The sequence below is a fragment of the Lissotriton helveticus genome, chromosome 7 (assembly GCF_964261635.1).
Source record: "Lissotriton helveticus chromosome 7, aLisHel1.1, whole genome shotgun sequence".
In the NCBI taxonomy this organism is placed as follows: Eukaryota; Metazoa; Chordata; class Amphibia; order Caudata; family Salamandridae; genus Lissotriton; species Lissotriton helveticus.
Window position 1 is genome coordinate 1,887,993,989 of NC_136068.1, and position 72,089 is coordinate 1,888,066,077.

Here is a 72,089-nt window from a genome sequence, read left to right on the forward strand (position 1 = left end):
AGTATCACATAGCAAAAACTCAATTTACAGTATCCCAAACCAAAAGTTAATTATTAGGAATGTCCCAAATTCAATCTCCGCAAGCCGGACAAACCTATAATTGAAAGCATAACCCATGTAATGAAGAAACATAAAAAAAAGAAACAGTAACAGATGCTGAACAAGATAAAGCATGTGCAAGGAAACTAAAAAGTTAACGATGTCCTGAACATTGATTGGCAATCTCAGATAATGATGAAGAGATCAGTTTCTTATAGTTCATTTCAGAGTCAAAAAGAAACCTAGTTAATGTATACATGAACTAAGAAGGCCAGGCCACTTTGTTCGCCAGGTTACCTTTACAGGCCTATGTGAGGGCAACACAAAATTGATGACATCTCAAATGACATCACTGATGACATCACTGATGACAACATCCAGTGACTGTGTGTTTCTGTAAACTTTAAATATGTCTTACATATTGAAGAATGAGTGGATGTATAAGTGTCTGGATGAAGGATTTAGTAGGTGCATGACTGACTGTATGAGTGAGTGATTAAATGTGTCTCACTGAGTGCATGGGTTAGTGACTAAACTGTTTTAATTTGTGCATCATTATGTCTGTTGTTCTGTAAACTGCTGCATGTGTTGATCAGTCCCTGTGGAGTCTCATAGGGATTGGCTCTGTCCCCGACGTTATTCGACATCTATGCTACGCCGCTGGCCAGACTTGTCAGGAAATATGGTTTCACATTTGTCTCTTATGCTGACAACTCACAACTTGTGATCTCTATGTCAGGCAAGCCAGATACCACAGCTGCTAGCTTTTACACCTGTTTAATGGATATCATGAATTGGATGAGCATAAGTTTCTTGAAGATCAACACAGAAAAAACTGAAGTGATAGAGTTTGGTAATGAGAAATCCTTGTGGAACAACTCCTGGTGGCCGTCAGAGGCAAGTGAATGTCCCCGCCCTGCCTCGAAGGTCAGGAATCTTGGTGTCATCTTTGATGACAAGTTTAACTTCTCAGCGCAGGTCAATAGTCTAACGACTGCCAGTTTCTTTCTATTAAAGACCTTACGTAAGCTCTTTCCTTTTATTCCTCCCAAACTACAGAAGACGGTAGTGGTGGCCCTCTTTCTGTCCAAATTGAACCATTGCAACTTGATGTTCTTGGGTATCGACAAAGTGCAGATAAAAAAACTGCAATCTTTACAGAATGCTGCACCACGATTACTCTTGAACCTTCCCAAAGGCCATCCTACGTCGCAGGGTACAAGGACATTACATTGGCTCCCTATACAGCAGTAAGTAGAATTTAAGGCTCGATGCCTGGTGCACAAGGCATGTTATGGAGGGGGCTCAGATTCAGGAAATGTTCACGCTTTATACTCCGTCCCGAAACATACGATCAGCCAGTCTCGGCCTAATTTGCACTCCCAAGACTCAACGAGCAAGATAGGGTAGTAGGAACTTGTCCAGTTGTGCAGCAAAGCTGTGGAACAAAATGCCAGTGGCTTTGCGACTTCAATCCAACCTATGAATCTTCAGGAAAGAAGAAAACTCAGCTGTTTACACTAGAGTAGACTTAGCTTAGCCAACTCTTCGCCAACACACACCAGCGCCAAGAAGCCTCGGCATTCGAGCGCTTAATAACCTCTATATCATCATCATCATCATCTAATCCGGGCAAAAATGCTGCAGCACTCGACATCCTTCGTGGGACAGCTCAAATCCAGATCCTGGTCATCGTCAGCACCTCCTGGTCCTCGTAGCAGAAGAGTCAAGCTTCACCTCATCGCACCAGAAGCACCCGACATTGGTGGGCATTCGTCTATCTTGCCCCTGGTCACAGGCTAGTGACCCAGACTCTGTCCCCTCTGCTTTCAGGTTCTTCCTATCTCTGATCCAGGCTTGGGTCACTCAGGACACTTATCTTCTTCATGGCAGCAGCACTTTGCAGCAGATCGCCATGGGAAACGAAGACGATTCCCGACACCTTTTGACACGTATGCAGCCGGCTTCCCTGGGTGAGGTAACATGAGTACTCTGGTGCTCCCGTTGGTTTTGGCCATAGATCCTCTTAAGTATAAAGGGGTTAGCTACAAGTCCTCTCCTAAGTGTCCTTTATCTTTAAATTTCTAACTACACATCATCACAAGAGGGTCCAAGACAGGGCGACAGTCAGGGCAGCAGTCCTTCGCAGCTATTGGAAAGGGGAAGCCTCGCAGAAAAAAAACTTTCGGTCCACGTCGACATGCAGGGGTCAATGAAGTGGCAGCCATCCTCCAGATTTTCCTCACGGGGCTCCTCACAATCTTCGGGCTTGGACCAGTACACCTGAAGTGGCCCCACATGGGCGCCAGTTGAAGAACCGGCGTTTAACCCAGCGGCGTCAGGGGCACGCCTAAGATCTTCGAGTTGACCTGTCTTGGTATTCAAAGACACAGAATACTTCTGGATGGTGTCAGAGACCAAGATTAATAGCTGCAGCTAGTAACAGTGATCCTAGAAATACATCACGGTGTAAATTCTCAGGAGACTGCTCATTTTACTAAGGCGAGACGTCTCCTTTTATACCCAATATTCACATTATAAATGTACACCCACTGCACAAAATTCTAACCAATAAGATACATTTTCAAACAAAGTATCACATAGCAAAAACTCAATTTACAGTATCCCAAACCAAAAGTTAATTATTAGGAATGTCCCAAATTCAATCTCCGCAAGCCGGACAAACCTATAATTGAAAGCATTACCCATGTAATGAAGAAACATAAAAAAAAGAAACAGTAACAGATGCTGAACAAGATAAAGCATGTGCAAGGAAACTAAAAAGTTAACGATGTCCTGAACATTGATTGGCAATCTCAGATAATGATGAAGAGATCAGTTTCTTATAGTTCATTTCAGAGTCAAAAAGAAACCTAGTTAATGTATACATGAACTAAGAAGGCCAGGCCACTTTGTTCGCCAGGTTACCTTTACAGGCCTATGTGAGGGCAACACAAAATTGATGACATCTCAAATGACATCACTGATGACATCACTGATGACAACATCCAGTGACTGTGTGTTTCTGTAAACTTTAAATATGTCTTACATATTGAAGAATGAGTGGATGTATAAGTGTCTGGATGAAGGATTTAGTAGGTGCATGACTGACTGTATGAGTGAGTGATTAAATGTGTCTCACTGAGTGCATGGGTTAGTGACTAAACTGTTTTAATTTGTGCATCATTATGTCTGTTGTTCTGTAAACTGCTGCATGTGTTGATCAGTCCCTGTGGAGTCTCATAGGGATTGGCTCTGTCCCCGACGTTATTCGACATCTATGCTACGCCGCTGGCCAGACTTGTCAGGAAATATGGTTTCACATTTGTCTCTTATGCTGACAACTCACAACTTGTGATCTCTATGTCAGGCAAGCCAGATACCACAGCTGCTAGCTTTTACACCTGTTTAATGGATATCATGAATTGGATGAGCATAAGTTTCTTGAAGATCAACACAGAAAAAACTGAAGTGATAGAGTTTGGTAATGGGAAATCCTTGTGGAACAACTCCTGGTGGCCGTCAGAGGCAAGTGAATGTCCCCGCCCTGCCTCGAAGGTCAGGAATCTTGGTGTCATCTTTGATGACAAGTTTAACTTCTCAGCGCAGGTCAATAGTCTAACGACTGCCAGTTTCTTTCTATTAAAGACCTTACGTAAGCTCTTTCCTTTTATTCCTCCCAAACTACAGAAGACGGTAGTGGTGGCCCTCTTTCTGTCCAAATTGAACCATTGCAACTTGATGTTCTTGGGTATCGACAAAGTGCAGATAAAAAAACTGCAATCTTTACAGAATGCTGCACCACGATTACTCTTGAACCTTCCCAAAGGCCATCCTACGTCGCAGGGTACAAGGACATTACATTGGCTCCCTATACAGCAGTAAGTAGAATTTAAGGCTCGATGCCTGGTGCACAAGGCATGTTATGGAGGGGGCTCAGATTCAGGAAATGTTCACGCTTTATACTCCGTCCCGAAACATACGATCAGCCAGTCTCGGCCTAATTTGCACTCCCAAGACTCAACGAGCAAGATAGGTTAGTAGGAACTTGTCCAGTTGTGCAGCAAAGCTGTGGAACAAAATGCCAGTGGCTTTGCGACTTCAATCCAACCTATGAATCTTCAGGAAAGAAGAAAACTCAGCTGTTTACACTAGAGTAGACTTAGCTTAGCCAACTCTTCGCCAACACACACCAGCGCCAAGAAGCCTCGGCATTCGAGCGCTTAATAACCTCTATATCATCATCATCATCATCTAATCCGGGCAAAAATGCTGCAGCACTCGACATCCTTCGTGGGACAGCTCAAATCCAGATCCTGGTCATCGTCAGCACCTCCTGGTCCTCGTAGCAGAAGAGTCAAGCTTCACCTCATCGCACCAGAAGCACCCGACATTGGTGGGCATTCGTCTATCTTGCCCCTGGTCACAGGCTAGTGACCCAGACTCTGTCCCCTCTGCTTTCAGGTTCTTCCTATCTCTGATCCAGGCTTGGGTCACTCAGGACACTTATCTTCTTCATGGCAGCAGCACTTTGCAGCAGATCGCCATGGGAAACGAAGACGATTCCCGACACCTTTTGACACGTATGCAGCCGGCTTCCCTGGGTGAGGTAACATGAGTACTCTGGTGCTCCCGTTGGTTTTGGCCATAGATCCTCTTAAGTATAAAGGGGTTAGCTACAAGTCCTCTCCTAAGTGTCCTTTATCTTTAAATTTCCAACTACGACTTTCCTCATAGAAACGTACGGACCTCGCAGCTGTATTTACACACTGCACACGTCCCCCGTGGTCCCCTGTGTCACTACCTTGGGTGGGTCCTTGGGGTCCCAGCAATTCTACGTGCCCTAGGCACTGTGTCTATTCAAGTTGTGGTTCTTATACCACCTATTTATTCTATGGTTTTGTCTCCCCCTGGAGCCTATTGTGTATTGTGCTATTTACTGTTGTTTAAATGCTTGTAACTTGTGTGCGTTGGCCACTAGCTTCATAAAGAGACTAGTAGAGATTATTGTAGAATAAATACATTTATTTTATATATACCTGGTGTGGTTCTCCTTTCATTTGGTCATTCAAAAGACTATAGACTGGTAAAACTAGCTGCTTTACAATCCTTCAAGACTTAGCCTGAAGGCTGCTCTCCCTAACTACCACTAGGATAGCTTTCAATAAAGGTTGTCTTTAACCTATCATCAGTAAGGGGTTGTTTGGACTGGTGCAAGATGCCCACTAGAACTAATAGACAGCATATACCAGGCCAACGTCTCACACTGGTGCGCAGCGTGTGGGATTCAAGCTTGCCATTGTTTTACCAGATACACTCAATTGAGTGACTAACTGAAAACCACTATAGGTACTTTGATGTACATATAATTCAAGCTTAATTACAGTAAGTTTTACTGAACTTAGAGTTGTGTGTCAAGGGCTTAGCACACTCTCTCTACAACTCAAGAGAGTTTAGTAGGCCACACTAGAGTAGGTAGGTGCATACACCGCACCACACTAGTGATGTCGTCAAGACCATGAATCAGTGGGTCCCTGCCAGAAGCCAGGAGGCTTCTGCCAACTAGGGATGACAATCTCTCATTCTTGGAATTGAGAGCACTGTGTAGTACTAGGAGACTGAAGACAGGAGAAAGTGCAAACACCCAACGCCACATAGAGTTACTGCTATTGGATGATCTCAGAAGGATCATATGGTCTGTAGGGGTAGGCAGGTTGGGTGGGGCAGCACCAGAGGAAGGGCAAATGAGTGAGGATAACCCAGACCAAACCTCTGATGCCGACCAGGGGGACGACAATGATCCCATCCTGGAAAGTGTGACTCCTCATGAGAATGATGAAGAGGGCCACAATGGTTCCCTATTTACTCCACCTGGAAGATTTGCCAGTTTGCCCAGAAGGTCAAGGTCTCCTTCTCAGGAGTCTTACTATTTTGACTCCTCTATCGGGACCTCTGTTTCTTCTCATAAGAGGGAATCCTCTCATGAGAGGAAAGAAAGATTGCTCATATATGAAGAAGCTCAGCTTAGGATCAGAAGAGAGCAGTTGGCTTTATAGAGGGAGTCCATAGAGCTTCAGAAAACTAGAAAAAGGTTGGGGCTAGAGCCCCATGGTGGCAGCAACATTCCTAGTGGTAGAGATAGGTCTCATGACCGTGGAACCTGAGCAAGATTGTCCCTACCTACCAGAGTGGGGATGACATCCACAAATGTATCATTGCACTCGAAAGGGCCTGTAAAGTTCAGAGGGTCCCCCAGGAGCTGTGGTCAGCAATCATGTGGCTCTCCTTTACAGACAACGGTAGAAACAAGCTCTTCACTGTTAGAGAAGAGGATGCTGATGATTACCAGATCTTGAAAAGTGCACTGATTGAAGGGTATGGCCTAACCACTGAATAATACAGGTTAATGTTCAGAGATACCCAAAAGGCTGGGAATCAAGACTGGGTGGACTGTGTTGATTGTGCTACTAAAGCTATGGAGGGCTGGTTACTTGGCAGTAAGGTAAATGATTGTAAGGGATTAGATACCCTAATTATGAGGGAGCAGATCCTTAATAATTGTCAAAATCAGCTGTTGCATCAGTACCTGGTGGACTCTGATCTGACCTCTCCCCAAGAATTGGGAAAGAAGGCAGACACATGGGTCAGATCCAGAGTGAGGCAGAAGGTTCAGAGCCAAAGTGGTGACCCAAAGAAGCAAGATTCTATGAACTCTGATAAGGGTGGGAAAAAGGGTAAAGACCAAAAGTCTTCTGAAGGTCCCCAAAAAGCTGCATCTGGGTGGGAATCCCAACCTAACAAATGTAAAGGCAAAAAAAAGCCATGGTGTAAAATCTGTAAAGAGAAAACCCATTGGACTAGTTATTGCAACAATCCCAAAGACTGAACTCCAGCCACCTTTGCCCCTAAGGCAACTGTCCCTCCTTGTTCAGCTCCAAGTGGTGGTACTCAGAATAAGGGTTTAGTAGAGTTAACCCTGGGATCTGAGATGGACTCTGGCCTAGTCCGTGTTTCAATTCAGGCTGTCCTGATCTGTGATGGAGGCATGGATATGTCCTCCTTTGTCAACCCCAGTAATCTAGGCAAATACAGACAGCAGCCTTTATTTTTTGAAAAAGAGGCAAATGTCACAATGGTGCTAACTTCTCATGGGGAGGGGTAACTGGCATTAAGAAGGTTGTGGTAAGTGCAGACCTCCCTGTTGAATGCTTGCTTGGCAATGATTTGGAAAATTCAGTTTGGACTGAAGTGGAGCTCCGGACACAAGCATAAATTCTAGGAATCCCTGCACATGTGTTTGCTATGGTCAGGTCATGGGCCATTTCCTCTGGGACAGCTCCTTCTTCAGGACTGGGATCATCTCCTTCAGGAGACTGATGTGTGTTCTGAGTCAGGGGGGGAGGCACTGCCTTAACCCTACTGCTGCTCCTCTAGGGAGGCTCCTGGTCCATTCTTCCAAAATCCAGGGCCTGTTCAGTTTTAGACATTTCTCCTGTACTCAGAGAGTAGATACCCAAAGCCTGGTGCAACCAGCAGTTTGGTTATACCTCTGAAGTTCAGGGGTTTCCTATTGACACTAGCCCATGATATTCCCCTAGCAGGTCACCTGGGCCAAAACAAGACTTGGGACAGGATTGCCCTCACTTTCATTGGCCACATATGTCTGAGAACACCAAAGAGTGTTGTCGTTCCTGTGTCACCTGTCAAGCAAGTGGTAAGGCAGGTGGTACCACCAAGGACCCCCTGATACCACTACCTGTGGTGGGGGTTCCCTTTGAGAGGGTGGGGATTGATTTAGTTGGCCCCATATATCCTCAAACAGCCTCTGGGCACAGATGTATCCTGGTGGTGGTGGACCATGCCACCAGGTACCCAGAAGCCATTCCACTTAGGACCACCACAGCTCCTGTGGTGGCAAGATCCCTCTTGGGAATAATCTCAAGGGTGGGTTTTCCTAAGGAGGTAGTATCAGACAGAGGTGCAAACTTCATGTCTAGTTAATTGACTGCAATGTGGAAGGAGTGTGGAGTGAATTACAAATTCACCACACCCTATCACCCACAATGCAATGGTTTAGTTGAAAGGTTCAACAAAACCTTAAAGGGCATGATCAAAGGTCTCCCAGAAAAGCTTAGGTGAAGATGGGACATCTTTTTGCCCTGCCTTCTATTTGCCAATAGGGAAGTACCACAGAAGGGGGTTGGTTACAGCCCTTTTGAACGTTTGTTTGGGCATCCTGATAGGGGTCCCTTGTGTCTGGTGAATTAGGGATGGGAATTACCTCTAAAACATCACAAATAGGACATAGTAGACTATGTACTTGGTCTCTGCTCCAGGAAGGCAGAGTATATGAAGAAGGCAATCAAAGACATTGAGGCTAGCCAGGAATTACATAAGGCCTGGCATAACCAAAAGGCTGTGCTGACTGTTTACTAGCCAGGACAGAAAGTGTGGGTGTTGGAGCATGTGGCCCCAGCAGCTCTCCAAGATAAGTGGAGTGGCCCCCATAAAATTGTTGAACAGAAGGGAGAGGTTACCTACTTTGTACACCTTGGAACTCCCAGGAGTCCCTATAGGGTATTCCATGTCAACAGACTGAAACCATATGTTGACAGGGCAGACATGGGCCTGCTCATGGCTTCTGATGGGGGACAGGAGGAAAAGAGTGTTCCACTCCCTGACCTGCTCTCACAGAACCCTGATGATGGGTCTGTAGATGGTGTAGCCTTGGCAGGCAGCCTCACTGCCCAATAGCAAGCTGATTGTAGGCAGGTGCTCAATCAGTATCCACATATGTTCTCTCTGACCCCAAGTCAGACTACCTGGTGCACTCATGAAGTGGACACTGGGGACAGTCTGCCTGTTAAAAATAATGACCATGTCAGGTACTGTATCAGGACAGAAGTCCAGAAGATGTTGGATTTGGGAGTCATTGAACCCTCAGATAGCCCTTGGGCTGGTCCAGTAGTCCTTGTACCCAAACCTCACACCCAGGGTGGTAAGAGATAGATGATGGTTTGTGTGGACTACAGGGGACTCAATGCAGTCACTAGGACTGATGCTCATCCAATGCCTAGGGCGGATAAGCTCATAGTTACTTTGGCCTCGGCCAAATATCTGAGCACATTTCATCTAACAGCTGGCTACTAGCAGAACAGACTAGCTGATGATGCAAAGCCATAGACAGCATGTTCTACCCCTAGTGGGCACTACCAATTTGTGGTGATGCCCTTTGGTTTGAAAAATGCACCTGCCACTTTTCAAAGGTTAGTGAACAAAGTCCTAACAGGTCTGGACCTATAAGTAACCCCTATGTCAGGACTCAAGAATCCTGATGGCAGGGTCCTTGGTTTTCATGTGAGATGGTGCCCATGCACGAGCAAAGCCCCTCAGCAGCTTTCAGAATCTATTCTCCGGAGCTGTGTGTGGTAGAGCCAGACTATATACTCTTAAGTGCATTATAACCTTGCTGGTAAAAGCTTACTTTGGAATGGCTGTACGGAAACATGTTGTTTGGTGTCAAACACCTTGGAATCATACACGGACACAGTAACTGGTGTGGGAGTATGATCCCACCCTTCTAGAGGGAAAGACATGGCAGCACTGGTATACCCGATACTAACTTAACAGAGCCCTGGCATCACAAAATGGATGTTGCAGCCACAGACATGAGTCTGGCCTCCTGCTGCTGACCGAAACTCCGGCAGGGGAGGTATTGACAATAGGTTTCCTGTCCCAGGGAGATGTTACCATGTCCCAGACAAGCTTTAGTATATTGGGTCTGGATAGGTGAACTCCAAGAGTGCTTTGAAGTCTGCACTGGGGGCACATTTGGTGTTCCTGTGCATAGTCCAGCTCAAACCGGTTACAGGGGCTACCAGCCCCAGCTCTGGTGTGAAACTGGACAAAGGAAATAGGTGTAGCCACCCCTCTTTCCAAACCCTCCCATAGGTGCGTCCCCAGAGTAAATCCAACCCCTTCCTTGGGTATAAAGAAGGAACCTCTGTAACCATACCTTTAGATATCCCTGGATGAAACTCTGAAACTGAATCCTGGAACATCGGCGATCTGTTCAATGCCAGATGACTGAAGAATCTCTCTTGGAGTAAAGGAGTTACTCCCCTGCTTGGCAGGCACCAAAGACGCATATGACTGGCCTGCATCTCGGAAGCTCCTGAGGACTCTGAAGGACTTTGCAGTACAGGAGGTGGGTTCCCGCAGTCTTAGAGGTGGATCAGTGCCACACCAAATCTGAGGCCTGTATCCCACGTGGCGACTGTGCAACCCGAACCCCTGGCCACCACGTCACTTTGCAGCAGCAGCAGCGTCCTGGCTTTTCCCAAGGCTGTGCTTTGGGCTACTCATAGTCCAGACCCTAAGCAAGGAATCCACCAAAGATTGAGCGCCTACACTCCATGAGGCTTCCGTGAGTTACTATTTTGTGATTCCTCTCTAGGTCCCTTCACGATCCATGGTCTGTCGACTGCTGGGACCCTGAGAAGGCAACTCTAAGTTTAATCTGCAATTCCTGGTTGCTCCAGGCGTGCCCTGACTCTCCATCACTTGGGGAGTCCTCAGGGTCTTGCTGGTCCACACCAAAGCCTTTGTTCTCTTTCTGCGTGGGTTGCTGTTGCCAAGGCTTGTTGTGTCCAATCCAGGCACCAATGCTGCAGCACATCCTTTGTTGGACAGCTCGAATACAGCTCCTGGTTGTCATCGACACCTCCTGGTCCTTGTGGCTGAAGAGTCAAGCTTCACCTCATCACATCTGAAGCACCCGACATCGGTGGGCATTCGCCTATCGCGCCTCTGGTCACTGGCGAGTGACCCAGACTCTGTCCCCTCTGCTTTCAGGTTCTTCCCATCTCTGATCTAGGGTTGGATTGCTCCAGACACTTTCCTTCTTCACGGCAGCAGCACTTTGCAGCAGGTCACCATGGGAAATGATGACGATTCCCGACACATTTCGACACATATGCACCCGGCTTCCCTAGGTTAGGTAACTTGAGTACTCCCATGGGTGTTGGCCCTAGAACCCCTTAAGTATAAAGGGGTTAGCTGAAAGTCCTCTCCTAAGGGTCCTTTATCTTTAAATTTCCAACCTCAACTTTCAGCATAGAAACGTACGGAGCTCGCGGCTGTGTTTACCACTGCACACTTCCCACGTGGGTCCCCTGTGTCACTACCTTGGGTGGTCCCTTGGAGTCCCAGCGATTCTATGTGCACTAGGCACTGTGTCTAGTCAAGTCGTGGTTCTTATACCACTTATTTAATATATGGTTTGGTCTCCCCCTGGATCCTACCGTGTATTCTGCTATTTACTGTTGATTAAATGCTTGTAACTTGTGTGCTTTGACCTCTAGCCTCATAAGGAGACTAGTAGGGATTATTGTAGAATAAATACATATATTTTATATACCTGGGTTGTTCTCCTTTCATTTGGTCATTCAAGAGATTATAGACTGGTAAAACAAGCTGCTTTACACTCCTTCAAGACTTAGCCGGAATGCTGCTCTCCACGGCTACCACTAGAATAACTTTCAATAAAGGTTGTCTTTAACCTATCATCAATACGGGTTTTTTTGTACTGGTGCAAGGTGCCCACTAGAACTAGTGGACAGCATATACCAGGCCAACTTCTCATAGTAATCCACTAACACGATAATGAACTTGCCAGACCACTTTGAACCATTGACAGAACCCTGATGTCTAGTTCCAGTTGGTCCCATGGTTTAGACTGCACTTTTACAGGGGTGCTTTCCTTATACGCTTGCTTTTATCATTCATGGAGCATGTCAGGCAATCCTTGACCCTGTCATCTACAAGACTGTCCTTACCAGGGAACAAGTATGTAGTCCTGACCTTGGATTTGGTAACACTTCACCCCAAATGCCCTTCATCTGTCAGGCCCACAATTCTCTTGCAGAGATCTCACGGAGGAACTATCGTCTCACCTCTCATAATCATGTTTTTGTGAATATACAATTCATGTCTCACCTCCCTATAACTGTAGATATCCTTATGTAGGCCATTAGGTTTTGGTTGCCACCCATGAACAATCTTGTCCCTTAAAGCATACATGATTGCATCTTTTCCTTAACACTCAAGCTACTCCCCCTTGGATATGCCAGGGCTGGTCACAGTAAGGATAGGTTCATTTGTACTATTTTCATCCATACCACTACCACTCCCTGGAACAAAGTCAATCTCGAAATTATAACCCTCTAAGCCCTGGAACCTCAAAAGAATTTGAAGTGAGCAATAGCCCAGAAGCAAGCTAGTTCTTCCTTTCAGTGGTGGAGTAATTCATCGTGGCTTCCTTTAGGACTCTTGAAGCAAATGCCACAGTTCTCTCCTTGCCCTCCATGACTTGCACTAGGGATGTACCTATCCCCTTAGCACTAGCATCCGTGTTAAGAAAGGTTTTATGATTGATGTCAAAGTTACCCAAGGATGTTGCACCAACTATGGCTTGTTTTATGCCTTAAAATATGTGATCACATGGACAAGCCCACACAAAATTAGCTGCTTTCTTCAAAAGGTGTCTCAGGAGTGCACAGTAACTAGCAAAATTGTTCACAAACTTGGCCATATATTCTACCAAACCCAGGAAAGGTTTTAGTTCACCTTTGGCTGTGGGAGGTGGTGCCTCCTTGATTGCCACCAATAGGTCTAGCTTAGGTTTAATACCATCCTTGGAAATATGATGGCCAAGATGATCATCAGAATCCACACCAAACTTGCATTTTTCCAGTTTCCTAGTTAGGCCAGCATCTCTAAGAGTCACAAGAACATTCCTCAAGGTACTGTCATGGTCATGCATGAATTCTCCATAGATTAACAAAACATCCTGAAAATAAAGTACAATGTGACTCTCCCTTAATAATTGGTGCATCACCCTCTGGAATAGTGCTGCTGGAGAGGCCAGGCCAAACGGCATTCTGGTGAACCTAAACGCACCAAAAGGAGAAATAAATGAAGTTAGGCATTTAGATTCTGTATGAAGTTCATTTTGGTGATACGCTGAAGATCACACTAAAGAAACACACCTTCCCAATCATTCTGATCATACTGTTTATCTTTGGTAAAGGGAACCTGTCGACGCAGATGTTGTGGTTCAAGTCTCTCAAGTCAACACACCTACAAATACCCTTACCCCCACTCTTTTGAGCAACCACGATGGGAGCCAACCAGAGAGAGCTCTCAATAGGCTTGATTACCTGTTGTTCAATCAATTAGTATACTTCATATTTTAACGTTTCATGCATAAGATTAGGAATTGAATGAACCTTGGGAACCACCGGTGCCTCATTATCCTTTAATATTACCCTATGTTGAAAATGTTTTAAGTGGCCCAACCTCTTGGTGAACACCTCTGGGAACTCCTCAATTAAGCCATCATTACAGTGCTCCAGCTCTATGGCCATAACAGGTTCCCTGCTATTAGGGTCCAATTTAATGCTAAACTTTTAGGTGTTTCCAGTCAAGTAAAAGGGAACCCCTTTCTGCAAAATAACAAAACCTTGGGTAGTACAGTCTTTGAAAGCGATGTACATATCAAGCATTTCCATCAGGGGTATGGGATCCTGATTGTAACTACCAGGTTTGATATCAGCACTATCGAGAGTGATCTACAAATGTCTTATGATTAATATTTGCATATGGTGAACATGAATCCACAAACACTGTCATTTCTACACCATCCAAGAATATTTGACAAGTGGGATAGTCATTACCAGCTTCTAGTCCACTCATCTTAACTTGAAACATAAATTTATTAGCATCAGTTACCATTTTCTCAACCACAAATGTGTTTATTATCTATATCTACATTCTTGCAGGTATGTGCATAATTACCTTCTTTGGTTAAATAATTGACCTACTGGGACAAAATGAACTGTTGGCTAAGTGACTATAACTACCACAGCTGTAACACTTATTTATTTCTCTCTCCTTGCCTCCCCCTGCACTTTTCTTGGTTAGTGCACCTGGCACTCTTTTTGATGTGTGTAGTTCCTTAGTTTTTCTTCTCCACTAGTGTGATTCTTGACTACATGAATAGTTTCGGAAACATTACTTTTCTTCATTTCCTTTATACACTCCGCCGTATGCTCTATCCTCTCAGAAAAATAAATAGCCTCCTTCAAATCAGGGTTGAATGCAAGAAGATTTTCCTGTATACAAGAATTATTAGTGCATCTTACCAATTGAACGCTAATAAGGGAGTCACACAATGTGCCAAACTTGCAAAGACTACCAAGACCTCTTAAACAAGCTATAACTTGTGATCTTCTCTTCTTTGCCCTGAACCCAATATAAACAAAGTGCTCTTCTAGCTTGCGAAAAGTCAATAAATACATATCCTCCTGATCATCATCATCATCCTCATCACTACCTGATGGAAATGTCACCAGATTCTCATATACCCTTCTACCATGTACCCCCAAATTATGGAGTAAGATGTGTTGTTTCCTAAAAGAGATCTTTTCCCCGACAATGGCAATCAAATATGACAACTTTTCCCACCTTCCGTGGTAACAATGGCTCCCCATCCTCATCCAGAAAAGGAGGAGACTGGGACATATTTGCCATAGTCATGGTGAAGCTAACTAAGATAATAATACTGTACATGCTTTAAGTCTAATGACTGATACAATTAGGAATGCACAATCGGGAGTTGCGCGGAGCGGCGACGCAAGAAGGCCACCTCCTGAAGAGCTCCATCTCCTCGAGCAGCGCTCAGAAATAGCTGGGACCTTCCACGGGACTTGCTGCCTCACTTCGACGATAGATTTTGATGTCGGACTGTTCGTGGACACCAATGAGCAAGTACCAGAACCTGTTATGGTCTGAATATTTACTTTGTGCGTATTTGTTTTTTCCGCGACCCAGCGGCCAACATTTTGACTCCTCTTTTTAACGAGCCGACTTTTCAGTCAGCGCGATGGTCCTATGCCACCTTTTTCCTCATTAACCTCTCCTCTTTACTTATTTTGCCTGAATACTTGCTTTCTTTTTGTGAGCACAACTGAATATTCAGTCCTCTTTTGCCGGCTTTGCCTTTTTTACCAAGGAGCTGCCTGGATTTACCGTGATACCACTTTTTGCTCCTATTTTTCAGGTGATGATATTGTTTAAACTCACCGCTCCTAACATTTTTCATCACTTCTTGTGCCAATCTTCATTGTGCTACTTTGTGATACATTTGGGGTCTCTGAAGCACTCTAACCGCTGTCTCTCTGATAACTCCTGGCGGTTCTCAACCACTCTTATTACCCTGCTCTGCAGCAATTATGGAACACTCTCATAAATCTCAGGGCTCTGCTACCGGTGGGCGCAAAGATGCTAATGCTGCACCTGGCAAGCAACTCAAAAAGGATCCGCCCTCCCCCTCCAAATCACCTCTTCCTCTCACATTGGAGGACATTATAGAGGAATTGCGCCTCATTCGCCCATTTATGACAGATACTGCTGCCACACTTCAACGTATCGAGGATAAATGGTCTAATCTTGATTTAAGACTCTCGGATGTCAAACAGAAGGTCAGTGATGCCCAGGCCGTTGTTGCCAGAGTAGAGACCCTCACTAAAGAAGTCAACCAATTGAAAAGAACTACGGAGGATTTGGAAAACCACACTAGACGCAATATTATGCGTATTTATGGTATTCCGGAGCATTCTGAAGGTACTGACTTGATCACGTTTTTGAAAGCTCAAGTTATCCAACTTGCCGGTCTTACAAAGTCAACGGACGTTAATATCCAACGCGCGCACAGACTTGGTCCTCAGAGTGCTTCAAATTCTTCAAAACCCAGAGGCATCATCGCCTATTTTCTTCTCAATTCAGACCTTATTGCAATCCTGAATGCTGCAAAACAACATAAGCAACTCTTCTGGTCTGGCCACAGAATCTTCTTCACTCAAGATGTCGCTAAGTCGACCGCCACTCTTCGGAAGGAATTCCTCGATCTGCGTCCTGCACCGCGCTCCATGAATGCTCGTTATGGATTAATCCATCCCTGCTTCTTTAAAGTTACTTACAAAGACAGAACATTTAATTTTGAGGATCCTGCTGAACTTCGAAAGTTTATCCACTCTCACAAAGGAGAATCAATGGAACTAAGGAAGCCCTCATGGTGACTTATTGTTTTTAGCATTTGTTGTGCTCTTTGTTTGCTCCTATTTACTAAACATAGATTTGTTGCCCTCTTTTGTGTCTTCCAGATTTTTCTTCCCCACAGTAATTGTGATTTCCCTTCCATTTGTTGCCCTCATTTCTACCCTGTGTAAATCGTCTTCCCAGCGGTCCTGTTTTTCCCAGTTTCTGATAAGCCTTTCCTTCTTGTCCCATTTTATTACCTCTCTTTGCTCATTGTTCCTCTTCTGTGTGGTAGTCTTGCTTCCAGCCGCCCCCTTCCCTCTTCAATGTTTTTTCTTATGTCTTGCCCTATGGTCAATATCTTCAGACTTCTGGCCATCTTCTTTTTGATAACTATTTTGGTGGAGTCCTTTCCTCCACCTCCTTTCTCTTTTGCCCCAGTTATTTTCCTTTTCTCTTTTCTCCTCTTTTTTTTAATGAGTTCTCTTTTACTCATCCAATGTTTAGCCTTTTTTGCCTCTTTGTACTTGCTCTTCTTTCTTCTCCTCCTTTCTTCTCTTTCTTCTGTGGGTCCTCTCAGGATTTTTCATCCCTCAGACTTCTATGTATCTTTCTTTTCCTCTCCTTTCAACATGTTGTCTGCTATTACTTTTTGTCTTGTTCACTTCACGAATTTCATACTTTTTTCTCCCTACATACTATTTATTTTGTTGTAAAACTTCTCTATCTCTTCCTTTTCTCGCTTCTTTTCATTTACTGTAAACACCTCTTCATGCTATCTATCTATTTCTGCCTTCATTTCAGGAAACTCAAGGTTATTGACTTCCCTCCTTCTAATTTTTCTTGTAACTCTCTATCTTTTTACTTCTCCTATCCATGAAAGGATTACGTATCATAACTTGGAATGTTAAGGGATTGCGTAATCCTATTAAATGACAGAGAGTGTTATCGCACCTTGCCAGACTTAATTGTCAAATTGCAATGTTGCAAGAGTCTCACCTTAAACTTAAAGATTTATCTATGTTACTTAGGCATTGGGTTGGTGAAATCTTTTGCTCACTTGCTGTCAATAATACGAATGGTGTGGTCATTTTGTTTCTCAAATCCTTAAATGTTATATCACAGAATAAGTTTATAGATGCTGATGGTAGATGGTTATATTTGGATGTTACTGTTATTAATCACCAGTTATCTTTGTGTACTGTATATGGTTCTAATGGCGTAGATATATCCTTTTGGAGTGACCTTTCCACTTTCCTCTCTTCACATATGGCCGAACACTTAATCTTGGGCGGGGACTGTAATCAACATATGGACCCTTTCCTTGATAGGAAATCCCAGACCAGATATATTCCGAATAGGATGCAGAAAGGTTTTTTCAAAACTATTACTAATAGGGCTTTAATAGATACATGGCACACCTCCCATCCTGATACTCTTGAATTCTCTTTCTTTTCTCCCGTTCACTAGTCACACTCACGGATTGACTATATCTTCCTTACACAACCTGCACGCCAATTAATGATTAAAGTTGAGATTGGTCCATACTTATATATGATCATGCCCCTGTAATTCTTGATATGGATTATCCCTCTCCGTCCCCTGCTTCCAGGAGATGGGGCTTTTACAACTCACTCCTTCTAGTTACGCAATTTTCTGATCAATTTCTTTCATTTGCCCAGGAGTTCTTTCGACAGAACATAACATCTGTTTTTCGATTTCACGTTGTCTGGGATGCTTTCAAACCTCTGCCAGGGGTTTTATCATTGACTTTGTTTCCCGTAAAAAGAAGAAGGCTCTTTCACATTCAACATCGCTCCTCAAACAAATTAAAGCCCTGGAACATTCATATTTTACTACCAATTGTTGTGATACTTTACCTCTCCTCATTCAAGCTAAATTGCAATATGATAAACTCTCTTGGGATTCGGCCAGTAATACTCGTCTCAAATTTAATGCTAAAATGTATGGTGGTCGCAATAAAGCAGGGAGATCTCTAGCAAATTGTTTTAAGATTAAGAAACAAAAATCTAAAATTGCAGATATCAAGTATGACTCAAAAAACGAGGAAACGATAAAAAGACAGGTATTCTTGGTTTCCTAATGATTTCGGAAACAGATTCTAAAATAGCCAATGCAAGTTGAAAGTTGAAAAAGTTCATGCTTGAATTAGCTTTTCAGTGAGTTTTCTTTTAAAGTTAATAATATATTTAATTATTCGAAAAATGAATTGTGGATCCGCTGAGTCCAACGCATGTAATATCGCTGAGCGGCATGTGCGAATTCCTTTTTCGTTGAACTTTGCCTTTAGTAGGCTCCGGCGATCACAATCCAATACTGGACAAATGCAGATCAAGTGGATGATATCTTGCACTGCAGCACCACATAGGTTGCAATCTTTCGGGCCCGGTATCCTCCAGCCAGGTTGTTCCGCATTTGTTGGCAGTTCTCTAGGTATTTTAGTTTTAAATGTGGTGGAAAAGCAAGTCTTAAATATGCTGCAGGTACCGGCCTTTTATAGGATTGTATTATCATCCAAGCATGTGCATGATGTCTTAGAGTTGTTTTGTCTTCGAACAACGAGTGCATGTTGACTGCATTTTTTACGGTCTACTTAAATGATGATACTGATAACTTCCTGTTCCACACTGACTGATTTTCAGGGAGGAGTTTAGGTACTTCGCATACTGGGAATTGTGATTGCTTTGCAGGGCTTCCCAAATAGCAGAGTTAATTTCTATTTCGCGATTGAGCCAGATGTTTTACCAAAATTTGACTGTCTCATATTTTTTATGCAATATTTGTGACTGCAAACCGAATTCAAGGCGAACCTGTGCAGGTGAAGCGTCACATGGTAAACTGAATCCCCGTTTGTACACTCTTGTTTGGATTTTATCTAATAGCGGTGCTCTCCTTCCACTATGTACCACACTGCCATAGGCTATCGTTGGAAGTAGCTTGGCTTTGATAACTGTGAGGAGGGGAGTGAACAGAGGGCCTTTTAGCTGCTTAGATAAGCTGCAAAATGCATGCAGTGAGGCTGTTCCTTTTTTTCGATAGCATCGAAGTGCGTGGAAAAGGTGAACCGTCTATCCAGATGTCTCCCCAGGTATTTGTAGCTATCCACTACTTCCAAGTTCTTATTATAAATTGTGAAGTTTCGCTGTTTTATGCGACAATGCGTTAGGATCATGACCTTGGATTTTGTACTGTTTATTTACATTAGCTTCTGTTTAGTATATTCAGCCAGTTCATGCATGAGACGTTGCAGTCCTATTTTCGTTTGACTGAGGAGGAGAACATCGTCTGCGTAGGAAAGATGCATGAGGGGCAATGTTCCTAGCAGTGGAGGATGTGCATTGATCCCATCTAGCCTTGATGACAAATCAGCCATGAATAAATTAATCACATTCTGCCATACTTGATTTTCTTTTCAAAATATTATTCCTCTCTCCATACGCCCGAGACTTGCCCATCTTCCGATCTTATTGATTCCTTCTTTCAAAGTATCCCTAAATCCCATGAAAACATTCCTGATCTGACCTCCCTTGATGCTCGCATCTCTGCTATCGAACTTACGGAGGCATTAGATCTGTTACCCAAGGATAAAACTCCCTGGGCTAGAAAGCTTTTCGGTTAATTTTTTTCTTTACTTCAAAGCATTCATGATCCCCCATCACTTGTCACTGTTAAACTCCTTTTTGCTCTCTGACGAACCAAAGGGCACCTTCACACAATCAATGTTGTGTTTAATACCCAAAAAGGATAAAGATTCGTCTCTATGCAAGAATTATAGACCAATCTCCTTAATAAATACTGATTGCAAAATTTATGCCAAACTTCTCGCTCTCGGCATTAACAAAGTCATCCCTAATCTAGTTAAGATATACCAATCTGGTTTTGTGAAAGGATGTTCCATTACGAATATTTCACGCACCCTCCTTAACATCATTCATTTAGCTTCGAAATCTAAATTCCCCATTGCAGCTACACTTTAGATGCTGAAAAAGCATTTGATGAGGTTAGCTGGGATTTCATATTTGGATCCTTGAAATGGCATGGATTTAGCCCCACTCTCATTAATTTCATAAAGCTCTTATATTCTGCTCCCACTACATCGGTTTGTGTAAACGGTTGCCAATCTCGTTACTTCCCGCTTCTCAGAGGTACCAGAGAGGGCTGCCCCCTCTCCCCCCTTCTTTTTATTCTAGCTCTTGAACCTTTCCTAGAGACTATAAGACGTTCCAAGGATTATACTGGGTTTTACTTCTTCAATGTTGACATAAAACTCACTGCTTATGCGGATGATATCCTCCTTTTCATTTCTAACCCAATAATTTCCCTTCCGGCCTTTTTTTCCTTACTGTCATCATATTCTTGTGTTTTGGGTTATAAATTGAATGTAGAGAAATCAGAAATCGTACCCCTAAATAAATTCTGTCTCTCATCTATGTTTATTGACTCGATTTGAATGGACTCCTTCTTATATTAAATGCCTTGGTATTTTATATAGTAATAATATTAAGGACCGTATTAAACTTAACCGTACCAAAATTCTTAATAAAATCACAGCCCTTACCGAGAGTTGGTCTCCTCTTCTCCTTTCTTGGTGGGGCAGATTAGCTACGATAAAAATGATGCTCCTCCCGATTATTAACTTTTACCTCTCTATGCTTTCCATTTCTCTTCCTAACACTTTTTTCGCACTATTAATAGTTTGCTTATCAAATTTCTCTGGAATAATCGTAAACCTAGAATATCTCTGGCCCGTCTTCAACTCCCTAAAAATTTAGGAGGTGTCAATTTTCCTAATCTTAGACGATACCATTCTGCTTTATCTTTGAAATAAATGTGGATCTTTCTGTCTGATTCCAGCGTTGCATCAAGTACGGCGTGGAGCGCTCTGGAGCAGGCCCAATGCTCTCCTTTTTCTCTTCTTACTGCCATTCAGGTCACCTCACCTCAAAACGTCTGTCCTTCCCCTCTTGCTCATTCTAAGGCTTTAATCTTTTCCTCGCTTTATGCGCATTTTTGTTCTACCATTCGCTCTTTTGCTATCCCTCTTTGTTTTTTTTTTTTTTTGTAAATATATTTTTATTGCAGGAATCAAGTATAATCACATAGTAGGCACCTGCCCGATGGTTCATAACAAATTCACTGGCGGTAGAACAACATCCATACACGGCCATTTAGCCCACAACCCGGAGGTCGGGCGGCATTTGCATCGGATCATTAGTTGATGGCACAGCATTCCTTCAACGTAAAACAGGTGAAAATGAATAGGTCTCTTCTGCTTTTCCAAACAACCTAAAGAAACACCCTTCCCCTCCCAAATAGTCTGAACCTCCCAGAGGATTAGGTCCCAAGTTCCCAACGGTATATGTCTCCGGTGCTTGGCGGAAGCGAATAGCGCTTCCCTTCCCTCTTTCCTCCTCCCCCCTCCCAACCCGCCATCGGTAATGTAGTATATAGTCAAAGAGCATGTGATAAGAGACAGTGTTCCGTCCATTGGGAGTATCCCACCAATGTCATTCTACGGGGGTCTAGGCAATTCCTCATCAACACTATCAGAGTCAGTATGCGTGTCATGGTTGCGCAGGGCCTGCACCAGCGTCTCCCAAGCCTGCGCCGCCTCTAGTGCTCGCTCGTCCTGTCGCCGCCTCGTCAGCTGATATCGCAATGTGCTCTCGCTCCCCGCCCACTTGAGAAGTTCATTGCGCCATTTAGTGCCCGTTGGACCAACCCGCGCCTTCCAATGTTTGGTTATTTCCCGCTTAGCCAGGAGCAACCCCAAGTCGATAAACTTACTAGAAATTTTATTCTTGGGGGTATGAGGGAACCAGTGTAGAATCCCCACCGCCGCATCAATCTGCAGGGATCTTCCAGTTACCCCGGTAAGCGTGTCTCCCACAAACAACCAGTATGAGGTCAGCGCGGAGCAGGACCATAACATGTGAATGAGGTCCGCTCCCAGCGTCCTGCATCTAGGGCAGGCTGCCGTCTCCGAGGCGAAATATTTTTGTATTTTCTCCGGGGTCAAATAGGCACGATGTAATATATAGAAGTGGACCAACTGGAATCGAGCACTACGCGTGCCCTTCCAGGCTCGACGCAGCAGCTGGGCCCACGTGGCCTCTGGGATATCCTTCCCTATGTCTGTTTCCCAACGGGTCTTGAGCACCTCCAGGGGGGATAATCTCTCATTGACCATCCTGGAATACAGGCATGTTACTGCTTTAACCGTCCCTGCAGACATCATGACGTACTGACATGTTGCTGACAACTGTGGTTCTTCAAGACCAGTCTTCCAGTGCGCCTGGAGTGCCCTTGTGACCGCCGTGTGGAGTAAAAAATCGCCCTGGGGAATGTCAAAGCATTCCAGAAGTGCCTGAAAAGGCAATAGCGTCCCGTCCTCATAGAGGTCACCCAGGAGCTGTATGCCCACCTCTTCCCAAACTCTCAGCCGCGACCAGTCGCCGCCATGCGGTAATGCAGTGAGCATCCCCAAAGGGATCTCCGGGGCATAGGGCCGTGATACTCCCAGCCTGCGGTGCACTCGGTTCCAGCACGACCGTATGGTGCGTTCCTCTTGGGTGAGGTCCCTCGGATCGAGCCTCTGTTGCAGTGCGATATAGGACAAGACATGTTGGGGCATGCCATATCCCCGTGTCTCTTCCGGACCGCGAAACTCCCGCGCCACCTCCTGAGTATAAGCCTGCAGTTGGGCGGCCAAATAGTACGTTTCAAAGTCGGGTACCGCCAACCCCCCCTCCACCTTCGGTCTCATCAGGGTCCTGAGCGCAACCCTGCGGCGGCCCGAGCCCCAGAGGAACGCCACGATCAAGGAGTCTAGGTTCTGAAAGCTAGATCGTGGAATCCAGATCGGAAGAGTCCTGAAGTAGTATAAAAGCCGAGGGAGCGCCACCATCTTCAGCAGCGCAATCCGTCCCGCTACCGAGAGGGGCAGGGTGGACCAAAAAGACATGCTACCTTTTAACGCCCGGACGCATATGGAGATGTTGCCCTCTAGTGTGTCAGCAGGGCGATGATAAACGTGCACCCCCAGATACTTAAAACAAGCAGGCTCCCATCTGATCGCCCTGGGAGTGTCCTGCTGAGGTTCATCTCTGCGGACCGGGAACAGGCAAGTTTTGGCCCAGTTCACTCGGAGTCCTGACACCTCTCCGAAAGCTGTGAGCACTGCATCAGCCCGGCTAAGGCCGTCCCAGCGTCTTCGAGGAAAAGCAGTAGGTCGTCAGCATATAGGGGAATATACTGGTGTCCCGACAGGGACTGCAATCCCCTGTAATGGTCCCCAGTGCGGATCGATATAGCCAGCGGTTCCACAGCAAGGGCGAATAACAGCGGGGACAACGAGCATCCCTGTCTCGTGCCCCGTTCCACGGGGTAGCGCTGAGAAATCAGCTGCCCCGACTTAACCCTAGCTACCGCCGAGGCATACAATACCGTGGTCCATCGAAGGAACCCCTCTCCCAGGCCAAAGCGCTCAAGGACCCTGCGGAGGTAGATCCACTTCAAGCTGTCAACGGCCTTCTCTAGGTCAATCGAGAGGATCTTGGGATCAGGAGCGTCAGCGTGATTCCCTTCCAACAGGTGAAACAAACGGCGGATATTCATCGTAGTATTACGCTTGGGAATGAAACCCGCCTGGTTGACGTGTAACAAAGAGCCCATGTGATCCAACAGACGTGCGGCTAAAATGCTGCTCAAGATCTTGTAATCGACTGTGAGCATCGATAGCAGCCTGTAGGACGCCGGCTCACCGCCCTCCCGACCGGGCTTGAGCAGGGGTACCACTAGGGCCTCCCGCATCGAGGCAGTTAAGCGCCCCAGGGTCTTCGCTTCCTTGTAAACCGCCAAGAGCCTAGGGGCCAGGAGATCCACGTAGGTGGAGTAAAACTCCACTGGTAGTCCGTCTAGGCCCGGTGTTTTATTTCGCGCCATCTTTTTTATGGCGCTACAGATCTCCCCTAGCTCCACGTCTCGCCCCAAGTCCTTCGCCTGTGTAGGCTCCAAGGCGGGGATCGGCAAATCACGCAGAAAGACGTTAGTTGGGGTAGTAGGGAGAGGTGTGGCGCCGCGGCCAGGGCGACTGACGCTGGAATCTTGGGACCACGGTTCGATCCCCGGCTCCGGCGGCAGGTTAGCCCAGCACCATGTGACTCTGGGCAATAGCTCGCTTAATCTTCCAGACGGCCCCTTACGGGTGATTGTGCGCTTTACAAATGTGGACTTTTTTAGTGTCTGGCGGCAGCCTACTGCGATACAGCATCTTATAGTAACGCCAAAAGCAGTCAAGGATCTCGGTTTGAGTATAGACCTCCTTGCCCTCCGCAGTACGCATGGCCACAGTGGGCGAGGTTCGTCTCGTCGGGTTGGCAAGCCAAGCCAGAAGCGCCCCCGATTTGTCACCCTCAGCAAGCGACCTAGTCAAGTAAGCCTTGTGGTCATAGCTTCGCAGCCGCTCGACCTCCACCGCTACCGCCTCCCTTGCTGCCAAGGCCTGTTGTTGGAGCTCCGGGCGGCCGGGGCGGATAACTTCCAGTTCACGGAGTGTCCGATCAGCCTTGGTCAAATCCTCTAGGATGACCCGACGCACCCCAACCCTCTGCGTTATGCAATAGCCCCTAACCACAACTTTAAAGGCGTCCCATTCCGTGACCCTCTCCCCCGCCGTGCCCTCATTCACCTCAAAGTATCCAGTGATCTTGTCTTCTAGGTCGCTGCGGAACACCAGATCTTCCAGTAACTCGGGGCGCAGCTTCCAAGTCGGCACACAGGGGGTGCCCGGAAGCCACCGGAAATCAGCTAATAGTGGGTTGTGGTCGGAGATAGTCCTCACAGCCGAGGAAACTAATTCCTGCGATCCTAGCAAACCATCCAACCGCACATGCAACTCGTGCATGCCGGAAAAATGGGAGTAGTCCCGAGTGTGTGGGTGCTGGGCCCGCCAGATATCCGTCATCCCCCACTTCGCCTGCCAGTCCATCCTGCCCTGGCCACCCGATGAGTCAGGGAGTCCAGGAGGGGAAGATGAGATCTATCCAGGTTAACGTCCACCACCGAATTGAAGTCGCCCCCCAATAGAAGGGGTCCCGACAAATAGCGGGCCAGGGAGCCCGATAGCGTGGACAGGAAGGCGAGTTGGTCCGTGTTAGGCGCGTAAATGGAGCAAATATTTAGATCTCTTCCCCCTAACTTTCCAGCAAGTGCCACGTACCTCCCCTCTGGGTCCACAGTGTACCTATCTACCTGCAAGGGTACCCCAGCCCTTATCCATATCAGCGCGCCCCTAGCATAAGCTGAGTACGTGGTGTTGTACACCTGTCCTCGCCATCTACGCTGTAGCGCTATTCCCTCAGACCTGGTGAGGTGTGTTTCCTGCGGTAGTGCAATCTGTACGCCTCTGCGCACTAGGTAAGCGTGGACTTTGTGTCGTCTGGACATGGAGTGCAGACCCCGCACATTCCAAGTGATGCATTTCAGAGTTGACATATCAGCCATTATCCCACATTTCGTTCTCCAGTCTCTCAAAACACAGCTCAAACATAGGCAAGCACCCAGTCAAGCCCATACCGATGGCGAGTCCCCCCCTTAACAACGAAAAAACAACCCTCAAACAGGAATCCCTTTCCACCCTCCCCAGAACAGGTTCCAAATAGTACCATCTAGTTCCTATCCAAACTGTACCCTCGAAAAACCCCCCTTGTACTAACCTGACGGTAGTCACCGCAGGTGTGCCTTAAGGGCAATATGGGGGCCGAACGTCGATAGGGGGTCCCCGCACTTCAATGCTACTAAAGTGCGACCGAGCCCTAGGTCATTAGGGCCCAAATAGGGCGCAACCACAACCCACCACACAGTCAGTTACCCAACATTTCCCTCCACAACCCCCACTCCCCCACCCGTCCGCCCCCATCCCTCCAACCAGAGCCGGCTCACCCGAAAGCATTATTGTCCATCAAGCAGGCCCTCCGCCGTCTCCGGGGTGACCACTGGGAGTGTCACGCTATCAGATTCAGACCCTTCCGTGTCCGAGTGGCCCCCACTCTCGCCAGGCTCCGAAAGTTCAGTCATATGGACACCTTTGGGGGCCAGAAATATTAGATACCATCTCCAGCGCTCCCCGTCGTTCCGCCTCAGTTTCCACCGTCGAGGGTCGAGTAGTCCTGCCTCTGCGATGTCGGATCCTCCTAGTTTTCCGCTGTAGGTTGCTCTCCAACGTGGGCTGGGAGGAGGTCCCAAAGCCATCTTTGCCAGCCCTATACAATTCAAGCCAACCACATGCGTCATCCGGGGTATCAAAGAACTTGGTTGTACCGTCCAGGATGATGCGGAGTCGTGCCGGAAAAAGCAGGGAATATTGGATCCCCTCACCGCGTAGCTCCCTTTTAATGGACAGGAAGGAGGTCCGACGCCGTTGCGTCTCGTACGTGTAATCTGGGAAAATGTTCACTCGACTGTTCTCCACCTGGTAAGGTCCCTTCTGCCTGGCGGCCTGCAGTAGAAAGTCTCTGTCGTGGAAATGAAGTAGCCGCGCCACCACCGGTCGTGGGGGTCGGCCCTGCTGCGGTGGTCGGGCCGGCACTCTGTGCGCTCGTTCCAGGGTATAGAAGGGGGAAAGCCCTTCCGGCGCCACCACCGACCGCAGCCAATCCTCTAGATATGCCAATTTTTTCTGGAAGGCCAACAATTCGAATGTTATTTCTCCGATTGCGCCCTTCCGCATCCTCCGCCTGTTTCTCCAGAGCTTCTATGCGGGATAGGGCTTCCCTCACTGTGGCGTCCAAGTTTTTCTGCGCCGGTTCCAGGAGTCCCACTGAGCTCTCTACCTCCTTCACCCTGTCCGAGAGCTTACCATGGTCCGCCCTGAGCAATCCCAAGCTCGTCGCAACTTGAGCAATGTCCTGTTGGAGGGCCGATCGAGTATCAGTGATCGCCACCAGGATTCTGTCGTGCTGCTGTTGAAGGTGCGGGTTCCCTGATCCTTCCGGGTGTAGGCGCTCCTCATTATCAGGCGTCTCCACATCAGAGGCAGTCTGGGTGCCTCCTTTGGCTCCTCTTGTCTTCCCCATGGCGTTCAGGGTCCCCGGCTGGGGGACTCAGCGAGAGCGGGGGACGGTCAAGTCGGGTGCCTCTCGCCGATGTGGCGTGACCGTGGACAATGGCGCCGTTATCCGGTCTTCCACTCCTCTGTCACGAGCTGGCGTTTAAGGAGAGCAGGCCTTAGGGCAATGGCCGAGAGGAGGATCAGCCGCCAGGCCGGCCAGGCTCCCCAGGCCAGATGACGATGGCGGTCTTTGCCGGTGCAACGCGGCGCAGGCGGTCCAGGTGCCCTCTCCGCTCTCAGCGCGCAGGCCAGGCGTAGTCCATCGGCCCCAGTCTCGGGGGGAGGGGGGGCCAGGCTAAGTATGGGCAGTTCACGGGGGGTAGTGGGTCCCCGAGGAGCCTCCGTCTCCGTCACCAGCAGCAGGCGCTGCCGGTCATCTGGCGCCCAGCTCAAGCACCGCGGTGCTACTCACGCCGCTCTTCCAGCCCTCGGGGGGGGGCCTGTTACTAAGCTCTCCCCAGCATCGTAGGCTCAGGTCCGCTTACCAGCGAATCAGGAATCAAGACGGCGGATGGCCGCAGCGAACTCGGCAGCGCAATGTGGATCTCCGTGCTTCCTCTCCCTTCCTCCACACGGCCCCGCGGCAGGGAGCGGCGGCGGTCACTCGGGGTCCCACATGGCCAATTGCTGGGCGTTCCTGGGCTCCAAGGGGTCGGTCTCCAGCGCTGTCCCCCCAGCGGAGGCAGGAAAGCAACAGCCACGTAAGGGGTGCTGGGGGGGTGACGGCTGCTTCAGGGCCTCCGGCTGTCCTAGGATCCCTGTAGCGGAGCGGGCGCCGTCTTGGCTTCCACTCCGCGGTCTCTGTAGTCCCTCGGTTCCCGCCTGCAGGCCTCGTTACAAACCCCCAATGTTTGCGAACGGTTCAGGACCCACAGCGGTCTCCGTTGTGGGATTGGGGGCGCCCTGGATGCTCTAGGAACAGGTTAAAGGTGGCTCGGTCGCAGAGCCGAGCGTCTAAGTGACCTCCACCATCGGCATTCAAGCCACGCCCCCCCTTGCTATCCCTCTTTGGTATAACAAACATTTTAAGAGTAATAATCGCGCCTTATTCTGGAAGGAGTGGATTTATAAAAGCATTATTACTCCCCAACATTTGATGAAAGATGACACTTTCTTATCTTTTTCTGAACTCCAATCTCTTTATGATATCTCCCCTTACCATTCTTTTCACTATGAACTTCTTAAGGATGCCCTTACCTCTTATTTTTTCCCTATGCACCCCAGTCCCAATTCTATTCCTGACCACTCACTCCCCTTCTCAACCCCTATTGACTTTTCAACTCAATTTACAGCAATCACCATTTACAAGTTGATATCTCACTCCCTTCCAATTAGAATTAAATCCCCTTTGGATCTTCTTTGGGAAACAGATTTGGCTTTTGAAATTCCCGTAGATACTTGGGATATCCTTTGGTCCAGGCTTCACACTACCTCTCGCTCGGCTATCACAACACAGACCTTATATTATTACTATAATAGGTTATTTCTCACTCCCAGTGACCTGCATAGATTTAAACTGTTGGATTCCCCTAAATGCTGGTCATGCCCCCATGTTAAGGGAGACCTTTTTCATATGTTCTTTCATTGTCCCTTAACAGCAAACCTATGGTCTAACACTTGGTCCAAATTAAATGATATTCTTCTTTCAGACATTCCTTTTCACATTGAATACATCTTTCTTGGCAACCTCTCACCTGCATTCGATAACCACAGAGATTCTGGTAATTTCATCAATGTATTTTTAGCTATCCCTTTTCAGATTATTACCTCTAACTGGAAAGACACTTCAAATGTCTCCTTTCAAGCATGGTGGAACTTGCTTTATCATCACCACAGACTAGACAGAGCACACGCCACTTCCACTCCTTTGCTGGTTAAAAGAGACTTATTATGGTTACCTTTAACTATTTATTTATTGTTTATAAGGGTGAAGGGGCTACAGCGTGTTATCTACTGTGTACTGCTTTTATCTACACTTGCATTTGTAGCTTCTGGCGCTCTGCATGATTAGATGCAGGCGCCCAGTATTTTTTAATTTGCTGTCGTATTTTAATGCTTAGAACGCTGTGGGCTTACCATCTGTGTGGCTGCACTCGCCCCGGTCCATCGCTGCTCCTCTGCCAATGCGTGGAGGGCGGCTCTTCTCCCGCGGCTCTCTGTGCCTGCCGGGTGGAAAGCGGGCGCCATCTTGGGGGAGCCTGAAGGACACTGAACCAGAGTTAGCGGTCTAGTTGTCCGAGGCTGTTCCGCATAAAGTGCACATGGGTAACCGGACGCGCAGCGGACGAGCGCAGCGGGCGCGACGAAGGCGCGCCGAAGTTGCGCCTATGTTAAGCCCGTCTGCGCCCATCCGCGGCTGGCCGGGGCTAGGGACACACCATCATGCTTGCATTCTTAATTATTCTGCCTCACAGTTGTGCTCCCTTCAGGGTTCTTGGCCTCTTCAGTCCGCGACGTTACTACGGACCCAGGCACTTGGTGTAGCCCGACCCTTGCGCTCGTCCTCCCTCCCCGATTCCCTGCCCTCCCTGTCCTCTTTTCCCTTGGTTCCCTCCCCCTCCCCCCTTCCTCCACTTCCCTTTCCACTATCTCGGCCTTCCTTTTGAACACTAGGTCTGCAGTCAAGCAACAACTTGAATTATTTCATTTCTTGGACTCTAATAAACCGGACCTCCTGTTTCTGACTGAAACATGGTTTCGTTCAGATTCCCTGCCAAGCGTCCTTGCCGCTCTACCGGTGGGGGCAATGCAGCCTCTCTCACCAAGCTCCAATGGCCCCAGGGAGCCCACCCCCAGAGACAAAATTACAGAAAGCAAAAAGGGAAGACTTGTTCCCCCTTCCAAAGACTCTAATGGTTTCAGGTATCCCACCCCAGGGCCAAAATATTCCACAATGCAAAAGGGGGTCACGCAGCCCCTTCCTAAGCTATTATAGACCTGGGGACCCCAGATTACATTAAAAGAGGGGGACCATGTGGCCCCCTTCCAGATCCATGAATGACCCTGGGGACATCATCCCCTCAAAGCCAGCCCTGTAGCTATGTTTCGGTAAGCCCACCCAGAGATATAGCAGTTTCCCTTTCTGCAGCATCCTGGGCAGGAAAACATGTGTTTTCTCTCATTTGGCAGGAGCATTTTTGAATTCCCGGCCATGTGGGAGCAAACACCAAGTCCGTTCACAGCGGGCAGGAGATTTAAAAATGCTCCTGTCCACTGGTAGTGGACTTTTGATTTGTTTCCCTGCCTACACTGATGTGGGCAAGGAAACAGATCAAAATATTGCTCCTGTTTGAGGAAGTAGCATTAGTAGCTGCTCCCTCTGGGTGAAAGCAATGCTGGCTCTTGCTGTATGTAGCAAACTGGCTGGAGCCTTCAGACTCCCCTGAGGCATCCAAAAAGGTTATGTTGGGTGCCTGGGTGAGTGCCAGGGCACCCACCTTTAAGTGTGATGGCCTCAGTGGATGAGGTCCCCTGGGTCAAAATTGGTCCAAGGTCCCTAAAAAGCACACTGGGACCAGGGTATGGGGTCAAAGGGGCCAAAATTGCAAGTGTGGATACTCGGCCCTCTCCCATTTAATAAAAAAGGGCCTAATAGGGCTTGGGGTGGAGGGTCAGACTGCCCTCCTCCTCTAAAGAAATCATCCCTCATGTTTGGGGTCCTTAGTGAGCCTGGGCGGTGTACTCCGATCTTCTTGCGTAGTTTGCTGAGTTTGCTGCACTCAGTGTTACTGGGAGCTCGCAGAGTTCCAAAAGACTCTGCTTCACGTAGCAGAGTTTTTTTCCTCACTCGCACTCGTTGACATCAAGTTGACGAACCCGAGCAAGGAAAATCCACCTCCTGATGAAATTGTTCCTTGTTTGCGATCTTCAGCATCAAGTTGGTAAGCATGAGCATGGAAAATCAACCTCCATACGAGAGTTCATCACCAGCTATAGCTGTCTATTTTCATTATACAATGATAAAATGTGTTTGGAACAAGCAAGTACCTTACCTTGCCAGCAAGGACATGGAATAGGCTCAGTCAAAAATGTTTTGTGATTTTGCCAATGGTGTTAATCATATCAGCGAAATAATTAAACGTTACAAAAACCTGCCTGTAATAAAAAGTCCAACTTCAGAAGTGGCTGAGTCGTGGTTACAAACTCCTTGATAATGTACTTTAGATATTTGGTTTCAAATATATTGATTTGGATGGATATTTTCTCTCTTGTGGTGTGATTTAGAGCATGTTTGTACCAGAGAACACAGCTCAGCTAAAAATACTGCTCTTTTGTTTGGCATGTGAAGCAGCTGGAACATAGTAAATGTAGCACCTTAAAATCAGCTAGTTCATTTCATGTACATGAAGCAATGTGGTGTTGGTATGACCAAGCTTTCGATCAAGGTATTTGCTGATGAACACAAAAGTATGAGTTAGATTGGTAAAAGTGCTAATAAACAGATCTCTCATTTTGTTTTTATTTTTGCCAGATCGACATTTGATGGCTAGTGCTTCGAAGCCTGTCTGTAAGAAGCAACAATCAAACTGTTCTGTTCATCTTATATGAGAAAGAAAAGTCATTGATTCACAACTTTCAATATGAAGGTTGCTTTTAGTGATGGCATAGAATACAATATGGGGTACACACCACATAGACACTCCCCACTGCCCAGATTACAATATGGGGTACACACCATACGGACACTCCTGCTGCCCAGATTACAATATGGGGTACGCACCACATGGACATCCCCCACTGCCCAGATTACAATATGGGGTACGCACCACATGGACACTCCCCACTGCCCAGATTACAATATGGGGTACGCACCACATGGACACTCCCCACTGCCCAGATTACAATATGGGGTACGCACCACATGGACACCCCCCACTGCCCAGATTACAATATGGGGTACACACCATACAGACACTCCTGCTGCCCAGATTACAATATTTGGCACAGGAAACAGTCGGAACACCGTGGTCTAAACCAAAAGTGTTACGACACTGCAAGATAAACCACGCTTGCCATAACCATGCAGATGCCTTAAACACGCACATACATGGTTAAGGCAATGCACGTTCTATGTGCTGGATGCTGGTGACGGAAGCAGAAAGACCTTGCAGGAATTGGGTGAGGTAAGTGGGGCTTGGTTTTAATTCTGGGCTGGAGGTGGCTTTGGGGTAGTTTTCTGGGCTGGGATGGGTCAGGGCAGTTTTCTGGCCTCAGGGGTGGGTCAGGGGTAGTTTTCCGGCCTGGGGGTGGGTCAGGTGTAGTTTGGTGGGGTGGGTTGGTGGTAGTTTTCCGGGCTGGTGGTGGGTCAGTGGTAGTTTTGTAGGCTTGGTGGTCGAGGTAGTTTTCTGGGCTGGGGTGGGTCGGGGTAGTTTTCTGGTCTGTGGGGTCAGAGGTAGTTTTTAAGGCTGAGGGTCGTGCAGTTTTTTTAAAATAGGGGTTTGCCTAAGGTCAGTGGAAGGGGTTGGCGAAGATAAAGCTCAAAGTCCTGTGCACACGTATATAGTGTAATATGGGTATTGGCAAAACAAACGTATTGATCTTTATTCATATTAGAAATGACGAAGGTTGACATCCATTGTTTTATGTGAAAGTAATGTATTTCAACTTGATCAGTACATAAAAATAAATCAGCCGACACATGTTTCGTCACACCATGTTGTTGAAATCAATTAACCTTCTTAGGGGTCCCACTGATACCTGGTCCTTTTAACCAACAAAGAAGAAATTGGCACAGAAGCAGAAATATAAAAGAGCATCTTTATTAACCTCAAATGAGTGAGACTACGTCACACAGAAGCCTTAGCAACTGAATGAGGCAGTCTGAGGAGTACAGAAAACAGAGGCCTTATATATGCTTAGGGTTACATAGTAAGTATAAAACCAAGGTGCAGGCCTGGCTCATGTAAGTATGCAAAATGACTAATATTGGTATACACGATCTACTTTCTCAACAAAGTTGGAGGAGAGTTACTTCTCCATACAGCAGCAAAAATAGCCTGACAGTAATTCTAGAGAAGCAGGTGCATTTTACTAGCTAGGCCCCTCTGGGCATGTGCGAAGGTGGAAGATGCTGAATATAGTTTGTCTCTAGGCAGATTTCAAGAGCAGTTAACAGAAAGGTAGGACAGAGCACATGGCGAGCACATGGCAAACCAAATGGCTGCCAGAAATACAAAATGGCTTTCACAAAGCGGATAAGATAACTTCTAAATACAGGATGGCTTCTGCAAATGCTAACCCATTGCTGCCAATTTACAACAATGTCAGGATGTGACTCTTCAGGGCTGCTGCTCGGTAGCAGGAATCGGGAAATTCGCGAGACCGGTGAAAATTCCAACACGTTTGCGGTCTGGTGCAGGGAAACTCTTGTATGGCGGAGGATAACGCCAATGGACAGGTGTGTCCAGGACTCGGTGAATCTGGAAAATGATGCGCTGCGAGGTTCTGGCGCCAGACACTTGCAGCGCATCATTTCGCGAATTTCCCGATTCCTGCTACCGAGAAGCAGCCTTAAAGAGTCACATCCTGACATGGTGTGACGAAACACGTGTCGGCTGATTTATTTTTATGTACTGATCATATTGAAATACATTACTTTCAGGTGAAACAATGGATGTCGACCTTCGTCATTTCTAATACGAAAAAAGATCAATACATTTGTTTTGCCAATACCCATATTACATTTTATATGTGTGCACATGACTTTGAGCTTTACTTGTTGTGTGGGTTTACCCATACTCTAGCAGGGGTTGTTTTCTCCTTAGGGTTTGTTTCCCCTGACCTGTCTGCACTGTGACCTACTGTCTTTGCTCTTTGACCCAATATGTACACGCCAGAGCACCATTTCTCCCTGTTACCAATCCAAACCCATAACAGGGGTTGGCGAAGATATAGGGACAGTGCAAGGGGATAAGAGGACGTAAAGGTAGTGTTTAAGGGTTAGGGACAGCCTGGAGGTTTGGGGGGGTTATTTGGACCTTAGTGTGGGGAGAGGGGCAGGGGGTGAGTTTGAGGCTTAGAGCAGGGGAGGGGGTTGCAACCTTAGCCACGTATATCCCTTACCGTCCATGCCTTTCCCCCGAAATTACATGGTAAAGGCATGTGTGGTAAACTAATGCATAGTTAAGATGTAATTGTGATTTAGGCTGCGTGGTAGAGGCACACATTTATACAGTTCCGCCTCTATCTTACAACCATGGTGTGGTGTACACACCACATGGACACCCCCGCTGTCCAGATTACAATATGAGGTACACACCACATGGACACCCCCGCTGTCCAGATTACAATATGAGGTACACACCACATGGACACCCCCGCTGTCCAGATTACAATATGAGGTACACACCACATGGACACTCCCTGCTGTCCAGATTACAATATGAGGTACACACCACATGGACACCCCCGCTGTCCAGATTACAATATGAGGTACACACCACATGGACACCCCCGCTGTCCAGATTACAATATGAGGTACACACCACATGGACACTCCTGCTGCCCAATTTTCTATGTAGGTTTTGACGTTGGTTTTATATGTTCAGCACTATTCTCATCTGTATGTATATAGCAAAGCACATCTGCACTTCCTTATTAACAAACATACAGATTAAAACATCCATGTGACACATGTTTTTATACATTCAGTGTTTTCTAAAAAAAATCTTTGACCATAGTTTAGTCATATGTTTTCCTTTTTCTGCCAGCCTCTTTTAAATCCTTGATGCTGATGATTATATAGATGCTGAAGTGTTAGTAGCAGTGCCGTCTCTCGTCACAACAGATCGCATATATCACAACGTCTTTCTAATGCATGTCCCCCGAAACTGAATGACAAGTGTCCGTAGTATACTCTGGGCCACATACTGATGCCTCCTCACACTTAAAATTGGCAAAGACCTTGGTGTACCACACTTATCCTTCACATTCAGTATTTACATTTAAAATATGGGACAGATTTCCTTCTTATTTTACTTCTTTTTGGTGGAGCCTAAACCAAAAATATACCTGTTTTTACTCGACACAAATGTATCTTCATTGTAATTTCTAGGGCAGCCATTTAGTTTATTGCTAGAGGTACATGTATTGGGCTCCCATAATAAATGTTATTTCCCATTTCTATACACCCTGCTGTGGCTGGTGAGTGTGAGCGTGGTGGGACACTATTATCGAGGCATAGTCGGCATGTTACCAAGAGTGCTCACAATATGTGACTAAGCGGCTGCAATTGCAGCTAGGAAAGGCAGCCTTATCACCGGTGCTCCATTATTATGCCTTGCTAGCCAGCATACAATGCCCAAAATATGTCCACGAGGTATAAAATACATAATTTAGTCATAATGAACTTGTGTGCAAGAAATCACACTGATATGTTACACATAGCACATTAGTTTCAAGGATAGCAATATATGCCCTCCCAATGTCAAGGTTGGGCCACTATTATGCAGAAATATTCATCGTGGAACAGTCAGTGTCGAAAGACATATCATGGGTTAGTCACTATTATGCAGGTCTAGTCAGAATACTACCAAGACTGCACTCAATGTCACTGAGGAGCTGATATTACTCACAATACTCAGCTTTGTGATAGGAATAGCCATAGCATGTGACCGTAAGACACCACCCATCCATGAACAAATAGAATGACTTAAAGAATGCTCACAGATATCACGGGTGGACATACATGATACAAGGGATTACTAACATGTTGTTAGCAAGGGCCACAGATAGTCCAGGAATGGGTGAGTATTCTGCAGCGATAGCTAGCCTGTTACTATTAACAAACCAGACACTGTTTTGTGGAATACACAAAACAGTGTCTGTGGAGAAGTGTGGCTCAGGGGTTAGAGGCAGCAGACCTGGAAGCTGAGATCGGTCCTGGACCAGGGTTCAATTCCCCGCCTCGGCGGGTCTTGGGCTAACAATTCCACGGACTCGATAATTCTCGCCCCGGTGCCTCCTCGACTCACGGGTTCACACTCTGCGACTCTGGGCAATAGCTTGCTTAATCTCCACAACGGCCCCTCGCGGCGGGATGCCTGACTTTCACCTTGTGGATACCCTGCTATCTCACAGGGGAATATCAGGACGGGTTCCCTAAGCAAGCGCCGGGAAACCCACTGCAGGTAGCTGTGCGCTATATAAGCTCAACTACATTTACATTTACATTTGTCACTAGGATTGGCTGCACTTTGTCACAGATCAGTCACATTATGAATGGGTGAGCCCAACTTCCATGCTAAGACACAGACATCCTCACACCCAGTGGTAGACCTATATCCACTCACACATTTTCACTCCCACATTGGCACTCACTATCACACACATATACATTCAACCCCCTCTCCCTATCCCTTTCTTGTTACATTCCTGGTGAATGCAGTGATACTGGCTTACCAGACCAGTAGCTCCAGAAACCATTCTTCCTCGATGGTGACATGCTGGGAGATAGCAGTTGATGGCCTGTGGAGAAAGATGTTGAACCCAGGTCCATCCCATGCGGTGCTACAGCTTTCAAGCACTCAGGAGACTGAGTGAATTCCTTGCTGTCTCCATCTCCTAAGCCCTACTACTAAACGCTATGCATTAACTTACAGTTAAGCACATTCAGTACTTGAAAATACTTTTAGTGACACTGTGAATAAACAACCTTTCCCTTGTATGCAAGATGCAATAACATAATTTAAAGGGGGTGTCATTTTAAATAAGGCAGGGCTACTGGCTATGTTAAGGGGTATGTATGTATGTATGTAGGCATACTTATATAGCGCGTCTGTCACCCAGAGGGCATCCTGGCGCTTTGACCACAGACATTTTTACAGATGACAATTACACTGCCTTAGGAAAAAGGTAGGTTTTAAGATCCTTTCTAAAAGATAAGAGATCCTTCTTGCACCTTAGGGCCAGAGGTAGGGAGTTCCAGAGCTTGGCGGCCGCGAAGCTGAATGAACGGCCGCCCATCCTCACCCTTTTTATCTTGGGAACAGTCACCAAGAAGGCCGAGGATGATCTCAAGAGTCTGGCAGCAGAGTACCAGGAAAAAAGACCTCGCAACATCACTGTGCCCAGCCCATGCAAGGCTCTAAAGACCAAGCAAGCTGATTTAAAACAGATCCGTTTTTGCACCGGAAGCCATTGTAGGTCCGAAAGGGCAAGAGAGGACGAAGCAGACCATGGCCGCGAGAGCGCCAGTTTAGCCGCCATGTTCTGTACCCGCTGTAGCTTCATAATTAGGGTACTGGGAGCTCCCAGAAGCAGTGCGTTACAGTAGTCTAACCTACTGAGAATGATACTACGCACTGCTTCCGTCCTCGCTGAATGAGGGAGAAGCGGAAGAATCTTCCGCAGCATGCGTAACAGCAGCATGCAGGTCGCCGTGGTTTTATTAACGAAGGCGTCCAGCTGGAGACCAAGCCCGAGCAGGACACCTAGGTTACAGACTGAGTCCGGCGCTGCGACAGTGCCTAAGGTAGAAGAAGGCCAGAGTCCCTCTGGCAGAGGGCGAGGCATACGATCTGCCGAACAGTAGAGAACTTCAGTTTTTGCCCCGTTAAACTGTAACGAGTTCTGACGCAGCCAACCCGCAGCTGCCGACATACATTGGTGAAAGGATTCCAGGGGGACCGCATCCCTGCCCTCGATGGAAAAAATAAGGTGAGTGTCATCGGCATAATTGATGACAGATATGCCGAATGACATAAATATATAAAAAGTAGGCCTATTTGCTTCAACAAGGGATCACCACATCAATATATAATGGTAAGCATGTTTGCTGTGCCAAGAGATCTCTACCTTAATAAAATAGTAATCATATGTCAAAACTGAATGTTAAAACCAATAAAATCTGCAATCATATTTAAAGACACTCTTCATCATTAACAAACATTGCACTGTATGTCAATACACATTTCAGTGCAGCAGTTTATTCAAAACAATATTCAACATGTGTCAGGGTCTTTCTTTTGCACTTCTCATGCCACCTAATACAGCCATAACACCAACCACTAGGATTTCTTGAAATCCGCAGCTGAACAGCAAAAGCTCCAGTTCTGATAATGCACATTAACATCATAAACATTTCCAGTGGACACATCATATAGGCCCCAGAAAATAAACAGTTCATTTATTCAATAAGTTCTGGGAGAGTGTTCTAATCTTTGCAGTGCCCCACAGCACCCTCAAAACATGTTGCTAGTGCCGCTGGCAAGATTGGGGCACCAAAATGGTGAAAGAAATGTCCAAATACACCTGCAAAGGAAATGATGGGGCAATCATACCGGGGAGCACAGAATAATAAATGAGTGTCTCTGGGTCTTTGCAAGGCCCCACGCCTTAAATATTTTTTGAGGGATTCCCCCATCTCCTGCAGGTCACCCACAGCTTACCACACTGTTAGTGAACCGCTCGAACGCTTCAAGACCTTCAAGACTCCTGCGGCCAAACCAGCTCCCCACAAGCAGATACTATCCTCTGGGACTGCACAGGTGTTGGCTACATTTCTTTACCTTCCTGTCAGGTGGGAGCACCCTTTCTTTTTGTCTCACATCCAGCTGGAGTACATCTAGGGGTGGCAGAACTCGCAGAGTTTCACAATGTGGAATTCAGTGGAGTTACCTAAAACTCTATGAGATTCTGCAGCGTTGCGAGAGCAGAGGGGTTTGGTACATCATGCTGCTCGTGCTGATTTTTAGCACTGGGAGCTTGTCTCACACTGTAATATTAGGGGGAATGGGACCGCGTGGCACCCCAGAGGGGACTGCTTCTTTCTGCAGCACCAACAGATTTTCTACTTGAGAAGCAGTTTTCTCAATGCGAGTGGCAGCTTTCCCAATGCAAGCTGTTGCGACCTGCCACGACTGCTCGCATTGAGAAATCTCGCCAGGAGGTGATCTAGCATTCTGTGTGATAAAAAACTCAGGAGGAGTGGAGTTTACAACTCACCCCAAAGCAAAATATAGCTTACCTTGTGGGTAGAGCACTGTTCCTGAAATTAGCACACTGTTCTAGGGGATGGGGTCCCCAAGACAGTCAAGTATGAGCACCTGGGAAATTAGGTCCCTGTGGCCAAAGTTGGAACAAGTGTGTACTTTATCCCCTCTGCAAAAACAAAAAACAAAAATTGTGCTAACTCCCTGAGCCTGCACCACTACAAGGGCAATTAAAAAATATGGGTGCCCGTCTGTTTAAAAAATGTTTGCAAGCCCTGGTATATACTTGCACGGGACCACTTAACAACAACAACAACAAAATTTGGCCTGATGAAATCCCTTTTGGAATGCCTTTTCAAGGTGTAGGGATCAGGGCACCCCTAAACAACCCCCTATGTCCTATTTGAAAAAAAGAAATCAGGACAAGGGATCAAGTTCCTGAGTCCTGTAATGGCTGCTGCAACATTTCTTGTCACATTGCAGCCAGTCAATCAGTGCACTCATACCTTATTTAATCAGAAAGCTTGCATTTTTAAGTGTTAGCCCATCTGTCAACATAGTCATAAACTTTGAACCTTAAATTCACAAAAACGACTGAACTTATTTACACCAAATCACAAAAAAGCTGACTTTCTAAATAAAGATCTGGTTAGAATTCCGTAGAAATCCCCCTAAAACACCAAAAAGTATAGTTAGGTGAAAATATCACCCAAAACATACATCAAGTGAATTTCTAAGTAAGTTATTATTTCCATGCCTAACTATATTGTTGCTTTAACCTTTGGCTTTTCAGAGAAAGTCTATGTTTTTCTTTAGCCTAAAGTAAGATGTTGGCATGAGGGATGTAATATAAAAAGGGTATAAGCAGTGCATGGTGATTTGTTGAGTTATTGTTGTTGTTTGGTAGCAAGTTGAAAACAGTGTGTATGGAGGAGAGCTTGTTATAATAATGTAAAGCTGGTGTGAAATTAAAAATGCAAGTTGCAACTGAATTTTTAATTTTTTTTGGTATTTATAGAAGGAAAAAATAATGTTATTTTAATTTATATGTGCCCCGTACATTAATACATTTAGGGTTTAACTACAACTTAAAACATTTCAAACGTTTGTGTTGATCAAGTTTGGTTTGGTTTGAATAAAGACTATTTTCCTAACATAAATATATTTTAAAGTTCATTCTAAGCGATGATCTCCGCTTAATTTGCGGAGTTTGCAGAGTTTTTCACACTCCGTGCTCCATGGAGCTTGCGGAATTCTGAAAAACTCTGCTCCGCTATGTGAGAGGAATTCTTTGCTCACTCACACTCATCGATGGTAAGTTGTCGAGAGCGAGCAAGTAAAATCGACTCTAGACCACTTCTCAGCGAGATTTCTCAGTGTGGGTGGCCGCTTCCTCTTGTGTTGAGAAACCTTACGTTCACATTGCAGAAGCTGCCATTCAGGTAGAACGTCTACCCGAGCAGCAAAAAGAAGCAGCACCATCTTGCGCAGTGCGTGTTGCTGTTCACACTGATTTTACAGCACAGGACAAACACCCAGCACTAAAAAGTAGTGCAATTGCCACAAGGTATCTCACTCCACCACTGACGGAACTCCGCCTAAGCTTTGCAGAGTTTTTTTGTCACTTCACAAAGTCCACCCAGGATTAATTAAAGTGATGTTAAACCTGTGATGAATGTGTCATTCTGCATTGGATTTCAACCATGCCATACCTCATATTGAGCTCTTTGCTGATTGATCGTCTACCCAGCAGCATTGGGGAGACTTCAGTAGCAAGCATCCTATGGCACATCAATCATCTTGGTCTGTATGAACACCTTCAATTCACTTATGATCATAGTCGTGGTGTGTCCCTGCACCTACGTGGATAGGAGCAAAGCCTGATATTACTTCTGAGGCCTCAAACATCGGGGCATTTTTTGCCAAGGAGCTACATAACTCCACCATTCTCACTCCTCTTTATATCTTTGCATAAATGCAAATAAATGAGCTCTCCTATAGTACAGCATTGTGAGCTTTGGAGGTCACCTAAGTAAAACCTTGTCCAGCAACCGTACTGATATATCTAACATAGTTTAAAGACCGGTCAAGATCATTCAGGATCCATTACACACAGTCAATACTGGTGAGATCTAAACAAGACAATGGCTACTAATGTCTGTAAGCACAAAAAAGACACTTAAAGGACATCATCTGCCTGTTTGTCCTGAGAACTGTTCTTCAACACTGGGCGCCCTCAATTACAAGGAAACATCATGCTAATTGTGTTGAGAAAATAATTGCACTTTGCAGTTGTAGATCTGGCCCTTGTAGCTCCAGGGACTGAGTCTCTGAGGAGCTTCCTGCAGAGTGAATGCTGCCTCCAGCTTCATATAAGCAGGTGAGAGAAGAAGGGAGAGAGATGCAGAGGATGGAAAACACGTCATGGTGAATATCATGGATCCTCTTCTGTAGTGTGCAAGTTCACATACATTGTGTCCTCAAAGGCATATGATCCTTCTCCCCTTCCTCTTCTATGCATGCCTCCTCCTTATCAAATGTTATGCGACTTACCAATTCTTTGATGACAGTGGTCATACAGTAAGTGTTTTTAGTCTATTTTTGATGCTAACCTTCTACAACATGCATTATGTATGGATTATTTACAAGTGGTATTGAAAGTAGTGTTAAGGGATCGGTGTCAAGACACATCAGGCTGATGTCCTCCCACCAGATGCAGGACATTCATGTCACCAGCAAAGTCATGTTTGGTTCATTTTGGAACAGGTTCCTGTCCAGCAAAGGCACTACTGGCATCAATGTGCTAGGTATTAAGCTCACTTCCTGACATTCTCCTGGCCTCTTCAACTAGCTGCAGCACACAACAAGCATTGGCTATCAGCTAGCGCAGAGTAGGCTGCAGCGGCTCGTCTGCTAAGGCGGAGGAGTGTTGCCCCGCTGCTTCTAAGCAATATAACTAAAGGAAAAATAAAATGATAAAGTTGATTGATATTATCATTTTATTTGATATTTGATATTTGTGGAAATTTGTAGAGCGCGGCTATCGCTCCGGAAGGAGCATCTTGGCGCTGAGCATACAGAAGAGAAAAACGTGGCGATAAATGGATCATATGGCTGCTAGGACCGAGGTATCAGATTGCTGGAACACCCAGGTTTTCAAAAGTTTCCTGAAATGGAACTCAGTTTCAACTAGCCTGAGATTGACAGGGAGGCTGTTCCAGGCTCTGGCAGCTAGGAAGGAGAAGATTTTTTTCCCCCTGGTTTTTAACTTGAATCTAGGAATTATGACAAGATTAGTTCCTGAGGATCTTAAGCAGCGTGTAGGATTGTAATACATGAAACGCTTAGAAAAGTAGAGGGGGCCTGTTTTTCTAGTAGCTTTGAATACAGTAAGCAGAAGTTTAAACAAAATTCTTTTGTGGAGTGGTAGCCAGTGAAGGGCGTTAAGGGCTGCTGAGGCAGAAGACCTTCTGGGGAGTTTAAGCACGAGTCTAGCCGCGGCGTGTTGGACGCTTTGTAGTCTCCTGAGAGTAGACTTCTTCACTCCTGCCATTAGTCCACTGCAATAATCGAGTCGGGAGAGAATTAAAGCAACCACGACTGATTTTCTGGCTGTAATGGGGAGGAAGTCAAAGAATTTCTTCAGTGATCTAATGAGACTAAAGCAGCACCCGGCAGTGATGCGGACATGATCATCGAAGGTAAGGGATGCGTCAAATTGAATGCCAAGGTTACGTGCCGAGGAGACAGCGCTCGGAGGGGCTTCTGAATTTTTAGGCCACCAGTCTTTTGGGCAAAAGGACAGGTCTTTCCCTAAAGGTATTATTTCCGTCTTAGCACTGTTGCATCTGAGATGATTTTTGTTCAGCCATAGAAAAACCTCAGAGAGACAATTCTGGAATCTAAGTTCTGCATCAGTGCATTTTTTATCAATGGTGACGACAAGCTGAGTGTCGTCAGCGTACGATGTGACGAGGATTTCGTGAGATTCAATCACTGCAAGGAGGGGGGCCATATAAATGTTAAAAAAGAGAGGACTAAGTATGGACCCCTGGGGGACTCCTGATGTGATAGATATTTCGCTGGATAGATAAGGGCCTAATGATATCGTTTGAGATCTGTTGGATAGAAACGAAACTATCCATGCCAACACAGTGTTTGCCACACCGATCTCGCGCATTCTGTTAATAAGAATGGCGTGCGAGATGGTGTCGAACGCTGTTGTTAGGTCAAGCAGGATGAGTACAACCTGTCTCCCCTCATCCTGCAAGAACTTAATGGAGTCCGATATTTCTATCAGGGCAGTCTCGGTGGAGTGGCCGGAGCGGAAACCTGATTGTTGTGGGTGCAGAATATGGTTATTCTCTACAAAGGTTTTTAATTCCCCGTACACTAATTGCTCGGTGATTTTACCTAGAGCGGGTAATAACGAGATCGGACGCATATTAGTGAGATCAGTGGGGGATTTGTTCTGCTTCTTCATTAGGGGCTTTACAATGGCCTTTTTCCAATCATCGGGTACAATACCTGAGCCGAGAGATTCGTTAATAGTGGCATTAATTGTGGGATTTACAGCTTCGATGAGATGGTGAAGAATACTAGGGGGGCATGAGTCCGTAGGAGATCCCGATTTACAGGCCAGGATAGCCTTCTGAGTTTGTTGAAGGGAGACTTGAGGAAAACTGCCCAAGGTGAATCGATTTGTAACGGCTTCATGGGTAGTGATTATGGGTTGGGGAAATTCCTTCTGGATGTTGGCAATTTTATCTATGAAAAAGTCAGCAATTTGATTGCATAGGATTTGGGATGGGGGAATTTCGGGTAGGAGAGCTTTGGGATGGGTAAAGGACTTAACTATGGCAAAGACGGTTTGTTGTTTTTGTTGGGCTTCATCTATGGCTTTGGTGAAGTATTCTTTTTTGGCCGTTTTGATGCTAGAGAGGTATGATTTCCTCTGCTGGATGTAGAGTAGCCTTGAGGCTTCATCATAGGTTTTTCTCCATTTCCTTTCTTGAATTCTGCAAAGGAGATGGATTTCAGTGAGGGACTGGGTATACCAGGGAGCATTGGGCTTTCTTTGACAGCGATCTGGATGGTGGGCCTTTGGACTAGAGTTGTCGGAGACAATTTGGTCAATCCAGATGTGGAAATTGCGGGAGTCGGACGTTACGTCCCCGACTAACATTGGGGTCGGGGCCAGGGGCTGGGGATCTGACTTGATACGTTCGGCCACTTTCTTCCAATTGGTGGAGAAAGAAGGGAGGAAGTATTTGGCGCTCAAAGGCGTGGAGGGTTTTTCCTTTATGGCAAAAGGGATGAAACAGTGGTCGGTCCAGATTTGAGGGATCGGGGGGAGCGTAGTTAAATTTGTGCTTGCTGCATTGCAGCCGGGGCGGACAGGGCTGCTCTTTCCTCAGAGCATTGCAGGGGAGTAATGGTTTGCCCACTCCAAGTGCGCATAAATGCTTGGCCGGCCCAAGAGGGCTGGCCAAATAGTCATGCACACTTTGCATGTTCTCCATGCAGGCTGCATTACAGCCTGCATGGGGAACATTTCCTGGAGAGCAGCCTGGAGAACATATTCCTTGGCTGAGCGCCGGAAGACAGCCCTCAGACCAATCACAACACTGCATTGCAGAATGTTGATTGGTCAGGGGAGCATCAGTGCTTCCTAATTCATGTTCCAGCTGAGTCCTGATGAGGAGGAGAGACTGGAGAGATGAAGAGGTGATAAGGTATGTTTTATTTATTTATTTAGTTTTACATTCCCTCCCCCACCCAGCCACCCCTGATTTGTGCCGGCCACCAATACACATTGATGTACTGCAAGTTCCTTCCAGTGCTGTGATTTACCGGATGAATAAGCCATGAGACATTGCAATCTGTGTACAAGTGACACATCATGTGAAAAGGAAACCAGCAGTCTTTGAACAATGGCAGATGCTGGTGTGATAGGGGCATACTCAAATGGCATGCAAGAGAAAGCCTCTCATGCAAGCAGATCTCTCTGGCACATTTCTTCACAACACATACAACAATGATCTTGGGTCATGTGCACCACAGGGTTCATGCATGGTGCCAAAGAGTCAATCTCCTTTACAATGGTCACTCCATGCAGACTTTCTACATAAAAGAATATGTACTGGGGAACAATATGCATCTGCCCAGGCCCCTGTTGCCGGGAATCTTTGACATTCAAGATGAAGGTAAATACATCAGCTGTTATGTTCATATAATCAATACGTTGATCACTTCTCTGATCGAAGAATATGTAAATGTAGTGTACTTGTATAGCGCACGAATCGACCCCAGCTGGGGTTTCTCAGTGCGTGTACGAATACCGCTGTGGAACCCTTCCTGGCTTTTCCCTGTGAAGTGCCCACTCCTGGGCACCCCCAAGGTGAAGCCAGGCACCCTAGCGTTGTTGGGGACGTTGTGGAGATTAAGCAAGCTATTGCCCAGAGTTGCAGAGTGGGCCTCATGATTAGAATAGGCACCGAGGCGAGAATTATCAGGTCCGAGGAAATTGAGCCCAAGACCCGCCGAGGCGGGAATTGAACCCTGGTCCCGGGCTAGACCATTGCATCAGGGTCTGCCGCTCTAACCATGAGCCACACTTCTCCACAAGAAGTATCACAGAAGTGATTACATTATAGACAATCCGCTGACACTTTGATCCCCGTTTTGAGTTTATTCTAACTGTGGATGGTATCTAACCATGTAATAATGCAGATGGTGAGTTAAGCGCCCCACAATGGGGAATAACCTGCTCAGTCTAAAATTACCAGGTTCTTCAAAGCAAAGGTTTCCCTGAGACAGAGACTTTTACCACCTGCGTTGAGTAGGTAGTGCCTATCTGTGGTACAGCCGCTGCAGTTCTGGGGTGTCTGACCTGGGGAGAGAGTGTCTGGGGCTGCTGGATGGCGAGGGCACGGGTCAGGCCGATGCCTTTGCCAGCAGCCCCAGTGGCATAGCTTGGTAAGTAAGTTGGGGGGATGCGAGCTTCACCGTTTCTGATAATCACGCTGGCATATCATGTTAATCATTATATGAAAAGCAGCACAGGGGGGAGCGTAAGGGCCAGTTCAAAGAAAAAGGAGTGTTGATTGTGAGGGGTACCTCAAACACTGTATTTTGTAAAATACCCATGCTTTAAGATCTTCAAAACAGAGTTGAGAGTGTTTTGTGTTTTGTGTCTTTGTCTACGTGAGTATTTAAATATTCCAGGTGAAATCTGACACATACCTGACCATACACGACTGAAAGATCCTGTCCCCAACTATTTATTAATTATTACATTTATTAGGGGGTGTAACACCCCAAAAAACCCCTTAAAGCTCTGCCTGTGCCCAACCCCCTCTCCACCTGTGGTTTTACTGTGTGAGGATCCACACCTGTTTAAATGGGGTTCAATGTTTCCAGAACCTGACATTTTTGGCTGCAAACACCTGAACTCTTACAGCTGCACAGGCCACAACCCCCATGGATATCGCCCCCCCCCCCGCCAATTGATTTTCAGACACTGTACTCTATGCTACTCAGAAAAAACCTATGAGAAAAAGTGTCATGTTAGCTAGGCCTCCAGCATTTCTCTCAGCAGAGAAACTCTGGGGCATATTATCAAGGGGGTTTATCTCCGCTTTTTTGGCTTTAAAAGCCAAGAAAGCGGAGATAAAATGATCTCCCTATTACCTAGCTGTCGCTAACACCAGTTAGCGACAGCTAGTAGGAGATAGCGACCATCTTGGGCCCCGCTTTGCATGTCAGTGATATTTATCACTAATGACATGCTACGTGGGCGTGCCAAGATGTTAGCGACTGGAAACAGTCGCTAACATCGCTATCTCCTATTACCAACTTTTGGAGATATTCGCGCTACACATGGGCCGAGATCACACCAGTAGTGACGGTAGCACTGTGAGAGACCTTCCATCTCTGTGGCAGTCTGCAATACCAATGAAAGGAAAATTGATCAACCCCCGAACTCGATCAGCGCAGGTCAACATGAAATCTCATGCAGTCACATTGTTTTATCAAATGCTGCAGCATCATTCACACTTTTAAAACTGTGCTCCAAGAAATAGACTGAGTGAGCGAGTGAAGGTCTCAAGTGAAATCTGAGCGATTTTACGAGGCCTGTACTTTTTTATTTACTTCCTGTCATTTGTAACCGTGTATTGATTAAAAAAAGCAAAACAACCAGTCCTCAAATGCAAAGAACAAAGCACATTAAAAGAATAGGACGAGCTTGTCGCAACTAACATGGAACACCTTGAGGTTTCATGGCGAGAAGCTGATTTCATAAGTCACAGTTTGCTACTAGTCAGTTTCTGGGCGCTATGGCTAGCGTGGAGAAGTGGATTGGTCATTGGGTGGGTGCAGCAAGGACACGATGGTGCTACGATGCACTTTAGTGCTTCCAGATCCCCATGGCCTCCATTCCCCATAGAATGCACCTGAATCTTCCATGTGCTCAGGACACATCTTCCTTGTTGGGAATCCTTCTGTCTGCCATGGAGTTCACTGTTATGTTTAGCACAATTACCAACGGAGCTTTTACTAGAGAACAACATTGTGCATTTTGGGGCGAGTGGTATTATTCCTATTTAGGTGTGGGCTTCAATACCCAGCATGCAATGCGCGGACGGCTAGAGAGTGAGGTTTGACTGTAGGTGCCAAACATAGCAATGGTGCAAATGGCATCTGTGAAATGTGCCTCCTGAGGTTTTAAAACCCATATGTGTGAAGGAAGAAGTGGGGGCCAATGTCACAGGATGCTACTTGTCGTTTGTTCCATCTGGAGCTGGCTGAGAGTGTCACACAGCAGTGCACTGCTTGGAGTTTGCAAGTGTATGCCAGCTGCAGTGATTGTCCTGCATCCCACCCTCCTCTATCATGCCAGAGTATGAATAGCCGGAGGCGACAGCGGGACCAGCAGGCATCAGGTCCGAGGCCCACTGCCATACACGGGGCTTTCCTGCTGGGTGGAGGCTGTGGTGGCTGCTTTCAGGGCTCAAAGGACTCCCCTCCTAGCAGTGCTTAACTTCTATTAGAACATAGGAATGTTGGGAGCTCCATTGAAAACAATGGAGTGCTTTGGGCTTATAATGGCTGGTATAAGCCTGGATCACCAACATTCCAATGTTTCTTTGTGCACAGCTCTGGCTGTGAACGAAGGCTTCAGGGAACCTGAGGGGATTCCAATCCCCTCACACTCCCAAAAGGCTTTGTTTTTTTTTTGTTAGAACATTCTGTCCTCTAGTGACAGAATGTTCTAATAGCCTTATAGCCCTTTGTAGATGGGCTATACCGCTATTAAAGTCCCTCTCCCTTGTTAAAGGCCCTCGCCTTCGGCTCGGGGCCTTTCACGCTGGAGAGGGCCTTTAATAGCCGGTATAGCCCTCTACGGCGGGCTATAAGGCTATAATAAAATAAGTGACAGGACTCTCGTCAGGAGGCCACTACAGCTTGTACCACACATTGCTTTTGTCATGCTGCCAATAATAGTAACAGCACAACTACTAATCATCAGACTCCTACCAGTGTGAAAATTCAGACTATAACATACCCCAAAAGAAGGGCCTTGGCAACAGGTAATGGTCATTTTTAATGTATAACAAATTAATATTCAACCATTGTTGTGGACATCTATAAATTAGCCAGACAGCGCCAGCATGTGGCAGACTGACACAAGCACTGGGGCAGGCGGGCAACTAGGGCCAAATTTCGGGGGCGGGGGTGGGCTGAAAAATATTTCGGGGGGGGAGGCTAAATCTTCCAAACATAGACAGAGTGGCTGTAAGAAGAGGCGCACACACAACAAAAGCCTAATTTACACGTAAATGGTCTTTTAAAGACCTGTTAAGTACTCGGGTGCGGCTGCAATTAAATGTTCGCCAGCCCGCGAAGCTGTCTCTGGCCGGGCTGACACACACGACGGGGGGGCTGAAGCCCCGTGAGCACAATGGGTGTTGCACGACTGCACTGGGGTTGACAATTAAGTGCCTGTACCAAGCACCGGCAACCACTAGCTCAAATTAAGCCTTGCCTCCAAGCCCTGTAAAGAACCCTACAGAAGAGGTGCTCCACCAGCCTGTGCCCATCACACAGAAATTACACTCATTAAAGGTCCGCAGACTGACACCCTTTCTCCCTCAGACCACTGGAGCTCCAGCTCAGGACCTCTCCCACATCTGCAGTTCCTTTGCTCTGAGTGAGCCAAGCAGGCACAAGGGACAGAGGAAGGACGCAGCACAGTCCAGCAGGAGACAAGTGACATAGTGCACATGGGAGAAGAGCATTGGTAAATACTGAAGAAGAGGAGGGATAGTAAGAGAAGGAGACGAGGAAGAGAAAAAAAGAGATGCTAATAGGACAGAAAATGATGAATGCAGGGTGAAAGCAAGAGACGAGACAAAATGTAGGGAAGAAAATAATGATAGAGAAACTGAGTCACAAGGGAATGGGGAGAAAAAAGTGTAAAAGGAGACAGAATACAGAAAGAGTGATAGAATGGAAGAGGGAACAGAAGAGAGACAAGAAGTCTGCAAGAGTAGAGTTAAGTAAAACATGGGTAAGACCAAGAACAAAATAGTAGTGAAACAAAAGGTGAGAAAGAGAACTCTGAGTGACAATGAAAGAAGGTGTAATAGTGCAAAATGAAAAGCAAGCCAGAGCAACAAAAGGATAAAGGAGAGACTGAAAATAAAAGTAAAGACAAAGGCAGCGAGACAGCTGTAGCATGCTCCAGATGCTCTGTGAGTCTGGGGAGCTGCACATTATCTGGTGCACGAGGAGCTAATGGAGTCCATCAAAGGAGTCGGGACAAGGCAAACAAGCATTTGCAATGCAATAGGTCTCGCATTAATTAAGTTTGAGCTATTGGCATTGCTAAATATTGCAACACCAATTGCAACAAAAGTCTATAAATTGTAGGCCAACAAAATGTGTATTTATTTTTGTAGCAATGGTGGCATGCTGCGCTTTAGATGAATATGCGATTGCTACAATAGTTAATTGTGGATGCGTTAACAATTGATGTGTGCACTGATGGCTAGTGGTGTGTGTGCCTGTAGAAATTGAGCGCTGGTGGTAGCGTACACTGACGGCTGGTTGTGTATGTGCCTGGTGAAAGCGTGCACTGATGGCTGGTGGTGTGTGCCTGGTGAAAGCGTGTACTGACAGCTGATGGTGTGTGGGTGCCTGGTGAAAATGTGCACTGATGGCTGGTGGTGTGTGTGTGCCTGGTGAAAGTGTGTGCTGGTGGTAGCGTACACTGACGGCTGGTTGTGTATGTGCCTGGTGAAAGCGTGCACTGACGGCTGGTGGTGTGTGCCTGGTGAAAGCGTGTACTGACAGCTGATGGTGTGTGGGTGCCTGGTGAAAATGTGCACTGACGGCTGGTGGTGTGTGTGTGCCTGGTGAAGGTGTGCACTGACGTCTGGTGGTGTGTGCCTGGTGGAAGCGTGCACTGACGGCTGGTGGTGTTTTTGCCCGATGAAAGCGTGCACTGATGACTGATGGTGTCTGGGCCTGGTGAAAGTGGGGTCAGACAAAACCGGTGTAAATCCACCAGTTCTGGCTGTAATGCGGAAAACGCAGGTAAACAGCCATTCACAAATGTTGTTCACCATATGAAGACGCACAGTATTAGATTTCTCAATACTGGGGAAAAGGTGCAAAAACACTATTGTTTTTCAATATAAAATTCATATAGGAGATAAATAAGTGAATGTGGCAACCAACATGATGAATGTTTACTTTTCAGATGTAAAATAGCCCCTCTCGCATTCCAATGAAAGAACTTCTTGGGATGTGAAAGGATGCACCAAAAGGCATGAGATCAGAATATATCTTCTGGGTGGAGACAAATCCCACTCCATGCATATTTTAGAGAACAAGTAACAATACATCAACAGAAAGCTGGCTGTCAAGCTGATTCACAGGGAAGCTAAAACTGCTGCTTACACTGCCCAGTATTCAAAGAAATTGTAACTAGGGTGTTAGACCTGTCAGCCTTAGGGTGGTCTCCCCTACATTTTTGCCCTTTTTGCCTCCCATTTTTACCTTACATTTTGTTGGATTTAGGACTCTGGGCGCCTCACCACTGCTAAACAGTGCTGAGGTGCAGGTGCTCTCCCCTAAAACATTGTGATGCTGGCATATCTGCCACAAGCTCCTGCTACTGCAGTAAGGCTAATTCTCCATAGGCTAATATTGGGAACCTCTCCTTATGGGATAACTTCTGACAGGGACCTAATAAGTCTGTCATGTTTGGTCTTGTTGGACTCGGGGCGGGGAACCCTTTCCAATGATATATAGGGTTTGGACATTACTACGCTAGAGATCCCACTTTTATAAAGGGGACCTTTTCCTGCCTACACTGAGATTAGGGTCTGCAGACTCCCCCCTCCCCTCTGCACACTGATAGCCTGCCTGGGTTGGGAGGTGGGAGTGGTGATTCACACCTTCTTCCCTGGAATGAGCTGTGATGGGCTGCCCACTGTAGCCTTAACGGCCTGTCTCTAGTCACTGTGACAGCTAGGTCAGGGAAGGCAGGGAACATACCAGAACTCCCTGGACTCTTCCAGAAGCCCCTGCCCCCAGACCCTTCCAGAGACTTCCACCACTTTCTAGCCCTTAGAGTGAAAGATATATAAGAAAGGGTCCTGGCCTCACTTCTTTGTTACACTGCTGGACCTGGAAGAATCCTTGCTGGAGTGAGGACTGCTGAGCAAGAGGATTGCCACTGGGAAGGAGGCTGACTGCTACAAGGAACTGCTGCCCCACAACCTGCTGAGCTGCCCTACTGTCTGCTGATCCTGCCCTGCATGGGAGACTGCAACATCACCACCAGAGTGTCTCCACAACTTCCCAAAGGAACTACTTTTCTTTGAACCACATTTTAAAGAGTCTTCAACCTTTTAAAGATTGCCTTTTTGGGACTGCACCCTTTTTAAGCTAAAGGAAACTACCTGTCCTTGGACCACGGCGTTTTAAAGACTGCCCTTTGGAACAGCAACAACACTCTCAAGATTTGCCCTGCAACGCTGTGCCTGCCCTCAGAACTGCTTGCCCTGTGATCCTCCCGAGGGCTCTGTGATTGCCTCTGCTTCTGGCGCCAGCCGACTGAAACTGGCCCTGAGGTCACCGCCACTGGGACCGGAGCGCGCTGTGTAGCGCTGGGAAGCGAAGCGCTGTGTGTGTGGCAGGAGGCTCCGTCGTTGCCCAGGACTTGGAGGCACTGTTAAGCGCCGTGCTAAAGGAGCGCTGTGTGGCTGTGACCCCCACCCGTGCAGCGCCTGCTGAGCCCAAGGCCCCAGAGGGAGAGGAGCCTCGCACCCGCGCCCGCAACCACCACCCCAGGTAACGCCTCAGTGCAACCAGGCTGCCGTGAGGGGGCGGGGTGCGGGTTGGCCGGGTACCTGGAGTGTGAGCTTTGTGCTTGGCTGGTAACATCATTTCTATGAGAGGCACACTTATTACGCTACAAGGGAACTTTAGCCTACGAACCTTCCCACAGTGAATTTTGACCATAAGAACCTACCTCAAGGGAACTTTTGCCATTCAAGGACACTGTGAAAAAGACATTACCATCAGGAGCCCTTGGGACACATGAGCTTTTGGTGATTTGATCAAGCCTGGGAACTGGATTCATTCTTATTGATTATTGATCTTGCTTGGAAACTGGAATCCTTTTTATTATTGATCAGGCCTGGGAACTGGATTCATTTTTATTGATTATTGATCTTGCTTAGAAATTGGAATCCTTTTTATTATTGATCTTGCCTGGAGCTGGATTTACCTGCTTTTGGTTCTCGCATAGTTTTTAGATAAAGAAATTCTTATTCTTATACCAAACTGGTGTGGTGTTCCTCTTGTGAGTGTTTTTACTGTGTCATCGCCGTTGTGTGTTGCACAAATACTTTACACATTGCCTCTGAAGTTACGCCTTTGCTGCTCTGAGCCAAGCTACCAGGTCGGAAGCGGTGGTCCCTACTTGGACTAGGGTGCATACCCCTGCCAACTAGAGACCCCGGTTCTAACATTGGTGATCGAGCGGTGGGATAGGACTTGTGCTTGTGTAACACCACGCAGCGACGCAGTGTACACTGCAACCCTACACCTGACTCTACTGAATTTTTGTCTACCCTCTCCAATTGTCATTTTTGAATTTTTTTTTAAATTTTAAATTCTCCCTGACTGGCTGCTCTTTTTAAAAGTCCTTGTGCCTAAGTCCTATTTGGTTTTCTCTACAAACGGCTGAGGCCCTACCTAGCAAGATGGAATTCGAGCTGGCCAATCTGGAAGTTTACACAGTGGCACAACTCAAGGAATTCTGCGAGGAGAAAAGGGTGCACTTTAAGCGAGGCGCTAAGAAGACAGAGCTTCAGAAAGCCTTGGGGGCATGGGTAACGGCCCACCCAGAAGGAGATGGAGAAGGGGACGGGCAGGGAGCAGAGCAAGGGGCCACAGGAGAACTTGACCTACTGCCCTTGGTGGAAAATGGCAACTTGTTACCAGGTACAAGGGTACCTTCCAGGGCAGGCAGTAGTGTGTCAGTAAGGACCCTGTCCTCAGAGGAATTGGAGGACAGGAGAGAGGAGAGACAGTTTAAATTGGAACTCGCCAAATTGGAAAGGGAGCGTGAGAAAGAAAGGTGGGCCATGGAGGAGAGGAAACTTACCCATGAGCTCAACCTGAAGGAACTGGAAATTCGAGCCCTACAAGCAGGGACGAACAGCATCAAGAGTGGTGGCAGCATACCTACGGAAGCTTCACGTGAGTCCAGGGTCTTTATGCCTAAAGATGTGATGGCCAGTTTTAAGGTGGGGGATAATATTGATAAGTGATTAGCTGCCTATGAGGTGTCACTAAGAGCCCATGGGGTCCCAGAGAGTCACTGGGGGGGTGGTCTGTACAAGTACATACCTCCGGAAGTTAGGGACACACTCCTTAGCCTAGAAAAGGAAGACCAGACCAACTATTCTGTTATGAAAGAAGCACTGCTTAAGAGTTTCGGTCTTACCCCTGAGAGGTATAGGCAGAGGTTTAGGAATAGCCACAAACTTCCCACACAGAACTGGGTAGATTTCCTGGACTACGCTAGTAAAGCTTTAGAGGGCTGGGTGCGGGGCAGCAATGTGCATGACTATGAAGGATTGTATAACTTGTTTTTAAGAGAGCACCTTCTAGAGAAATGTTTTTCAGAGCTGCGCCAACACCTGGTTGACCGCAAGTTGACCAATCCTAGGAAGCTTGCGGAGGAGGCGGACACCTGGGTCAGTACCAGGGTGTCCAACAAGGGTTCTGGGGGGGACTCCCAAAGGGGTGGTCAGGGTTCCCACCAGAAGAAAGAGGGGGGAGATAAAAAGAAAGATTTCTCCAAAGGCCCCCAAAATAATTCACAAGCCCCAATCTGGCCACCAGAAGCCCACTTATCCTGACAGAAGTCAGCAGCCCAGAATTGTCCGGTGCTATGAGTGTGGTGAACTTGGACACTACAAGGGGGATCCCAAGTGTCGCAAGAGAGCACCACAGGCCTCTGGAGGTAAAACCCCCGGGGTGGCTAGTGTAGCGCTTGCGGAGGAGCTGTCCCTAGATGATGGGAGTGAGGGGGCCGGGCTTGTCCTAGTGTCTCTGGGAGACAGTGAGATGGTTCCTAAGGTCCACGTGCCCTCCAATACTACTAAGTATAGGCAGTGGGTCACCCTCAATGGTCGGGGGGTGGAGGCCCTGAGGGACACAGGTGCCAGCATGACTATGGTAAGGTGTCAGCTGGTCTCCCCAGAGCAAATAATTCCCGATGCAGTCCATCCAGTTGTGATGGCTGACAACCGGGGGGGTCACTATCCCATAGCACAGGTTCCATTTGAGTGGGGAGGGGTTTCAGGCCTTTTAAGAGTTGCTGTGAGCCCTGCCATGCCAGTGGACTGTCTGTTAGGGAATGACCTAGAGCGGCGGTACTCAAAGTACGGCCCGCGGGCCAATTGCGGCCCGCCAGACCTTTCCTTGCGGCCCCAACAGCAGTCACGGACTCAGCTGCCATTACCGCTGGTGAGGTGTCTCCTTGGGGGCCGCATTTGCGAGAAAAAAAGGCCAAAGGGCATGCGCAGACAATTAGTGTTTCTATGCTCACCTGCGCACCCCCCTCATCTGCCCTCGTGACCTCATAGGCTTGCGTAGCAGCAGGACCTACTTCAGACGCCAACGGAAGCAGTGTGCCGAGTTGAAACTGAGCCGAGATTCACTGGCCCCTGGCACCAATTGGCGCGAAAGCAGTATTATATGCCAATGCCATAATTGTTATGCCTGGGCTCCCATTCCTTGTGGATTTCTGCTGCTAGACCTTGTTCATGCACCACACAAAAGATAAAGATATTGTTTGGGGTTTTCCAGGGCGCTTAAAATCTTGGGCAGAAGAGTTCTGGATGTTTCTCTTTTCGAGTGGTTTTGCATATTAATTTAAGTGCACAGGACAGTAGATCGCGCTGTTGCCGTATTGTGAGTTAATCTTCGGTTGCAATGAACTTTTTTTATGCGAGTTTGTTCCCCCCCCCCCCCCCCCCCCAGCTAGCAGGCAGGGCTGCTGAGACGTGTAACTATTGGGGCTCCATTTTTGCCTTCATGGTGAAAAACAAATAGACATCAACTCGGCAGCAGCACTACTGCTCAAAAAGCCTTTGTTATTTCAAATCGACTGTTTTCATTCTTTCAGTCTCATCATTTCAGACCTGAAGCATTCTCATTATTATATACAACAAAGCCATAGTTGTTGCTTATTTATCTTATGCAACTAAAAACTACTGGGGTCTTCATTTTCACCCTTAGATAAATATCAACTCAACAGCAGCACAAAGCCTATGATGCAATTCCAAATAGGCCCGTGCTAGTTCTTTCACAGTTTCATCATTTCAGAACTGAAGCATTTTCAATTTTATATACAACAAAGCCATAGTTGTTGCTTATTTATCTTATGCAACTAACAACTATTGGGATCTCCATTTTCGCCCTCCGGGTTAACCAACAATATCTCATCTCAATACAAGCATCACTGCTCAAAGATTTTGATGTAATTCAAATAGACTTGTTTTAGTTCTTTCATAGTCTCATAACTGAAGCATTTTCATATTATAATATATTTACAACAAAGCCATAGTGGTTGCTTATTTATCTTATGCAACTAACAATCATTGGCAAAGCCAATATTCCGGACTTGTTGCAGGTATAATGTCACTGGTTGTATCGGATATACCTGGATACAATGACAAACCGCAAAATACCAGTAGGGTGGCAAACTATGCTAAGCACAGATTTTGAAATGGGTTTTTAATTTTTTTTTTACTCTAACCCCGCCCACCCACTGACCCCGCCCCCACCGGTGCGGCCCTCGGCCACTAACCACACTGTCATTTTGGCCCCCAACAGAAATTTTGTGAGTACCCATGACCTAGAGCATACTGCCTGGAAGGAGGTAGAGCTCAAAGCGCATGTGGAGATGCTGGGGTTGCCGGAGTGGATTTGTGCTACCACACGGTCTATGGCTGCCAGGAAAGGGAGTCAGCCAGGGCTGGAGCCTGGAAAAATGGCCCAGCCAGCTGCTAAGAAGGGAGGAGCCCGAGGGCGTGGGAAGCCCGCCCCGGGGCAGTCACCCCATGAGATGGATGGGGCACCTGAGGAGGTTGCACCGGAGTCCACAGAGGGGGACGTTGCTCCCTTGGGGGACCTACCTACCCCTGCACAGTGGCAGGTGGAAGGAGGGCCCACCAGGGAGGAGTTTTGCCAGGCACAGAAGGAGTGTCCTACCCTTGAGGGCATGAGGCGACAGGCCAAAGCCCAAGCAGCAGGCAATGCCTCCGCGAAGTATCATATTTACTGGGAGGATGGGCTCCTTTACAGTGAGCCCAAGGCTCCTGTGCATGGGTCATCAAGGGCCTTAGTGGTCCCCCAGTGCTACAGGGCCTTTCTTTTGGAACTGGCCCATGAGATCCCTTTGGCAGGACACTTGGGCCAAGACAAGACCTTTGCTAGGCTTGTCCCACATTTTTATTGGCCACAGATGAGGGTCTCCTCAGATACCTTCTGCAGGACCTGTCTGACCTGCCAAGCCAGTGAGAAAACAGGGGCTAAGCTGAAGGCTCCCCTGGAACCACTACCTGTCGTTAGCACCCCCTTTGAGAGGGTGGGCATCGACATTGTGGGGCCTATGGATCCACCGACTTCTTCTGGTCACAGGTTTATCCTGGTTCTGGTGGACCACGCCACCCGGTACCCAGAGGCTATTCCTCTGAGAACCATTACTGCACCTGCAGTGGCACGGGCCCTGATGGGGATTTTTACCAGAGTGGGTTTTCCCAAAGAGGTGGTGTCCGACAGGGGTACCAATTTTATGTCTGCCTACATGCAAGCCATGTGGAAGGAATGTGGGGTTACCTATACGTTCTCCACCCCTTACCACCCACAGACCAATGGTCTTGTGGAGAGATTTAACAAGACCCTAAAGGGCATGATCAGGAGTCTGCCTGAGGGCCTGAGGAAAAAGTGGGACATCCTCTTGCCCTGTTTGCTGTTTTCCTACAGGGAGGTACCGCAGAAGGGGGTGGGTTTCAGCCCCTTCGAGCTCCTGTACGGTCACCCTGTTAGGGGACCTCTCAGTTTAGTGAAGGATGGGTGGGAGAAGACTCCAAGGAGACTTCCCCAGGATGTAGTGAGCTACATGCTGGGCTTCCGTAGCCAAATGGCTAAGTTGTGGAAACAAGCTTCTGACAACTTAGAGGCCAGCCAGGCGGTAATGAAGGAATGGTACGACCAGAATTCTCACCCTGTGGAGCTAAAACCTGGGCACAAGGTGTGGGTCATGGAGCCTGGAGAGCTTAGTGCCCTCCAGGATCGCTGGACAGGCCCTTATGAGATATTGGAGAAGAAGGGCAAGGCCACTTACCTAGTGGACCTTAAGACCCCCAGGAAGCCCCACAGTGTGCTACACGCCAACCGCCTCAAACCCCACCATGAGAGGTCTGAGCTTACCTTACTGATGGTAACTGATGGGGCCGAGGAAGAGGAAAGTGAACCTATCCCGGACCTCTTTGCTTCCCAAGAGAAGGATGGATTGGTGGAGGGAGTGGTCCTCTCCCCATCCTTGACTCCTGAGCAACAGAGGGACTGCCGCCAGGTCCTGGGGCAGTTCGCCTCAGTGTTTTCCCTTATCCCCGGGATTACCCACCTGTGTACCCATGATGTGGACACAGGAGACAGCCCCCCTGTCAAGACCAAATCTTACAGGCTGTCAGATAAGGTGAAGGCCAGCATCCAGAGTGAGGTCACTAAGATGCTGGAGTTGGGGGTGATAGAGCCCTCCAACAGCCCTTGGTCCAGTCCGGTGGTTCTGGTACCAAAAGCTGCCCCACCGGGCACCACACCAGAACTTAGGTTCTGTGTGGATTACAGGGGACTGAACTCTGTGACCAAGACTGACGCTCATCCTATCCCGAGGGCGGATGAGCTCATTGACAGGCTGGTGGCTGCCCGATACCTGAGTACCTTTGACCTCACGTCGGGGTACTGGCAGATCGCCCTAACAGATGGAGCTAAAGAGAGGTCCGCCTTTTCCACCCCAGAGGGCCACTACCAGTTCAGAGTGATGCCCTTTGGACTGAAAAACGCTCCTGCCACCTTCCAGCGGCTGGTGAACCGGGTCCTCTCCGGTTTAGAGGCCTTCTCTGCTGCCTACCTGGACGACATAGCGGTCTTCAGTAGCAGCTGGGAGGACCATCTGGGTCACCTCCAGGAAGTGATTCAGGCTCTGCAGCAGGCAGGCCTGACTATCAAAGCTAGCAAATGCCAGATAGGGCAGGGGTCGGTAGTCTACCTGGGACACTTGGTAGGCGGGGGCAAAGTGCAACCCCTACAGGCCAAGATAGAAACCATCCTGGCCTGGGAGCCTCCCAAAACACAAACTGAGGTCAGGGCATTCCTGGGCCTCACAGGTTACTACCGCAGATTTGTCAAGGGCTATGGCACCATTGTGGCCCCCTTGACTGAGCTAACCTCTAAGAAATACCCTAGAAAAGTCATTTGGACAGAGGCTTGCCAAAAAGCCTTTGACTCTCTAAAGCAGGCCATGTGCACAGCTCCTGTGCTCAGGGCCCCTGACTTCTCCAAAGAGTTCATTGTCCAAACGGACGCCTCAGAGCATGGCATAGGGGCGGTACTTTCGCAACTCAATGAGGAGGGAAGGGACCAACCAGTAGCCTTCATCTCCAGGAGGCTGCTCCCCCGAGAACAGCGGTGGAGTGCGATAGAGAGAGAAGCCTTCGCGGTGGTCTGGGCTGTGAAGAAGCTGAGGCCATACTTGTTTGGCTCCCACTTCCTGATTCAGACTGACCACCGGCCCCTCAGGTGGCTCATGCAAATGAGGGGCGAGAATCCCAAATTGTTGAGGTGGTCCATTTCTCTACAGGGGATGGACTTCAGGGTGGAACACAGACCCGGAGTAGACCACGCCAATGCTGACGGTCTCTCTCGGTTTTTCCGCCTTAGTGATGAGAACTCCCTGGAGGTTGGGTAGTTCTCCCCACTTTCAGCTGGGGGGGACACGTCTTAGACCTGTCAGCCTTAGGGTGGTCTCCCCTACATTTTTGCCCTTTTTGCCTCCCATTTTTACCTTACATTTTGTTGGACTTAGGACTCTGGGCGCCTCACCACTGCTAAACAGTGCTGAGGTGCAGGTGCTCTCCCCTAAAACATTGTGAGGCTGGCATATCTGCCACAAACCCCTGCTACTGCAGTAAGGCTAATTCTCGATAGGCTAATATTTGGAACCTCTCCTTATGGGATAACTTCTGACAGGGACCTAATAAGTCTGTCATGGTTGGTCTTGTTGGACTCGGGCGGGGAACCCTTTCCAATGATATATAGGGTTTGGACATTACTACGCTAGAGATCCCACTTTGATAAAGGGGACCTTTTCCTGCCTACACTGAGATTAGGGTCTGCATACTCCCCCCTCCCCTCTGCACACTGATAGCCTGCCTGGGATGGGAGGTGGGAGTGGTGATTCACACCTTATTCCCTGGAATGAGCTGTGATGGGCTGCCCACTGTAGCCTTAACGGCCTGTCTCTCGTCACTGTGACAGCTAGGTCAGGGAAGGCAGGGAACATACCAGAACTCCCTGGACTCTTCCAGAAGCCCCTGCCCCCAGACCCTTCCAGAGACTTCCACCACTTTCTAGCCCTTAGAGTGAAAGATATATAAGGGAGGGTCCTGGCCTCACTTCTTTGTTACACTGCTGGACCTGGAAGAATCCGTGCTGGAGTGAGGACTGCTGAGCAAGAGGATTGCCACTGGGAAGGAGGCTGACTGCTCCAAGGAACTGCTGCCCCACAACCTGCTGAGCTGCCCTACTGTCTTCTGATCCTGCCCTGCATGGGAGACTGCAACATCACCACCAGAGTGTCTCCACAACTTCCCAAAGGAACTACTTTTCTTTGAACCACATTTTAAAGAGTCTTCAACCTTTTAAAGATTGCCTTTTTGGGACTGCACCCTTTTTAAGCTAAAGGAAACTACCTGTTCTTGGACCACGGCGTTTTAAAGACTGCCCTTTGGAACAGCAACAACACTCTCAAGATTTGCCCTGCAACGCTGTGCCTGCCCTCAGCACTGCTTGCCCTGTGATCCTCCCGAGGGCTCTGTGATTGCCTCTGCTTCTGGCGCCAGCCGACTGTAACTGGCCCTGAGGTCACCGCCACTGGGACCGGAGCGCGCTGTGTAGCGCTGAGAAGCAAAGCGCTGTGTGGCAGGAGGCTCCATCGTTGCCCAGGACTTGGAGGCACTGTTAAGCGCCGTGCTAAAGGAGCGCTGTGTGGCTGTGACCCCCACCCGTGCAGCGCCTGCTGAGCCCAAGGCCCCAGAGGGAGAGGAGCCTCGCACCCGCGCCCGCAACCACCACCCCAGGTAACGCCTCAGTGCAACCAGGCTGCCGTGAGGGGGTGGGGTGCGGGTTGGCCGGGTACCTGGAGTGTGAGCTTTGTGCTTGGCTGGTAACATAATTTCTATGAGAGGCACACTTATTACGCTACAAGGGAACTTTAGCCTACGAACCTTCCCACAGTGAATTTTGACCATAAGAACCTACCTCAAGTGAACTTTTGCCATTCAAGGACACTGTGAAAAAGACATTACCATCAGGAGCCCTTGGGACACATGAGCTTTTGGTGATTTGATCAAGCCTGGGAACTGGATTCATTCTTATTGATTATTGATCTTGCTTGGAAACTGGAATCCTTTTTATTATTGATCAGGCCTGGGAACTGGATTCATTTTTATTGATTATTGATCTTGCTTAGAAATTGGAATCCTTTTTATTATTGATCTTGCCTGGAGCTGGATTTACCTGCTTTTGGTTCTCGCATAGTTTTTAGATAAAGAAATTCTTATTCTTATACCAAACTGGTGTGGTGTTCCTCTTGTGAGTGTTTTTACTGTGTCATCGCCGTTGTGTGTTGCACAAATACTTTACACATTGCCTCTGAAGTTACGCCTTTGCTGCTCTGAGCCAAGCTACCAGGTCGTTGGCGGTGGTCCCTACTTGGACTAGGGTGCATACCCCTGCCAACTAGAGACCCCGGTTCTAACATAGGGTAACTTGGGTTCACGGGCAAACCTTTCCTCTGGCTACCAGACTATTTGAACAGGTTTATCTTACCCTGGAGGCGCCAACCAATGCCACTGCTTCAGGGCAAAACAAACAAACTGGGAGGAAGACGACAACCTCAAAAAGCCCCATGCTTACTTTTCGCCCCATTACACAGGCATGCAGCAAACACCAGCATTGCTGGGGTGGCCCCGGCTTCAATAATGGTTATCCTGAGTGGAAACAAACGCTGGAAAGGGCAGTTAAGCTGGGGCGGGAGCGGCCCTCAGCCTACATGCGGGGCAAGAATGCGCTCCATTCACAGATATTCCTCTGAAAGTGTCCCATTGTTCTCTGAAGGCTGTTTTTCTCTGAGTTCACCAAGAATGTTGCTGTTGTTTCTGCCCTTAGAGTGTGGAAGCTTTCATTTTATCTCGTTTTACATGGTTTAGCAGTCTGCATTCGCCATCGTAGAAAAACTGACCGCTCAATGGGGCGTAAAAATGAAGATGTCGCCCAAGCCCTCTCCTGAGCTTCACGTCATTCTTCCAGACGTCTAACTCCTAAAAGTACACGCAGGAAGAGGTAACTCCAGGCGAAGAGAATGTTGTGAATCTATCTAGGACCCTAATTAGATATCCCCGATTCATGCCCTTATGTGGTTATAACAAAACATATCCTTATAAAGGCATAAGAATCATGTCCATATTTAGTAATAGCCAATGCAGTCCAAATACAGCAAGGCTACTCCCATAGACTCCTAGAAAGTACATCGCGTTCTTTAAACAAACCAAGCATCCTGCAGCCCGGGAAATCCCGCTGCTTTTGTTTTGATTTGAACAAGAACTCCTGGAGTCCAGAAAGAACTATTAGTTCTTAGTGACGTCTTATGTCCAACCTTACGTCAAACTCGGCACCTTTCAGGTATAAATATACCAACGTTGCCTTAAGCAAACACACGGTGGTTTGGAGCAGAGCGGCTATCTACCTGCCCGACGCCCAGCTGATGCGAGTGCCGAAGGAAGCCGACCGTCCCATTTGACGCACTGAGAGAGACGCTGTTTTTTCTCCAGCCGAGAAATTCCAGCTCCGGTGTTTCCTGTCACCCTTGCGGGTTGCTGGGAGATTGAGTCCCGAGAGAGAGATACAAGACCTCCTTCATTCTAGAACCAAGGTACGGAGCTGACTAAAACCTTGAGAGAATTCTTGATTCAGATTCTTGGCAAAAACTAACTTAACTTAAACTGCAACTTACTTACTCCTTCCCACGTATTAGGCTTAGGTCAGGTACACCGGGGTAGGCGTATCTTAGAAGCACCAGTTGAGTACGTTTAGCCAATGATTTTATGTATGTATATATTTTATCCGTTTTAAAGTATCATATGGCTCAGAAACCATATAAATGCTTTTACAGTATTATTTCATTGTACTCCTTTTACTGTACGCACTTTACTTCATGATAAGTATTGCATGTGTGGCAATTCACTTCTCTTGCATGAGAAAGAGGACTGCTCAATAAATAACATCTTTTATTGAAAACGCCCGTCTCTCTATTTCTCTGCACTCCTGGTGAAACTAAGTATGCAAGATTGACTGAGTGAAATAGTTGTCTATTGTTTTCACACGACTCTAGAGATATACTCTTTATTCTGAGGGAGCAAAGTTGTCATGTTTATGCGGTTGTCAGAAACTAATCCCTTCTTGTCTAATCAGGAAAGTTAACTCCTTCCTGAACATTCGAGAAAGTTTCTAGTGACCTCTGAGCTAGCTGGCAAACCTAATTAGGTCTAACATAGTCAGTAGAGACCTAGATGACCTCAGTCCTACGTCTAAACTGCTGTTTATGTTATTCCAATGCACAGAGCCTATTGGGAATATAGGAACTACACTACATGGCGCCCAACGTTTGGTAAGGCGATAATATAACGCAAGACGTTAGAGTAACTTTTTCGTGCTTTTTCAAACAGACCCCTTTTCCCGTAAAAACTCCAAAAGACGTCTGGAGTGGGTAAAAGGTTAATATCCGCCAGAACTTAGTAGGATGAGAATCCTATGTATTAGTTTTTGGTTTAGTCAACGTTGAAGGATACAGTGTTCCAAAATATTGTGCACCTAATCTTTGTTTCCTTGAAACTTGCTCTGCAACAAAAAACTTTCTGTCAGAAAAATGTCGGATAGTGAAGACGAAAGAGAGAGAGCTAGAATAGCAGCTCAACTTTTAACGGATGACACAAGTCTCCAAAAGGAAGACCCGAATGCTATAATCATTCTGGTGAATGTAAGAAAAACTATAGCTATTAAACTTATAGAAAATGGACTATCATCAAGAGGTGGTACAGTCATATTTGTGGTAGAGGCCCATGAATATCGGCAGACAGAGGTATTCTATTCCTGGTTACATTTTCCAGCAGCACATGCTGTGACACACAAATTCCTCTATTACAAAATAGAGGAACCTCCGGAGGAATACGCTCCTTTCGAGGACGTTGAAATTCCACTAACATACCAAGAGCACCTGCTCTGGTTTAATGGCACCCTAAAACATCAAAATCACATTACCAGACTTGGTCCACTAGGTTGACCAGGAGGCCAGGCCAAACCCAAGATATTCCCAGAGACAACATCCAGGGATAGTTACAACATACAGTGTAGGGAAACTATGCCTCGAATGGCTACAGAAATCCACACTGGCTGAAATTAAGCAACACTTGACTTTACTTAAAGACGGTGCTGACTTGCGAGATTTCATAATGGGACCTCGCAAACAGTGTCAAAAACGTTTCATATACGCCGGTATATACGCTGCTTACAACGAAGCTTGGAAAGTAACGCAAATTGAAACTGCAGAAAAAATACGAGAAATTGATCGTATTAATTTGGAAAAATCATTTTCTGTAGTGGACAATGGGTTAACGACTCTGTCCTCCAGAATATATTCACTGGACAGCATTGTACCACCTGCTATTGATATAATAGAGCAGGACTTGCTAATGTTACAACATGGACAGTCCCAATTACGTTCTATTGTACAGCTAGGCTGGACATTACAAAACTTGCGTTCAGGCTTCGTGCCATGGCGTTTAATCAACACAACGTCATTATTCTCTATCTTTAACCTTACTGATAAACAAATCAGTTTGGCACAAAAAGGAGCAGACTATACGATGCTGAGCATTGAAAAACTTGAGAGATTACCAATGACAATGTCAGAGAGACCTGTCAATGAATGGATAATACACAAACAATTACAATTCCGATAACAACTTTCCATTTTAAGTATTGCCAAAAATATATACTAGCAGGCCTGTATGAAAGGTTGGGTAAAGGATACATCAAGTCAACCTGGAATATACCTTATACACACTGATGTTATAGTGAAGGGAAAAAGGAGGTATTTCTTAGTGGTAACAATTGTAAACAATCACTAAGCGGTACACTTCTGTGTCAAGGTGTTAACTTGCATGGAGCCTGGGAAGGTTCATCAAATAACCTTTCATGTCACCTGCATGGCACTCCTGCAACACAGATAGAGCCATTTTTCAGACAGCTTTCCAACGGCAGCTACGTTCTAATTAGTGACGACAGCTGTTGTGGCATGGTGCCAGGAAAAGCATATCTCGTAATAGTTACGTCCAGGGTCACTTGCTGTATGCAAATATTGTATCCAAACAGCAATCCAGATATGGAGGCGGCAATATGGCCTTCTTTGAATAGCTCTTCTATTCGAATTGATACTTTAAGCAGAATGAAGTTTATTCTTTTACAGACAAATGTGCCTTTAACCTCGTCCAAAGAGACGTATGATCTGCAAGTTGCAAGGACAGCGGCAGTGATACATACCCTATTATCAACAAATTGCCCTGTGCATTTCGTAGAACTGTTAGGTCAAATTTTAAACATGTCCGATACCAGTGGCATCACACATGTATTTAAGACAATTTTTTCGGGACTGTTAGCACCCTTTGAAACAGTTCTGGGCATTTTCCCGAATTTTGTGCATTCTTTATTCGGCGACCTGCCTCTTCTTTTGGGACTCGTAGCAGGAATTTTGTTTTTGATCCTGCTCCGATATGGCAAGCCAAGCCAATGACAAAACTCCAGCTACGATGGAAGAAATGATCCTAGCAATACGCTACCGAGACCGAATCACTAAAGTCCTCGGATTAGCCCGGCTAAGAGATCTGAATACAACCTGGTTTCTTTCATTCAGACCAATCTGGCAAGATTGCATCTTACCTGTGCTTCGATGTCTGCTATGCGGAGAAGAATGCGTGTTGGACGTCTGTCTTACACTACCATCAGCAGTACCAACGGATATCGATACTTTGATTGGTTCGGTAACGGCTCATGCAACGTGTTGTCCCCAGCGGCTACCTATTCTGATAACGGCATTCATTGAGACTTCACCATTACGAGTAGGTGGCGGTGAAGTACGAGATGAAAGCAGCACCACAAAGGTACAACCTTCTGTGAGCATTGCTGATCCTGACATCGATGATGGCAATCATTCTCACATATGCACTATTTCGGCTTTTTCGAACTTGGTCGAACTTTCACCTCATGTTGTAGACCAATTTTTTGCAAGCCTATCTGATTTGATGTTCTCTCCCAACAACGAGAATAACTTTTCAAACAACGAGCACACAGCGTTCCCTGAACTCATAATTCGGCCTTCAGTTTTTGATAAACAACACTACTGAAAACATTTGGAACTATTTTTTCCCCTGAAAGCGAAATTATTTTTTCCACTTCCAAAATATTTACTTTTTTTCTGGCACATGGTACTCTGCTTAAAGTAGAACTATTCTTAGAGAACAGAGCTTCTATTCTTAGAGACACTAGAGACAATATTTTACCTCAGCCTCTAGCACATGTACAGTATTGTATAAATATGTGTTGAAATGGTCTTTTCTGTATTAAGAGCCATTTCATAAATGTAATTTTCGCAACTCATTCAGCCAATATTTATATATGCATTTCCTGAATGATAACACTGCTTGAAAAACGTACAGTATAAATACTCATTTTCGTGTATATACCATACCATGGAGAAGCGTGGCTCAGTGGTTAGAGGCGGCAGACCCGGAAGCTGAGATCAGCCGTGGACCAGGGTTCGATTCCCCGCCTCGGCGGGTCTCGGGCTCAAAAATTCCACGGACTCGACAATTCTCGCTCCGGTGCCTACTCGACTCACGGGGTCATACTCTGCGTCTCTGGGCAATAGCTTGCTTAATCTCCACTACGGCCCCTCGCGGCGGGATGCCTGGCTTTCACCTTGTGAATACCCTGGGGGTATCTCACAGGGGAATACCAGGACGGGTTCCCTAAGCAAGCGCCTTGAGACCCCTGGGTGATTTGTGCGCTATATAAATCGAAATACATAAATCGAAATACATACACCATTTCAAATGCAATTTATGTATTTTGGGGTGGGTTGGAAAAGAAATGCATCGTTATATGTTTAGTATTGCTTAGTATTTAGTAATGATGGACATTAATACGTGGAGTGGGTGTTGTGAATATATCTAGGACCCTAATTAGATATCCCCGATTCATGCCCTTATGTGGTTATAACAAAACATATCCTTATAAAGGCATAAGAATCATGTCCATATTTAGTAATAGCCAATGCAGTCCAAATATGGCAAGGCTACTGTGAAATCAACATAGATGTAACCAGACGCAAGTTGGTTTGAGTCCAGTTAGACGTTTAATGGGGTTCAGATACAAAAGACAAACAGCGACCCCAGCCACAGCAATGGCCGCGGCGGGTGACAGCTTCACACTGTCCCCCAGGCGCTCGTCTTGGAACGCTGGTCGCGGCGACATTCTGAGTGATGTCACCGCGAGCCGCTCCATTGTCTGCAGAGCTGCCGGGGGAGGAAAGAGTGGAAGATACCACACATCCCCCTTCCCTGCGGAATGAAACATAAGAATTGAACAAGGGAACAAAGTGTTACAGAAAAATTACATCATCACATACTGTTCAAAATGTATGGGGGGGTCTGGTCATTCTCCGGCTAGTCCTTCTACCTGGGTGAGAGACCGGCCACAGTTTCCTGGGAGGGAAGCCCATGTTCCCCTCGGAGTCGCCCTCACTCTCGCTGCCTCTACCTGAACCTTGACCGGGTGGGCAAAACCTCACTACTCTTCCCAGGTTCCAAATCTTTCCTTCCTGGGTCTATCCCCCTTCCCTGCGGAATGAAACATAAGCTAGTTTTCTAAGGTCTGAGACAAAATCCTCTATAGATTCCCCTTCCTTCTGTACCCTTTTCCCAAAATGATATCTCTCCATTATAGTGCTAGTCTTCGGGAGATAGTGCAAATCTAGTTTCTTTAAGCTTACTTCTAGCGTGTTGAGGTCGCTGTGTCCGAATGACCCTCGTCGCCAGTGTGAAATCAACATAGATGTAACCAGACGCAAGTTGGTTTGAGTCCAGTTAGACGTTTAATGGGGTTCAGATACAAAAGACAAACAGCGACCCCAGCCACAGCAATGGCCCCGGCGGGTGACAGCTTCACACTGTCCCCCAGGCGCTCGTCTTGGAACGCTGGTCGCGGCGACATTCTGAGTGATGTCACCGCGAGCCGCTCCATTGTCTGCAGAGCTACCGGGGGAGGAAAGAGTGGAAGATACCACAGCTACTCCCATAGACTCCTAGAAAGTACAACGTGTTCTTTAAACAAACCAAGCCTCCAGCAGCCCGGGAAATCCCCCTGCTTTTGTTTTGATTTTAACAAGAACTCCTGGAGTCCAGAAAGAACTGTTAGTTCTTAGTGACGTCTTATGTCCAACCTTACGTCAAACTCGGCACTTTTCAGGTATAAATATACCAACGTTGCCTTAAGCAAACACACGGTGGTTTGGAGCAGAGCAGCTATCTACTTGCCCGACGCCCAGCTGATGCGAGTGCCGAAGGAAGCCGACCCTCCCATTTGACGCCCTGAGAGAGAGACGATGTCTTTTCTCCAGCCGAGAAATTCCAGCTCCGGTGTTTCCAGTCACCCTTGCGGGTTGCTGGGAGATCGAGTCCCGAGAGAGAGATACAAGACCTCCTTCATTCTAGAACCAAGGTACGGATCTGACTAAAACCTTGAGAGAATTCTTGATTCAGATTCTTGGCAAAAACTAACTTAACTTAAACTGCAACTTACTTACTCCTTCCCACGTATTAGGCTTAGGTCAGGTACACCGGGATAGGCGTATCTTAGAAGCACCAGTTGAGTACGTTTAGCCAATGATTTTATGTATGTATATATTTTATCCGTTTTAAAGTATCATATGGCTCAGAAACCATATAAATGCTTTTACAGTATTATTTCATTATACTCCTTTTACTGTACGCACTTTACTTCATGATAAGTATTGCATTTGTGGCAATTCACTTCTCTTGCATGAGAAAGAGGAGTGCTCAATAAATAACACCTTTTATTGAAAACGCCCGTCTCTCTATTTCTCTGCACTGCTGGTGAAACTAAGTATGCACGATTGACTGAGTGAAATAGTTGTCTATTGTTTTCACATGACTCTAGAGATATACTCTTTATTCTGAGGGAGCAAAGTTGTCATGTTTATGCGGTTGTCAGAAACTAATCCCTTCTTGTCTAATCAGGAAAGTTAACTCCTTCCTGAACATTCGAGAAAGTTTCTAGTGACCCCTGAGCTAGCTGGCAAACCTAATTAAGTCTAACATAGTCAGTAGAGACCTAGATGACCTCAGTCCTACGTCTAAACTGCTGTTTATGTTATTCCAATGCGCAGAGCCTATTGGGAATATAGGAACTACACTACAAGAAAACGGAGCGAAACAGCTTTTACAAAATGTACACAAATTCAATTGCATAAACAGCCACTTCTAAATGCACCAGGCTGTCAAGTTCCACGTGTTTCGCAATGCTAAATAAATTAAGGAGTTACTTTCGCGACCTGTGTGTGTGTGTGTGTGTGTGCGTGCCGAAAACGTGCAGATGGCATTGCACTCTACAAAAAAGCCCTACAACAAACGCAGAAACAGGCAATAAGGACACATGTTTATTGACTGGGTCTTACTGTTGGTAAACATGGCTCGGCCCGGCGGGTCTGGCACCCTCACACCCAGGGCCACGGTGTCACTGCACCTGCTGCACTGCTAGTCACTTCGTTCCTAAGAGAGTAACCGGGCTTCAGCTCTCGGGGCTCTGTCGATGGCCGGATATGTCGTTGGGGGTAGAGAGTCCGACATTAACGCTCCAACCACTATTCCTGTAGGGCTGATCGCAGTGATAAAGATAAGAGGCTGTGGAAGAAAAGCTTGCGGGTGTGGGGACGTACTGTGATCAGGAAACGCTTGTAGGGTGTTTTGAAGGCAAATGAAACCTAATCTTTTTTACAGACCCTGCATCCCTCAGATTATACCCATTTTATGGCCCTAGGCCATAAACTGCTCTTTTGTTGCGGCAACCTGTATGCCTCACACTGTTGTGTGCAGCAGGCACGCAACCCACTCAGACACCTAACTGTACCTGGGCATGCTGCTGAATGCCCTGATCTGTTGGGGACGAGGCAACTGTGCTTTTTGGTGTCGAGTGATGGGAGTAACAGGTTTCCTCTGAGGCTGCTCTGTTTTGGGGGAGGAGGGGTGTGCGGGGGTCAGTAGGAGGGACTCTGCATTGGGCAGAGCATACACAGGAGTGAAGTTTTTGCTCTGCAGTTTCAATATTCCTGTTGCAGAAATGTCACCGCCAGGAGTCGGCACTGAGCAACTGACAGGCCCTGCATTTGGTATCAAAACGGTCCCAACAGTAAGAGCGCATGACATCCCTATTTATGTTTTTTATTTTTTTTTGTAAACCTTGCAAGCCATTTGTTCTCAGCTCTAAAGGGCCAGGCCTGTGCATGTGCGAGTTTTTGTTTGCCAATGGCATGCATGCGTCCAGAATCAGATGCAGATGCACGCAGGTTCGGCAAACTTGAAATGGGGTTTCTATTAAAGAAAACTGATTCCAAGATGGCTAGGGAATTCATGTGTGTGTTATGGCAAGCGTGCCTCCTGATGCATGAGTGGGCATGAGTCTATTTTAAACTTGCCAATCCAAAATGTCAGAAGCCCATGCTAGGATGGCAAATTAAAATGTTAAATAAACAAGTGAAAGAATGTAAGCAAAGCGGAAAAAAAGGGACGCAAGCAGTCCTGCAGCACTTGAAAGAGACGGCCGCCCGGCCGTGAAAGTGAAAGCGATCGATCGTGACATGGCCGCCCGGTCGTGAGATGTGCTCTGTGGTGGCGAGGGGGAGGGGCAGTTGTGAGAGGTGCTGAATTACCTAGCAAAGGAAAACCAGCACTCGTATGCCTCCTACAGCGTTTCACAGCCTCCCCTGGGGGGGACTTCCGCCTTCTGCGGGAAGCCCGCGCCCACAAAGTGACTGGACGAGAAGGGCAGAAGGCGGAAGTCCCGTCCCAGGGGAGGCTGTGAAATGCTGAAGGGACGTAGGAGGAGCAGAGGCGACCTATGCAAGTGAGGGAAGCCCCACGTGACGAGCCTGTAGCACGGTGAGTGGGGCGGGTGGGGCTTAGTTGTAGGGGTAGTGTGTGTGTGTGCGTGCGTGCGCGTGTGTGTGTGCGTGTGTGTGTGTGTGTGCGCATGTGTGTATGCAGTGTGTGTGTGTGCGTGCGTGTGTGTGTGCCTGCGTGTGTGTGCATGCGTGTGTGTATTTGTGTTTGTGTGTGCATGCGTGAGTGTGGCTGTGTGTGTGTGCGCGCGATTGAGAGAGGCGAGAGGCTGACTTGCTATGAATGTGGAACAGGAGATGTGCACGGCGCCGTGCTGGATGTGCGCGCCCACGAGGTGAAATCGCTGAAGGCTTTCACATGCCCATCCCCTGTCTCACATTCCCAGGAAGTGGCTAACAAAAGATGCTTCGCTGGATGCAGCGCTTCGCGCAGCTACACCAGCTCGACCTAAAAACGGTGCGAGCCCAGGAGGTGTCTATGGACACTGACCTGAGGATAATTGAGAAAAACATACTCAAGCACTGCACATACTAGTTGGGGAGTAATGCATTACATGTTGTGGCATTGCACATGGAGAGGCTTAGCATCCTGGTTTTGTGGTTCTTGGCTGCTGAGGTATTTCCTTAGACTGACATATGGATAGTGCATTGTTCTACCTTGCATTCTTAGGGTAATGTTTCTCCATACTTTTTGCTTTTACTGCCTGGTTTTATAACTCTCACTTTCTTGGCCTTAGGACTCTGGGCACTTTACCACTGTCATTCA